The 63,301-nt window shown below is 56.0% G+C and overlaps 6 protein-coding genes across 8 annotated transcripts; 4 read left to right on the top strand and 2 right to left on the bottom strand.

Moving 5' to 3' along the window:
• Nucleotides 1-24,267: 24,267 nt before the first annotated feature.
• ADRA2B (adrenoceptor alpha 2B) lies at nt 24,268-25,708 on the top strand. Its single transcript, XM_054398585.1, has 3 exons — nt 24,268-24,885; nt 25,066-25,538; nt 25,666-25,708. Exons 1-3 carry the CDS (start codon nt 24,268-24,270, stop codon nt 25,706-25,708), a joined length of 1,134 nt encoding a protein of 377 aa, XP_054254560.1.
• A 7,016-nt stretch (nt 25,709-32,724) lies between these two features.
• GPAT2 (glycerol-3-phosphate acyltransferase 2, mitochondrial) lies at nt 32,725-46,498 on the top strand. The gene is made up of 23 exons (XM_054398584.1): nt 32,725-32,900; nt 33,339-33,396; nt 33,748-33,856; nt 35,065-35,276; nt 35,418-35,491; nt 36,829-36,939; nt 38,228-38,356; nt 39,533-39,632; nt 39,754-39,890; nt 40,902-40,986; nt 41,143-41,346; nt 41,453-41,563; nt 42,281-42,366; nt 42,455-42,573; nt 42,826-42,896; nt 42,988-43,252; nt 44,845-44,993; nt 45,096-45,173; nt 45,287-45,403; nt 45,516-45,636; nt 46,102-46,159; nt 46,261-46,306; nt 46,382-46,498. The coding sequence occupies exons 1-23, from the start codon at nt 32,725-32,727 to the stop codon at nt 46,496-46,498; spliced, it is 2,733 nt and encodes a 910-aa protein (XP_054254559.1).
• Nucleotides 46,499-46,536: 38 nt separating this feature from the next.
• Nucleotides 46,537-48,295, bottom strand: LOC128980143 (fumarylacetoacetate hydrolase domain-containing protein 2A-like). Its single transcript, XM_054398587.1, has 7 exons — nt 48,111-48,295; nt 47,774-47,990; nt 47,614-47,673; nt 47,377-47,536; nt 46,978-47,086; nt 46,800-46,887; nt 46,537-46,687 (listed from the first exon to the last, which is right to left on the bottom strand). Exons 1-7 carry the CDS (start codon nt 48,293-48,295, stop codon nt 46,625-46,627), a joined length of 882 nt encoding a protein of 293 aa, XP_054254562.1. The 3' UTR covers nt 46,537-46,624.
• A 1,945-nt stretch (nt 48,296-50,240) lies between these two features.
• Nucleotides 50,241-53,739, bottom strand: KCNIP3 (potassium voltage-gated channel interacting protein 3). The gene is made up of 8 exons (XM_054398569.1): nt 53,637-53,739; nt 52,165-52,289; nt 52,015-52,084; nt 51,843-51,913; nt 50,948-51,055; nt 50,722-50,826; nt 50,558-50,620; nt 50,241-50,288 (listed from the first exon to the last, which is right to left on the bottom strand). The coding sequence occupies exons 1-8, from the start codon at nt 53,737-53,739 to the stop codon at nt 50,241-50,243; spliced, it is 693 nt and encodes a 230-aa protein (XP_054254544.1).
• Nucleotides 53,740-54,999: 1,260 nt separating this feature from the next.
• Nucleotides 55,000-55,958, top strand: LOC128980127 (cytochrome c oxidase subunit 5B, mitochondrial). Its single transcript, XM_054398570.1, has 4 exons — nt 55,000-55,111; nt 55,222-55,295; nt 55,522-55,621; nt 55,707-55,958. The coding sequence occupies exons 1-4, from the start codon at nt 55,018-55,020 to the stop codon at nt 55,817-55,819; spliced, it is 381 nt and encodes a 126-aa protein (XP_054254545.1). The 5' UTR covers nt 55,000-55,017; the 3' UTR covers nt 55,820-55,958.
• Nucleotides 55,959-57,945: 1,987 nt separating this feature from the next.
• PURB (purine rich element binding protein B) lies at nt 57,946-58,968 on the top strand. Of its 3 annotated transcripts, none has more exons than XM_054398592.1 (2): nt 57,946-57,982; nt 58,037-58,968. In XM_054398592.1, exons 1-2 carry the CDS (start codon nt 57,946-57,948, stop codon nt 58,966-58,968), a joined length of 969 nt encoding a protein of 322 aa, XP_054254567.1. The 3 variants fall into 3 exon arrangements, with proteins under 3 accessions (XP_054254567.1, XP_054254565.1, XP_054254564.1); XM_054398590.1 differs by having other exon boundaries at nt 57,946-57,985; nt 58,019-58,968; XM_054398589.1 differs by having other exon boundaries at nt 57,946-58,968.
• The last annotated feature ends 4,333 nt before the right edge of the window (nt 58,969-63,301 follow it).

The raw sequence follows: 63,301 nt of genomic DNA, 5'->3' as shown, positions 1-63,301 counted from the left end.
TCTTTCTTTTCTTCTTTCTTTCTCTTTCTTCTTCTTTCTTCTTTTCTTCTTTCTTTTCTTCTCTTCTTCTTCTTCTCTTTCTTCTTTCTTCTTTCTTTTCTTTCTTTTCTTTTCTCTTTCTTCTTTCTTCTTTCTCTTTCTTCTTTCTTTTCTTCTTCTTTCTCTTTCTTCTTTCTTTCTTTCTTTCTTTCTCTTTCTTTCCTTTTCTTTCTCTTTTCTTTTCTTTCTTTCTTTCTTTTTCTTTCTTCTTTCTTTTCTTCTCTTCTTCTTTTCTCTTCTTCTTTCTTTCTTCTTCTTTCTTTCTTCTTCTTTTCTTTCTTTCTTCTTTCTTCTTTTCTTTCTTTTCTTCTTCTTTCTTTTCTCTTCTTCTTCTTTCTTCTTTCTTTTCTTCTTTCTTTTCTTCTTTCTCTTTCTTTTCTTTTCTTTCTTTCTTCTTTCTTTTCTTTCTTTCTTCTTTCTTTCTCTTTCTTTCTTTTCTTCTTCTTCTCTTTCTTCTTCTTTCCTTTCTTCTCTTTCTTTCTTCTTTCTCTTTCTTCTTCTTTCTTCTTTCTTTCTTCTTCTTTTCTTTCTTCTTCTTTCTTTCTTCTTTCTTTTCTTTCTTTCTTCTTTTCTCTTCTTTCTTCTTCTTCTTTCTTCTTTCTTTCTTCTTCTTTCTTTTCTTCTTCTTTCTTCTTTCTTCTTTCTTCTTCTTTCTCTTCTTTTCTTTCTTCTTCTTCTTTCTTCTTTTCTCTTCTTTTCTTCTTTCTTTCTTTCTTTCTTCTTCTTCTTCTTCTTTCTTTCTTCTTCTTCTTTCTCTTTCTTCTTTCTTCTTCTTCTTTCTTTCTTCTTTCTCTTTCTTTCTTCTTCTTTCTTCTTCTTCTTCTTTCTTCTTTCTTTCTTTCTCTTCTTCTTTCTTCTTCTCTCTTTCTTCTTTCTTTCTTCTTTCTTTTCTTCTTTCTTCTTTCTCTTTCTTTCTTTCTTCTTTCTCTTTCTTCTTCTTTCTTCTTTCTTCTTCTTCTTTTCTTTCTTCTCTTCTTTTCTTTCTTTCTTTCTTCTTTCTTTTCTTCTTTCTTCTTTCTTTTCTTTCTTCTTTCTCTTTCTTCTTCTTCTTTCTTTCTTCTTCTCTTTCTTTCTTTCTTTTTCTTCTTCTTCTTTCTTCCTTCTTCTTCTCTTCTTCTTCTTCTTTTCTTTCTTCTTTCTTTCTTTCTCTTTCTTTCTTCTTTCTCTTCTTCTTTCTCTTCTTTCTTTCTTCTTTCTTTCTTTCTTTCTCTTCTTCTTTCTTCTTTCTTCTTCTTTCTTTCTCTTTCTTTCTTCTTTCTTTCTTTCTTCTTTCTTTTCTTTCTTCTTCTTCTTCTTTTCTCTTCTTTCTTTTCTTCTCTTTCTCTTTCTTCTTTCTTCTTTCTTTTCTCTTCTTCTTTCTCTTCTTCTTTCTTCTTCTCTTCTTCTCTTTCTTTTCTTCTTCTTTCTTTCTTTCTTTCTTCTTTTCTTCTTCTTTCTTCTTTTCTTTCTTTTCTTCTTTCTTCTTTCTTTCTTCTTCTTTTCTTTTCTTCTTTCTTTCTTCTCTTTTCTTCTTTCTTCTTCTTCTTCTTCTTCTTTCTCTTTCTTTCTTTCTTTCTTCTCTTCTTCTTTCTTCTTCTTTCTTTCTTTTCTTCTTCTTTCTCTTCTTTCTTTTCTTTTCTTTCTTCTTTCTTTCTCTTCTTCTTTTCTTCTTTCTCTTCTTTTCTTCTTTCTTCTTCTTCTTTCTTTTCTTCTTTCTTCTTTCTTTCTTCTTCTTTCTTTCTTCTTCTTTTCTTCTTTTCTTTCTTCTCTTTTCTTCTTTCTTTCTTTCTTTCTTCTTTCTTTCTTCTTTCTTCTTCTCTTTTCTTTCTTCTTTCTTCTCTTTCTTCTTTCTTTCTTTTCTTTCTTCTTTCTTTCTTCTTCTTTCTTCTTTCTTCTTCTTTCTTTCTTCTTTTCTTTCTTCTTTCTTTCTTCTTTTCTTCTCTTTCTTTCTTCTTCTTTCTTCTTTCTCTTTCTTTCTTCTTCTTCTCTTTCTTCTTCTTTCTTTCTTCTTTCTTCTTCTTCTCTTTCTTTCTTCTTCTCTTTCTTCTTTCTTCTCTTTCTTCTTCTTCTTTCTTTCTTTCTTTTCTCTTCTTTCTTCTTTCTTCTCTTCTTCTTTCTTCTCTTTCTTCTTCTCTTTCTTTCTTTCTTCTTTCTTCTTTCTTTCTTCTTCTTTCTCTTCTTTCTTCTTTCTTCTTCTTCTTCTTCTTTCTTTCTCTTCTTCTTTCTCTTCTTTCTTCTTCTTTCTTTCTTCTTTCTTTCTTCTTTCTTCTCTTTCTTTCTTTCTTCTTCTTTCTTTCTTTCTCTTTCTTCTTCTTCTTTCTTCTCTTCTTCTCTTTCTTTCTTCTTTCTTCTTCTTTCTCTTCTTTCTTCTTCTTCTCTTTCTTTCTTCTTCTTCTTCTTCTTCTTTCTTCTTTCTTTCTTCTTTCTTTCTTCTTCTTTCTCTTCTTCTTTCTTTCTTTTCTTCTTCTTTCTTCTTTCTCTTTCTTCTTCTTCTTTCTTCTTCTTTCTTTCTTTCTTCTTCTTCTTCTTTCTTCTTTCTCTTTCTTTCTTTTTCTTCTTCTTTCTTCTTTCTTCTTTCTTCTTTCTTTCTTCTTCTTCTTTCTTCTTTCTTTCTTCTTCTTTCTTCTTTCTTCTTTCTCTTCTTTCTTCTTTCTTTCTTCTCTTTCTTCTTCTTCTTTCTTTCTTTCTTTCTCTTTCTTCTTCTTCTCTTTTCTTCTTTCTTTCTTTCTTCTTTCTCTTTCTCTTCTTTCTTCTTTCTTTCTCTTCTTTCTTTCTTCTTCTTTCTTCTTCTTCTCTTCTTTCTTTCTTCTTTCTTCTTCTTTCTTCTTCTCTTTCTTTTCTTCTTTCTCTTTCTTTCTTCTTCTTTCTTCTTCTTTCTTTCTTTCTTCTTCTCTTTCTTCTTTTCTTCTTCTTTCTTCTTTCTTCTTCTTTCTTTCTTCTTCTTTCTTTCTTCTTTCTTCTTTCTTCTTCTTTCTTCTTTCTTTCTCTTCTTTCTTCTTCTTTCTTTCTTTCTTCTTTTCTTTCTTTCTCTTCTCTTCTTTTCTTTCTTCTTTCTTCTTTCTTCTTCTTCTTTTCTTCTTCTTTCTTCTTTTCTTCTTTCTTCTTCTTTCTTTCTTCTTCTTTCTCTTCTTTCTCTTCTCTTCTTCTTCTTTTCTTCTTCTTCTTTCTTCTTCTTTCTTTCTTCTTTCTTTCTTTTCTCTTTCTTTCTTTCTTCTTCTCTTTCTCTTCTTCTTCTTTCTTTCTTCTTCTTCTCTTTCTTCTTTCTTCTTCTCTTTCTTCTTCTTCTTCTTCTCTTCTTTCTCTTCTTCTTCTTCTTTCTCTTTCTTCTTCTTCTTCTTCTTTCTTTCTTCTTCTTTCTTCTTTCTTCTCTTCTTTCTTTCTTTCTTTCTCTTTCTTCTTCTTCTTCTTTCTTCTTTCTTTCTTCTTCTTCTTTCTTCTTCTTTCTTTCTCTTCTTTCTTTCTTCTTCTTTCTCTTCTTTCTTTCTTCTTCTTTCTCTTTCTTCTTCTTTCTTTTTCTTTCTTCTTCTTCTTTCTTCTTCTTTCTTTCTTCTTCTTTCTTCTTCTTTCTTTCTTTGTCTTTCTTCTTCTTTCTTTCTTTGTCTTTCTTCTTCTTTCTTTCTTTGTCTTTCTTCTTCTTTCTTTCTTTGTCTTTCTTCTTCTTTCTTCTCTTCTTCTTTCTTCTTTCTTTCTTTCTTCTCTTTCTTTCTTCTTCTTCTCTTCTTCTCTTTCTTTCTTTCTTCTTTCTTTCTTCTTTCTTCTCTTTCTTCTTCTTTTCTTCTCTTTCTTCTTCTTCTTTCTTTCTTCTTCTCTTTCTTCTTCTTCTTTCTTCTTCTTTCTTCTTCTTCTCTTCTTCTTCTTCTTCTTTTCTTTCTTTCTTCTTCTTTCTTTCTTTCTTCTTTCTTCTCTTCTTCTTCTTTCTTTTCTTCTTCTTTCTTTCTTTCTTCTTCTTTCTTCTTTCTTTTCTTTCTTCTTCTTCTTTCTTCTTCTTTCTTCTTCTCTTTCTTTCTTTCTTCTTTCTTTCTTCTTCTTCTTCTCTTCTTCTTCTTTCTCTTCTTCTTTCTTCTTCTCTTCTTTCTTTCTTCTTCTTTCTTTCTTCTTCTTTCTTCTCTTCTTCTTTCTTCTTTCTTCTCTTTCTTCTTCTTCTCTTTCTTTTCTTCTTTCTTTCTTTCTTCTTTCTCTTCTTTCTTCTTTCTTCTTTCTTTCTTTCTCTTTCTTTCTTCTTCTTTCTTTCTTCTTTCTTTCTTCTTTCTTCTTTCTCTTTCTTCTTCTTTCTTTCTTTTCTTCTTTCTTCTTTCTTTCTTCTTCTTTCTTTCTTCTCTTTCTTCTTCTTTCTTCTTTCTTCTTTCTTTCTTCTTTCTTCTTCTTCTTCTTTCTTCTTCTTTCTTCTTCTTTCTTCTTTCTCTTCTTCTTTCTTTCTTCTCTTTCTTCTTCTTCTCTTCTTTCTTCTTTTCTTCTTTCTTTCTTTTTCTTCTTCTCTTCTTCTTTCTTCTTTCTTTCTTTCTCTTCTTCTTTCTTCTTTTCTTTCTTCTTCTTTCTTTCTTTCTTCTTCTTTCTTTCTTCTCTTCTTTCTTTCTTTCTTCTTTCTTTCTCTTCTTCTTTCTTTCTCTTCTTCTTCTTTTCTTTCTTCTTTCTCTTCTTCTTTCTTTCTTCTTCTCTTTCTTTCTTCTCTTCTTCTTCTTCTTTCTTCTTCTCTTCTTCTCTTTCTTTCTTTCTTCTTCTTCTTTCTCTTCTTCTTTCTCTTCTTCTTCTTCTTTCTTCTTTTCTTCTTCTTTCTCTTTCTTCTTTCTTCTTCTTTCTTTCTTTCTTCTTCTTCTCTTTCTTTCTTCTTTCTTCTTCTTTCTCTTTCTTCTTCTTCTTTCTTTCTTCTTTCTTTCTCTTCTTCTTTCTTCTTCTTCTTTCTTCTTCTTCTCTTTCTTCTTTCTTCTTCTTTCTTTCTTCTTCTTCTCTTCTTCTTTCTCTTCTTTCTTCTTCTTCTTCTTTCTTTCTTTCTTCTTCTTTCTTTCTTTCTTCTTCTTTCTTTCTTCTTTCTTTCTTTCTCTTCTTCTTCTCTTCTTTCTTTTCTTCTTCTTCTTCTTTCTTCTTTCTTTTCTTTCTTTCTTCTTCTTCTTTCTTCTTTCTTTCTTCTTCTTCTTTCTTTCTTCTTCTCTTCTTCTTTCTCTTCTTCTCTTCTTTCTTCTTCTTCTTTCTTCTCTTCTTTCTTCTCTTTCTTCTTCTTCTTTCTTTCTCTTCTTCTCTTTCTTCTTCTTCTTTCTCTTCTCTTCTTCTTTCTTCTTCTCTTCTTTCTTCTCTTTCTCTTCTTTCTTCTTCTTTCTTCTTCTTCTTTCTCTTCTTCTTTCTTCTTTCTTTCTTCTTCTTCTCTTTCTTCTTCTTTCTTCTTTCTCTTCTTCTCTTTCTTCTTTCTTCTTTCTTCTTCTTTCTTCTTTCTTCTTCTTCTTTCTTCTTTCTTCTTCTTCTTCTTCTTTCTTCTTTCTTCTTCTTCTCTTTCTTCTTCTTCTTTCTCTTCTTCTTTCTTTCTTCTTCTCTTCTTCTTTCTTCTTCTCTTCTTTCTTTCTTCTTTCTTCTTTCTTTCTTCTTCTCTTCTTTCTTTCTTCTTTCTTTCTTCTCTTCTTCTTCTTTCTTCTTCTTCTCTTTCTTCTTCTCTTCTTTCTTCTTCTTTCTTTCTTCTTCTCTTTCTCTTCTTCTTTCTTCTTTCTTTCTTCTTTCTTTCTTTCTTCTTCTTCTCTTTCTTCTTCTTTCTTCTTCTTCTTCTCTTTCTTTCTTCTTCTTTCTTTCTTCTTCTTTCTTCTTCTCTTCTTCTTTCTTTCTCTTTCTTCTTCTTCTTCTTTCTTCTTCTTTCTTCTTTCTTTCTTCTTTCTTCTTTCTTCTTCTTTCTTCTTCTTCTTTCTTTCTTCTCTTCTTCTTCTTTCTTCTTCTTCTCTTTCTTCTTCTCTTTCTTCTTTCTCTTCTTTCTTTCTCTTCTTTCTTCTTCTTTCTTTCTTCTTCTTCTTTCTTCTTCTTTCTTCTTTCTTCTTCTCTTCTTTCTTCTTCTCTTCTTTCTTCTTTCTTCTTTCTTCTTCTTCTTTTCTTCTTCTTTCTTCTTTCTCTTCTTCTTTTCTTTCTTCTTCTTTCTTTCTTCTTCTTTCTTCTTCTTTCTTCTTCTTCTTTCTTCTTTCTTCTTCTTCTTTCTTCTTCTCTTTCTTCTTTCTTCTTCTTCTCTTTCTTCTTCTTCTTTCTTCTCTTTCTTCTTCTTCTTCTTCTTCTTTCTTCTTTCTTCTCTTCTTCTTTCTTCTTCTTCTTCTTTCTTCTTTCTTCTTTCTTTCTTTCTTCTTCTTCTTCTTTCTTCTTTCTTTCTTTCTTCTTCTCTTTCTTTCTTCTTTCTTCTCTTTCTTCTTTCTTTCTTCTTTCTTCTTTCTTCTTCTTTCTTCTTCTTTCTCTTCTTTCTTCTTCTCTTTCTTCTTTTCTTCTTCTTCTCTTTCTTCTTTCTTCTTCTTTTTTCTTTTCTTCTTCTTTCTTCTTCTCTTCTTTCTTCTTCTTTCTCTTCTCTCTTTCTTTCTTTTCTCTTCTTCTTCTCTCTTTCTTCTTTCTCTTTCTTCTTCTCTTTCTTTCTCTTCTTCTTTCTTTCTTCTTTCTTTCTTCTTTTCTTCTCTTCTTTCTCTTCTTCTTCTTTCTTCTCTTTCTTCTCTTCTCTTCTTCTTTTCTTTCTTCTTCTCTTCTTTCTTCTTCTTCTTTCTTTCTTCTTCTTCTTCTTTCTTTCTTCTTCTTTCTTTCTTCTTCTTCTTTCTTCTTTCTTCTTCTTTCTTCTTCTTCCTTCTTTCTCTTCTTTTCTTCTTTCTTCTTTCTTTCTTCTTCTTTCTTATCTTCGCTTTTCTCTTCTCTTCTCCTTCTTCTTCTTCTCTTCTCTCTCTTCTTTCTCCTTTCTTCTCTCTTCTTCTCTGCTTCTTCTCTTCTTTCTTCCTGTCTCTACTTTCCTCTTTTCTTCCTTTCTTCTTCTTCTTCCTCTTCCTTCTATTCTCTTTCTCTTCTTCTTTTCTTTTTCTCTCTCTTCCTTCTCTCTTCTTTCCTCTCTTTCTTCTTTTCTCCTCTCTTTTCTTCTTCCTTTCTTTTTTCTTTCTTTTCTTTTCCTTTTCGCTCTTACCCTCCTCTCTTTCTTCTTCCCCCTCTTTTCCTTCCTCCCCCCCCCCCCCCCCCCCCCCCCCCCCCCCCCCCCCCCCCCCCCCCCCCCCTCCCCCACCGCCCCCTCTTTCTCATTCCCTCTCTTCAATTATGCCCCCCCCCTCCCTCCCGATCCTTTCCCCTTCTTCCCCCCCTCTTCTCTTCTATCCTTTCTTCTGTTCTTTCGTTTCTTCCTGTTCCCATCTTCTTCCTTTCCTTATCCTCTCCTCTTTTTCCTTCTTTCCTTCCTTTCATTCTCTCCCACTCCTCTTTCCCTTTCTCATCTTCTCTCCCCCTATCCTTTCCCCTTCCTCTCTTTCTTCCCCTCTACTTCTTCGTCTCTTTTCTCAGTCTTTCAAACTCATACCAACTTCCTTTTCTTTCCATTCCTCCTTCTTTCGCTTCTCTCTCCACCCCCTGTTCTTTCTTTCCTTTTTCTTCAAGTTCCGCCCTCCATGCCCCCCTTCTTTTCCTACTCCACTTCATTCCTCCCCGCTTCGTTCCTTCCTCCACTTTCCCACTTCCCCCCCCCCCTCTCGAACCGCTACCCCCCCTTTCTTTTTTCACTGTCTTCTCTATCCTTTCTCTTTCTTTCTTTCTATCAACCATTCTTCTTCCAACTCGATTCCCTCTTCCTTCAGTATCGTTTCCTCAATTTTCGATCTTCCTTCTCCATACCTCCTTCTTCTCCCCCTCACCCTGGCCGAGTGTATTTTCTTTTCTTCTACCCATACTACTTTCCTTTTTCCATCTTCTCTTCTTTCAATTTTCCCTATTCTTTTCCGCTTCCCTTCTCTTTCCCCCTCCTTCTGTTCTTCCTTCATTTCTCTTTCTGTCATCCTCTACCCGTATTTCGTTCCCTGCAAAATCACCTTTTTTTCCCCTCTTTCGCCGTCTCGCCTTTCCCTTTCCTTCTACTTCTTTCTCCCCCTCTTACTCTTCTTCTCTATTTTTTTTTCATCCCCCTTCTCCTTTCGCTCAACCTAACCATCCCTTCTCCCCAATTCTTTCTTCACTCCCCTTCGTTACTCCCACTCTTTCCTCTCCTTTCACCTACTTCTCATTCTTCGTTTTCATTTCTCTCGTCCTTTTCCACTTCCCTCTCCTTCGCGTCACCTCCACTCCCTCTCTCTCCCCTATCACTCCACGTCCCCTCCTTCCATCTCTCTCCCTCCATCCGGAATCGTCCCACCTTCCCCCCCCGATCCCTCCCCCTCCTTCCCTCCCTGGATATTCCTTCCCCTCCCTCCATCCCTCCCTCCTTCTCCTCCCATCCGTCCCCGTCCCTCGTCCCTCCCTCCTTCCCTCCCTTCTTCCCTCCCCTCCTTCCTCCCTCTTCCTTCCCCCTTCCTCTCCCTCCTTCTCCCTCTCTTCTCCTCCTCCCCTTCTTCTCCTTCTCCTTCCCCTTCCTTCCCCCTTCCCTCCTCCCTCTCTCTTCATCTTTTCCTCCCCTCTCCCCTCCTTCCTCTTCCCCCTTTTCCCTTCCTCCTCTCTTCCTCTCCTCTTCCCTCCTCTCCTCCCTCTTCCCTCTCCCTCCCTCTTCCCTCTCCTTCTCCCCTTCCTCTCCCCCTCCTCTTCCCCCTCTTCATTCATCTCTCTTCTCCTCCTTCTCCCCCCTCCTTCTCCCTCCCTCCCCCCTTCCCTCCCCCCGCCCCTCCCTTCCTTCCCCCTCCTTTCTTCCCCTTCCCCTCTCCCTTCCTCCCTTCTCTCTCCTCTTCTCCCCCTCCCTCCTCCTCTCCCTTCTCCTCTTCCCTCTCCTCCCTCCCCCCCCCTCCTCTCCCCTCTTCCTCTCCCCTCTTATTCTCTTTCCCTTTCCTCTCTTCTTTTTCTTCCATTCCTCCTTCCTCCCTCTCCCCCCCCCCCCTTCTCCCTTTCCCCCTCCCCTCCTCCCCTCCCTTCCTCATCCCACCTTTCCCCCTTCCCTTTCTCCTCTCCTCCCCTCCTCCCCTCTCCCCTCTCCTTCCTCCTCTCCCCCCCCCTCTTCCTCCTTCCCTCTCCTTCCCCCTTCCCTCATCCCCCTCTCTCCTCCCCTTCCTCTTCCCCTCCCCTCATCCTTCTCCCTTCCCTCCCCCCCTCCTCCTTCCTCCCCCCCTCCCCCCCTTCCCCCCTCTCTTCCCTTCCCTCCCCCCCTTCCCCCTCCCTCCCCTTCCTTCTCCCCTCTTCCTTCCCCCTTCCCTCCCCCTTCCCCCCCCCTTCCCTTCCCCCTCTCTCCCTCCTTCCCCCCCCCCTTCTCCCTCCCTCTCCCCCCCCTCCCCCTCTCCCTTCCCCCCCTCCCCCTTCCTCCTCCTTCCCCCCCCTCTCCCTTCCCCCCCTCTCCTTCCCCCCTCTCCTCCCCCTCCCCTTTCCCCCCTCCTTCCTCCCCCCCCCCTCCTCCCCCCCCTCCCCCCCCCCTCCCTCCTCTTCCCCCCTCCCCCCCCCCCTTCCCTCTCCCCCCCCTCTCCCTCCTCCCCTCCCCTCTCCCCCCTCTCTCTTCCCTCCCCCTCCCCCTCCCTCCCCCCCCCCTCCTCTTCCCCTTCCCCCCCCCCCTCTCCCCCCTCCCCTCCTCCCCTCCCCCCTTCCCTTCCCCTCCCCTCCCCCTTCCCCCCCTCCTCCTCTCCCCCCCCCTCCCCCCCCTCCCCCCCTCCCCCCCCTCCTCCCCTCCCCCTCCTTCCTCTCCCCCCCCCCCCCTTCCCCCCTCCCTCCCTCCCCCCTCTCCCCTCCCTCCCCTCCCCTCTCCCCTCCTCTCCCCTCCTCCCTCCCCTCCCCCCTCCCCCCCCCCTCCTCCCCCCCCCCCCCCCCCCCCCCCCCCCCCCCCTCCCCCCCCCCCCTCCCCCCCCCCCTCCCCCTCCCCCCCCCTCCCCCCCCCTCCCCCCCCCCCCCCCCCCCCCCCCTCCCCCTCCCCCCCCCCCCTCCCCCCCCCCCCCCCCTCCCCCCCCCCCTCCCCTCCCCCCCCCTCTCCCCCCCCCCCCCTCCCCCCCCCTCCCCCCCTCCCCCCCCTCCCTCCCCCCCCCTCCCCCCCCCCCCCCCCCCCCTCCCCCCCCCCCTCCCCCCCCCCCCTCCCCCCCCTCCCCCCCCCCCCCCCCCTCCCCCCCCCCCCCCCCTCCCCCCCCTCCCCCCCCCCCCCCCCCTCCCCCCCCCCCTCCCCCCCCCCCCCTCCCCCCTCCCCCCCCCCTCCCCCCCCCCCCCCCCCCCTCCCCCCCCCCCCCCCCCCCCCCCCCCCTCCCCTCCCCCCCCCCCCCCCCCCCCCCCCCCCCCCCCCCCCTCCCCCCTCCTCCCCCCTCTCCCCCTCCCCTCTCCCCCCCTTCTCCCTCCTCCTTCCCCCCCCCTTCCCCCCTCTTCTCCTCCTCCCTCTCTCCCCTCCTCTCCCCTCCCTTCCTCCCCTCCTCTTCCTCTCTTCTCCCTCTCCCTCCTCCCCTCCACTCTCCCCCTCCTCTCTTCTTCCTCCCCTCCTCCCCTTCTTCCTCCCTCCCCCCCTCCCCCTTCCTCCTTTCTCCCCCTCCTCCCCTCCCCCTCCCCCTCTCTCCCCCCTCCTCCCCTTCCCCCCCCTCTCTCCCTTCTCCCCCCCCCCCCTCCCCCTCTTCCTTCTTCTCCCCCCCCCTTCCCCCTCCCTCCTCTTCCCCCTCCCCCCCCCCTCCCCTCTCCTCTCCTCCCCCCTCCTTCCTCTCCTCTTCTTCCCTCTCTCTCCCCCCCCTCTCTCCTCCCTTCCTCCTCCCTCTCTCCCATCTCTTCCTCCCTCTCTCCCCCTCCTCTCCCCCTCCCCTCTCCCCCCTCTCTCCTCCTCTCCCTCCTCCTCTCTCCTCTCCCCCCCTCTCCCTCTTCCTCCCTCCTCCTCCTCCTCCTCCTCTCTCCCCATCTCCTCCCTTCCCTCCTTCCTTCCCTCCTCCCTTCCCCCTCCCTCTCTCCCCTCCCTCTCCCCCTCCCTCCTCCCCCTCTCTCCTCTCTCCCCCCCTCTCTCCTCTCCTCTCCTTCAGCCCCTTCTTCTCCCCCCCCCCCCTCTCCTCTCCCTCCCTCTCTCTCCCTCCCCTCCCCTTCCTCCTCCCTTCCCTGTCCTTCTCCCTCCGTCTTCCTCCCCCCTCCTCTCCTCCTCCTCTTCTTCTCCTCTCCCCTCTCTCCCTCCTTCCCCTCCTCTCCTCCCCTTCCTCCCCCCTCCCCTCTCTTCCCCTCTCCTCTTCCTTCCCCCCCTCCCTCCTTCCTCCTCTCTCCCCTCCTTCCACCCCCTCTCCTCCCTCCTCCCCTTCCCCCCTCCTCCTCCCCCCTCCCTTCCCCCCCCTTCCCCTCCCCTCCTCTCCTTCCCCTCCTCCCTCCCCCTCCCTCCCTCTCCCCCCCCCCCTCTCCCTTCCCCCTCTCCCTTCCTCCCCCCCCCCCCCCCCTCTCCTCCCCTTCCCCCCTTCCCCCCCCTCTCTTCCTCCTCTCCCTCATCCCTTCCCCCTCCCCCTTCTCTTCCCCCTCCTCTCCTCCTCCCCTTCCCTCCTTCCTCTCCCCCCCCCCTTCCCCCCCCCCCCTCCCTCCTTCCTCTTCCCCCCTCTCTATCCTCCTCCCCTTCTCCCCTCCCTTCCCTCCTTCCCTTCCCTCCCCCCCCCTCTCTTCCTTCTTCCCCTCTTCTTCTCTCCCTCCATTCCCTCGCTCCCTCCTCTCTCCTTCCTCTCTTTCTCCTTCCTCCTTCGCTTCCTCTCTTCTCCCCTTCTCTCTCTCTTCCCCCCCCTCCTCCTTTCTCTCCTCATTCCCCCTTCCTCCCTTCACCTTCTTCCCCTCCTCCCTCTCCCGTCTTCTTCTCCCCTCCTCTCTCCTCTTTCTCTCCTTCCTCTTCTTCCTTCTCTTCTTCTCCTCTCCTCTTCACCCTCTTCTCTCTCTCTCTCTTCATCTCTTCACCACTCCTTCCTCACCTGGGCTGGAGTTCTCTCCTATCTCTTCTCTTCACTCTTCTTTCCCCTCTTCCATCCCTCCTTCTCCCTCCTTTCCTTCCTCCTCTTTCTTCTCTTCCCCCCTCTCCTCCCTGTCTCTTCCTCCCCTCTTCCCTCCTTCCTCCCTCCTCCTCCCCTCTCCCTCTCCTCCTTCTTCTCCCTCTCATCTCTTTCTTCTCCCTTGCCTTCTACCCCCTTCTTCCTTCTCCATCTCATTCCTCTCTCTTCTCTCCTCCTATCTCTCCTCTCTCTTCCCCTTTCTCTTCTCTTCTCTGCCTTCTTCTTCTTCTTTCTTCCTCTTCCTCTTTCCTCTCCCTTCCTTTCCCTTCTCTCTCTTCCTCCCCCTTCGTCCTTTCTCTATTCCTTCCTCTGTTCTCTTCTTCTCCTCTTCTTTCTTTCTCCTCTTCTCTTCACTCTCTCCCTTTCTCTCTCTTTCTTTCTTCTTCCTCTCTTCTCTTTCTTCTTTCTTCTTCTTCTGTTCTCTTCTTTCTCTCTTTCTCTGTCCTTCCTTCTCCTTTCTTCTTTCCCCTTCTCCTTCTTCTCCTCTTCTTTCTTCTTCCTTTCTCTCTCATCTCCTCTTCTTTCTTCCTCTTTCCTCTCTCTATCTCTCTCTTCTCTTTCTCTCTTCTCTTCTTTCTTCCTCTCCTCTTTCTATTCTTCTCTCCTCCTTCTTCTCTTCTCCTCCTTCTTTCCTCTTTCTCGCATTCTTCTCTTCCCTTCTTTCTTTCTTCTCCTTTTCTTTCCTTCTCCCTCCTCTTTCTCCTTCTCCGTTCTCCTCGTCTTCTTTCTTTCCTCCTTCCCCTTTCTCCTCCTTCTTCTCTTCTCTCCTCTCTCTCCTCCTTATCTTCTCTTCTTTCTCCCTTTCTTCTTTCTCTTACTTCTTCTCCTCCTCTTCTCTCTCTCTTCTTCTCTTCTTCTTCTCCTTCTTTCTTCTCTTCTTTCCTACTTCTCTTCTCTCCTTTTCTCTCTCTCTCTTTCTTCTTCTCCTCTCTCTCTTTTTCTTCCTCCTCTTCTTCCTTCTCCTTTCTTTCTCTTCTTCTTCTCTTTCTTCTCTCTTCTTCTCCTCCTTCTCTTCTCTTTTCTTCTCTTTCCTCTCTCTTCCTTCTTCTCTTCTTCTTCTCTTCTCTTCTCTCTCTTTCTTCTTCTTCTCTTCCTTCTTCTTCTTTCTTCTCTTCTTCCTCCTCTCCTTTCTTCTCTCTTCCTTCTTCTCTTCTTCCTTCTCTTCTCTTCTTTCTTTCCTTCTTCTTTCCTTCTTCTCTTCTTCTTTCTTCTCTCTTCTCTTCTCTTCCTCTCTCTCCTCTTCTCTTCTTCTTCTCTCTCTTCTTCTTCTTCTTCTTCTCCTCCTTCTTCTCTTCTTCCTCCTTCTCTTCTCTCTTCTTTCTTCTCTCCTTCCTCTCTTCCTCTCTCTCCTTCTTCTCTCTTTCCCTTCTCTCTCTCTTCCTCTCTCCTTCTCTCTTCTTCTTCCTCTCTTCCATCTTTCCTTCTTCTCTTTCTTCTTTCTTCTCCTCTTCTTCTCTCTTTTCTTCCATCTCTTCTCTCTCCTTCTTCTTCTTCTTTCTCTCTTCTCTTCTTCTCTTCTCTTCCTTCTCTTCTTCTTCTTCCTTTCTCTTTTCTCCGTCTCTTCCTCTCTTTCTCTTCCTCTTCTTCTTTCTTCTCTCTTCCCTTCTTCTCTTCTCCTCTTCTCCTTTCTTCTTATTCTCTTCCTCCTTTCTTCTTCCTTTCTTCTTCTCTTCTTCTTCCTTTCTTCTCTCTTCTCTTCTTCTCTCTTTCCTCTTCTTCTTCTTCATCTTCTTCTTCTCTATCCATCTTCTTCTCTTCTCTCTTCTTCTTTCTTCTTCCTCTGTCTCTTCTTCTTCCTTCTCTTCCTTCTCTTTCTCTTCTTCTCCTGCTCTCTCTCCTCTTTCCTCTCTTCCTTCTCCTTCTTCTTCTCTTCTCTGTCTCTTCCTTCCTTCTTCTCTTTCGTCTCTTCTTCTCTCTTTCCTTTCCTTCCTTCTTTCTCTTCCTTTCTCTCTTTTCTTTCTCACTTTCCTTCTTTCCTTCTTCTTTCTCCTTTCTTCTCTTTCCTTTCTTTCTTCTTCTTCTCTCTCTTCTTCTTTCTTTCTCTTTTCTCCCTTCTACTCTTCTTCTTCTTCTTTTTCTTTCCTCCTTCTCTTCTTTCCTTTTCATTCCTTTTCTTCTTCCTCTTCTCTTTTCTTCTCTTCCATCTCTCCTGTTCTTCTTCTTCTCTTTCTTCTTTCTATTCTCTTCTCTTCTTCTTTCTTCTTCCTCTTCTTCTCTTCCCTTCTCTCTTCTCTCCTTCCTCTTTTTCTCTTCTCTTTCCCTTTCTCTTCCTTCTCTATCTCTTCTTTCTTCTTCTTCCTCTTTTCTTCTCTCTCTTCTTTCTTTCTCTTTCTTCCTTCTTCTCTCTTTCTCTACTCCTTCTTCTTTCTTCTTCTTCTTTCTCTTCTTCTTCTTCTTTCTTTCTCTTTTCTTCTCTCTTCTTCTCCTCCTTTCCTCTTCTTCTCTTCTCTTTCTCTCTTTTTCTCTTCTCCTTCTTTTCTCTCTTCTTTCTTCTCTCCTCTTTCTTTCTTCTTCTCTTCTCTTCTTCCTTTCTTCCTTTCCTCCTCCTTCTTCTTCTTTTCTTCTTCTTCTCTTCTTTCTCCTCTTCTTTCCTTCTTTCTCTCCTTCTTTTCTCTTCTCTCTTCTTTTCTCTCTTCTTCTCTTCCTTCTCTTCTTCCTCTTTCTTCTTCCTCTTTCTTTCTTCTTTCTCATTCTTCTCTTTCTCTTCTTTTCTTTCTTCTCTTCTTCCTCTCCTCTTCCTCTTCTTTCTTTCTTCCTCTTTCTCCTTCTCTCTCTCCTTCTTTCTTCCTTCTCTTTCCTCTCTTCTCTTCCTTTCTTTCTCTCTTCTCTTTTCTTCTCTCCTTCTCTTTTCTCTCTCTCTTCCTTTCTCTCTTCTTCTCCTCTTCCTCTTCTTATCTCCTCTTCCCTCTTCTTTTCTTTCCTCTCTCCTTTCTTCTTCTTTCTTCTTTCTCCTTCTCTTCCTTTCCCTCTTCTTTTCTTTCTCTTCTCTCTCTCCTCTCTTTCCTTCTTCTTCTTCTCCTCTTCTTCTTTCTTCTCTCCTTCTCATTACCTCCTTCCTCTTTCTCCTTCTTCTTCTTCCTCTTCTTTCTTTCTCTCTTTCTCCTTCTCTCCGATTCTTTCTTCTTTCTTCTCTTCTCTTCTCTTTTCCTCTTCCTTTTCTTCTCTTCCTTCTTCTTCTTCTTCTTCTTCTCTCTTCTTCTCTTCTCTCTCGCTCTCTCTTCTTCTTCTCCTTTCTCTTCTCTTCTTCTTCTCTCCTTCTTTCTCTCTTTCTTCTCTCTCTTCTTTCTCCTCTCCTTCTTCCTTCTCTCTTCTCTTTCTTTCTTCCTTCTCTTCCTTCCTTCTTCTCTTCTTTCTCTTCTCTTCCTCTTTCTCTCTTTCTCTCCTCTTCTTTTCTCTTTCTTCTTTCTCTTCTTCTTCTCCTTCTTCTTCTTTCTCTTCTCTTTTCCCTTCTTCTTCCTCTTTCCTCTTTTCTCCTTCTCTCCTTCTTCTTCTTCTTCTTCTTTCCTCCTTCTTCTTCTTCTTCTCTTCTCTTCTTTCTCTCTTCTTCTCTTCTTCTTCTCTTCTTCTTCCTTCTCTTCTCTTCTTCTCTTTCTTCTTCTCTTCTTCTTCCCTTCTCCTTCTCTTCTTCTCTTTCTCTTCTTTCTCTTCTTCTCTCTTCTTCTCTCTTCTCTCTCTTCTTCTTCCTCTTCTTCTTTCTTCTCTCTCTTTCTCTTCTTCCCTTCTCTCTCTCCTTTTCTCTTCTTCTTTCTTCTTCTTCTTCTCTCTTCTTCTTCTTCTTTCTCTTCTTTTCTTCTTCTTCTCTCTTTCTCTTCTTCTTCTTCTCTCTCTTCTCTTCTTCTCTTCTTCTCTCTTCTTCTCTCTCTTCTCTTCTTCTTCTTCCTTCTTCTTCTTTCTTCTCTTCTTCTCTCTTCTTTTCTTCTTCTCTTCTTTCTCTCTTCTTCTTCTCTTCTCTTCTCTTCTCTTCTTCCTCTCTTCTCTCTTTCTCTCTTCTTCTTCTCTTCTTCTCTTCTCCTTCTTCTCTTTCTCTCTTCTCTTCTTCTCTTCTTCTTCTTCTTCTCTTCTTCTTTCTTCTTCTCTTCTTCTCTTCTTCTTTCTTCTTCTTCTCTTCTCTTCTTCTCTTCTTCTTCTCTTCTTCTTCTTCTTCTTCTTTCTTCTTCTTCTTTCTTTCTCTTCTTCTTCTCTTCTTCTTCTTTCTCTTCTTCTTCTCTTCTTTCTCTTCCTTCTTCTCTCTCTTCTTCTTCTCTTCTTCTTCTTCTTCTCTTCTTCTTCTCTTTCTTCTTCTTCTTCTTCTTCTTTCTTCTCTTCTTCTTCTCTTCTTCTCTTCTTCTTCTTTCTCTTCTTCTTCTCTTCTTCTTCTTCTTCTTTCTCTTCTTCTCTTCTTTCTTCTTCTTCTTTCTTCTTCTTCTTCTCTTCTTTCTTCTTCTTCTTCTCTTCTTCTTCTCTTCTTCTCTTTCTTCTTCTTTCTTCTTCTTTCTCTTCTCTTCTTCTTCTTCTTTCTTTCTTCTTCTTCTCTTCTTCTCTTCTTCTTCTTCTTCTTCTCTTCTTCTCTTCTTTCTTCTTCTTCTCTTCTTCTCTTCTTTCTTCTCTTCTTCTTCTTTCTTCTCTTCTTCTTCTCTTCTCTCTTCTTCTCTTCTTCTCTTCTTCTTCTTCTCTTCTTTCTTCTCTTCTTCTCTTCTTCTTCTTTCTTCTTCTTCTTCTTCTTTCTCTTCTTCTTCTTCTCTTCTTCTTCTTCTTCTCTTCTTCTTCTCTTCTTTCTTCTTCTCTTCTTTCTCTTCTTCTTCTTCTTTCTTCTCTTTCTTCTTTCTCTTCTCTTCTTCTCTTTCTTCTCTTCTTTCTTCTTCTCTTCTTCTTCTCTTCTTCTTTCTCTTCTTCTTCTTTCTTCTTTCTTCTTCTTTCTTCTCTTCTTCTCTTCTTCTTCTTCTTTCTTCTTCTTCTCTTCTCTCTCTTCTTCTTCTTTCTTCTCTTCTTCTCTTCTTTCTCTTCTCTTCTTCTCTTCTTCTTCTTCTCTTCTCTTCTTTCTTCTTCTTCTCTTCTTCTTTCTTCTCTCTTCTTCTTCTTCTTTCTTCTTCTTCTTCTTCTCTTCTTTCTTCTCTTCTTCTTCTTCTTTCTTCTTCTTCTCTTCTTCTTCTCTTCTTTCTTCTCTTCTTCTTCTTCTTCTTCTTCTCTTTCTTCTCTTCTTCTCTCTTCTTCTTCTTCTCTCTTCTTCTTCTCTTCTTCTTTCTTCTCTTCTCTTCTCTTCTCTTCTTCTTCTCTCTTCTTCTTTCTTCTTCTTCTTCTCTCTTCTTCTTTCTTCTCTTCTTCTTCTCTTCTTCTCTTCTTTCTTCTCTTCTCTTCTTCTTCTTCTCTTCTTCTTCTCTTTCTTCTCTTCTCTTCTTCTTCTTCTTCTTCTTTCTCTTCTCTTCTTCTTCTCTTCTTCTTCTTTCTTCTCTTCTCTCTTCTCTTCTTCTTCTTCTTCTTCTCTTCTCTTCTTCTCTTCTCTTCTCTTCTTCTTCTCTTCTTCTCTCTTCTTCTTCTTCTCTTCTCTCTTCTTCTCTTCTTCTTCTTCTTCTTCTTCTCTCTCTTCTTCTTCTTCTCTTTCTTCTTCTTCTCTTCTCTTCTCTTCTCTTCTTCTCTTCTTCTTTCTCTTCCTTCTCTCCTTCTCTTCTTCTCTCTTCTTCTTCTCTTCTCTTCTTCTTCTCTCTTCTTCTTCTCTTCTTCTCTTCTCTTCTTCTCTTCTCTTCTTCTCTTCTCTTCTCTCTTCTCTTCTCTTCTTCTTCTTCTTCTCTCTTCTTTCTTCTCTCTCTTCTTCTTCTTCTCTTCTTCTCTTCTTCTTCTCTCTCTTCTTCTTCTCTTCTCTTCTTCTTCTCTTCTTCTCTTCTCTTCTTCTCTTCTTCTCTCTCTCTTCTTCTTCTCTTCTTCTCTTCTTCTCTTCTCTTCTCTTCTTCTCTCTCTCTTCTTCTCTTCTCTCTTCTCTTCTTCTTCTTTCTCTTCTTCTTCTCTTCTCTTCTTCTTCTCTCTCTTCTCTTCTTCTTCTTCTCTCTTCTCTCTTCTTCTCTCTTCTTCTCTTCTTCTTCTTCTTCTCTTCTTCTCTTCTTCTTCTTCTCTCTTCTTCTCTTCTCTCTTCTTCTTCTTCTCTTCTCTTCTTCTCTCTTCTCTCTTCTTCTCTTCTCTTCTTCTTCTCTTCTTCTCTTCTCTTCTCTCTTCTTCTCTTCTTCTTCTCTCTTCTTCTCTTCTCTTCTTCTCTCTTCTCTTCTTCCTTCTCTCTTCTTCTTCTTCTCTTCTTCTTCTCTTCTTCTCTTCTCTTCTTCTTCTCTTCTCTTCTTCTCTTCTTCTTCTCTTCTCTTCTTCTTCTCTCTTCTCTTCTTCTCTTCTTCTCTTCTCTCTTCTTCTCTTCTTCTTCTTCTCTTCTTTCTCTTCTTCTCTCTTCTTCTCTTCTTCTTCTCTCTTCTTCTCTTCTCTCTCTTCTTTCTCTTCTCTTCTCTTCTCTTCCTTCTTCTCTTCTTCTTCTTCTCTCTCTTCTCTCTTCTTTCTTCTTCTCTCTTCTCTCTTCTTCTCTCTCTTCTCTTCTTCTTTCTTCTCTTCTTCTCTCTTCTTCTTCTCTCTTCTCTTCTTCTTCTCTTCTTTCTTCTCTTTCTTCTTCTCTTCTCTCTTCTCTTCTTCTTCTTCTTCTCTCTTTCTCTTCTTCTTCTCTTCTTCTCTTCTTCTCTCTTCTTTCTCTTCTTCTTCTTCTCTCTCTCTTCTTCTCTTCTCTTCTTTCTTCTTCTCTTCTCTCTTCTTCTCTTCTTCTCTCTTCTTCTTCTCTTCTTCTCTTCTCTTCTCTTCTTCTTCTCTTCTCTTCTTCTCTTCTTCTTCTCTTCTTCTCTTCTCTTCTTCTTCTTCTTCTCTTCTCTCTTCTTCTCTCTCTTTCTCTTCTCTTCTTCTTCTCTTCTTCTTCTTCTTCTTCTTTCTCTCTTCTTTCTTCTTCTCTTCTTCTCTTCTTCTCTTCTTCTTCTTCTCTTCTCTTCTCTTCTTCTCTTCTTCTCTTCTCTTCTCTCTCTTTCCTTCTTCTTCTTCTTCTTCTCTTCTTCTCTTTCTCTTCTCTCTCTTCTTCTTCTCTTCTTTCTTCTTTCTTCTTCTTCTCTTCTTCTCTTCTCTTCTCTCTCTTCTCTCTTCTTCTTCTTCTCTTCTTCTCTCTTCTCTTCTTCTTCTCTTCTTCTTCTCTCTTCTTCTTCTCTTTCTCTTCTTCTTCTTCTTCTCTCTTCTCTTCTTCTCTCTTCTTCTTCTCTTTCTTCTCTTCTTCTTCTTCTTCTCTTCTTCTTCTCTCTTCTTCTTCTTCTCTTCTTCTTCTCTTCTTCTTCTTTCTTCTCTTCTTTCTTCTCTTCTTCTTCTTCTTCTTCTCTTCTTCTCTTCTCTTCTTCTCTTCTTCTCTTCTTCTTCTCTTCTTTCTTCTCTTCTTCTCTTCTTCTCTCTTTCTTCTTCTCTTCTCTCTTCTTCTCTTCTCTTCTCTCTTCTTCTTCTTCTTTCTTCTCTCCTTCTTTCTTCCTCTTTCTCTTCTCCTTCTTTCTCTCCTTCTTCCCTTCTCGTCCTCTTCCTCTACTCTTCTTTCTTCTTCACGAACTTCTCTTCGCCTGTATGCCAATACGTTCTATCCCCCCTCGCTACTTCCTCCTCTTGTCCCCACTGAGGAAAACTCACAGCCAGAGGACCAACTCAGCAGCTTCGCAGCACCCTGCTGTCCTGCTGAGCCCAACCCTCAGGGGCTGTAGCAGCTCAGGAAGCCCCAACCTGCATCCTTCAACCTTCCCCCCCTCCCCCCAGCAGCCTGGGAGGCTCTGGCACAGGTTGCCCAGGGAGGCTGTGGCTGCCTCCTGCCTGGAGGTGTTCAGGGCCAGGCTGGATGAGGCCTTGAGCAGCCTGGGCTGGTGGGAGGTGTCCCTGCCCATGGCAGGGGCTTGGAGCTGGATGAGCTTTGAGGTCCCTTCCAACCCAACCCATTCCATGACTCTCTGAAGCCAGCTCCCTGCTGGGGGCTGCTTCTCCTCATGGAAGCTCCTGCTGTGGTCTGGGGCTGCTGTGTCACAGTGGGTCACACAGAGGGACACTCCTGCCCTCCCCCAGCTCTCTCCCATCGTGCTGGGTGGTTGCATCAAGTCCTGTGAGCAGTGAAGAGCTTAGGGGAGGTGCTGAGACTACTAATTAGTGAGGGCTAAATGAGCAGTGGGCTTGTTTGCTGTGGGGAAGGCTGCCCCCAGCTGCTGGCTCCTCACAAGCCTGGATCAAGCCAGGAGGTCTGTAGGCATGATGGTGCCCCTGGGCTGGGCACAGGGGAGGCCACAGCTGGAAGCCTGGGGTCAGGGTTGGGCTCTCAGTGCCAGAAGGACTTTGAGGGCTGGAGCAGGGCCAGAGAAGGGAACAGAGCTGGGGAAGGGTCTGGAGAAGAGGCTGGGGAGGAGCAGCTGAGGGAGCTGGGGGGGTTGAGGCTGGAGAAGAGGAGGCTGAGGGAGACCTCATTGCTCTCTACAGCTCCTGAGAGGAGGCTGGAGCCAGGGGGGGTTGGGCTCTGCTCCCAGGGAACAAGTGACAGAATGAGAGGAAATGGCCTCAGGCTGTGTCAGGGGAGGTTTGGGTTGGACATGAGGAACAATTTCTTCCTAGGAAGAGTTCTCAGGGCCTGGCCCAGGCTGCCCAGGGCAGTGGTGGAGTCTGGAGATGGGAAGGCTGAGAGGGATCTGATCAAAGAGCTGAGGGCTGGGGGGCAGGAGGCAGGGGCCAGGCTCTGCTCACTGTGCCCTGGGATAGGCCAAGGGGCAATGGATAGAAACTCAGCACAGGAGGTTCCACCTCAACATGAGGAGGAACTTCTGCACTATGAGGGTCCCAGAGCCCTGGAGCAGGCTGCCCAGAGAGGTTGTGGAGTCTCCTGCTCTGGAGCCTTTCCAGCCCTGTCTGGATGTGTTCCTGTGTGACCTGTGCTGGGTTCTCTGCTCCTGCTCTGGCAGGGGCTTGGACTCCAAGATCTCCAGAGGTCCCTTCCAACCCCTGACACCTGTGATCCATCCCCAGAGGGGTGGCAGAGACTGCTGGGGGTGAAGGCTGTGGGTTGGTGGCAGTGGCTCAGCAGCAGTGGTGGTGGTTGTGAGCTCCAGGGGAGAGGTTGGCCCTGATGAGCTCCAAGGTCTCTTCCATCCCCAACAGCTGTAGGGTTCTGTGGTTCTGAGCCACAGTTGTGCCCTTTGCTGCTGGGACACTTTGGGACAGGGGCTGCAGACCTCCCCCTGGGAGCATTCAGCCTCCCTGACAGCATCCAGACTTGGCTCTCCCTCCTCACACCTTTCCCTCTGCCCTCCCCAGAGCTGGAACTTGCCACCAAAAAGAAACCAAAGCAGCTGCTGAAGTCCCTGGAGGCCTACCTGAAGCAAAGCCCCACAGGGGAGGCACTTCTGCAGCTGTCCCCCCATGCTGGCACCAGGGAGGACATCGACTTCCTGGGCATCTGTGAGCCACAGGTGGAGCTGGAAGGAGCTGCCAGGCTGATCTGAAATGGGAGAGCCCTGCTCAGGGCTGGAACCATCACTGGCACCATCACCCCCCAGCCAGGGGGGCTCAGGGAGAGCCACAGAGCTCAGGGTGGTGACACAGAGAGAAGGGAGGTGGATGCCAGCCCAGGAAGGGGCTGGAGGGTGGCATGGGGCAGGGTTTTGCCCTAAATGCTCCCAAGAGGTGACTGAGTCCTTCCCCCTCACCCTGCAGGGCCCAGGGTTTGACCTTCCCCCACTGGAAGGCTTGGAGCAGAGGAGGAGAAGGTGGTGGAGGGGGTGGGATCCATGGGACAGCAGCCTGGGGGCTGGGGCAGTCTGTCCTTCTGTCCCCTTGTCCCCAGTCCTGCCTCTTGCCTGCAGCAGGAGGGTGCTGGGGAGGGGAGGAGGCTCCTGAGTCAAACTGGCACCAGCAGCACCCAGCAGGGTTTAACCCCCCTGGCACCTTCCTGTGGTGTTGGTCAGGGGCTGAGGGTGGCAGCAGGGCCCCAAGGCACCTTCCCAGCCCACTCCCTGCCTCAATTCCCCCCTCAGCCCCCCCAGGCACAGCCCCAGCCCTGCTGAGCTGGTGGCTGTGCAGCTGCCATGAGCCACCAGCAGGGGCTTCAAAATGCTCCCAAGGCCTCCTCAGCACTCAGGGGAGAGGGGTAGAGCCCCCCCCCAAACCCCCAGATTGGGACACAAAACGGGGGGGTGAACAGGAGGAGCTGGGGGGTGCTGGGGTTGGCACCCCACAGGGTGGGGGGCACTGGGGTCCCTCTAAAGTGGTGCTGAGGGGCTGGCAAGTGCTGCCCCTAGCCTCAATAAAACAATAAAGGAGTGAGAAAGAGCCTGGAGCTGGGGGGGGGGCTCCTGGGGTTGGGAGTGGGGAAGGGGAAACGGGGGGGGGGGGGGGGGGGGGTGCAGGGCAGCTGAGAAGTGTGAGGATGTTTGTGCTGGGGGGGCACAGGGGTAAGGGGTGCCAGGGAGAGCTGTGGATGGTGGGCAAGGGGACACAGGTGCCAGGAGGGCTGTGGGTGCTGGGTATGAGGGAGGGAAGGAGGGACATGGGATGGAGCACTGGGAGTGCCAGGGAGGGAGGTGGGTGATGGAGGGGGTGGCAGTGAGAGGAGGGGGTACCAGAGAAGTATGTGGGTGCCAGGGAGGGAAGGAGGGGTGTGGGTGCTGGGAAAGAGATGGAGGTGCCAAGGAAGGGGCACAGGTAGCAGGGGTGTGGGTATCAGAGAGGGAGTGAGGTACCAGGTGGGCTGTGGGTGCCAGGGAGGGGGATGGAGGTACCAGGGGAGGATGGGGGTGCTGTGAAGGGCCACAGGGTGCTAAGTGAGCAATGTGGGTACCAGAGGGGGATGTGGGTGCTGGGTGGGGGGTATCAGGGAGAGAGGGAGACACTGGGGAGGGTGCTGTGGGTGCCAGGCTGCTGGGGATAGCACATGGCTGCTGAGGAAGTGATGTGGGTGCCCAGGAGGGCATGAGTGCCAGGGGGGGTATGGGGATCATGTGGGTGCTGGAGAGGAGACAGAGGTGCCAGTGAGGGACGTGGGTACTGGGTAAGGGGTAGCAGGGGAGGATGTGGATGCCAGAAAAGGGAAGAAGGTCCTGAGGAGGACACAGGTGTCAGGAAAGGAGTGATGAAGGTGCTGGACAAGAGATGGAGGTGCCAGGGGAGGGTCGTGGGTTGAGGTAGAGGGATGTGGGTGCCAGAGAGGGATGTGGGAACCCAGATGGGATGCAGGCTCCAGGGAGGGATGGGGGTGTTGGGAGAGGGGCATAGGTACCAGGGAAGGGCTGTGGGCACTGGAGGGGGGATGCAGGAACCAGAGAGGGAGGGAGGAAAGGGGATACCAGAGGAGCAGATGGGTGCCAGGGGAGGGACCTGGGTACCAGGGAGGGATGCGGGTGCTGGGGAAGGCCATGGGTACTAAGGGAGCGATGTGGGTGCCGTGACGAGGGGCAGCGGAGCCCGGAGCGGAGCTCGGCCCCGCCAGCAGCCGGTGGTGTCCCCGGTTCCGCCCCAGGGGCGGTGGCTCCGGCACCCCCACCCCCGAGCCCCCACGTCCGCTTAAAACCCCGCGGAGGCGGCGCCCGGCAGCGCAGAGCCCGGCGGCACCGGCGGCGGCACCGGGAGGTAGGGTGAGGGCAGGGCAGGGCAAGGGGGCACGGGAACGGGCAGGGGGCGGGCAGCACGCGGAGCTGCCGGCAGGGTAGGGGGGTGCAGGCAGGGCAGGGGTGCAGGCAGAGGTCAGGCAGCAGGAGGGATTGCAGGCAGGGCAAAGGTGCGGGAAGCAGTAGGGACCCAAGCAGGGCAGGGGTGCAGACATCGGTAGGAACCTGCAGGAAGGGCAGGGGTGCGGGCAGAGGTCCGGGCAGGGGGGCAGGGGGCAGGAGGGATTGCAGGCAGAGGTCCGAGCAGGCAGCGCAGGGGTGCAGGCAGCAGGAGGGACCAAGGCAGAGTAGGCAGCGCAGGGGTGCAGGCAGCAGGAGGGACCAAGGCAGAGCAGGCAGCGCAGGGGTGCAGGCAGCAGGAGGGACCAAGGCAGAGCAGGGGAGCAGCAGGCAGGACAAGGGTGCGGGCAGGGCAGACAGCCCTGCAGGCAGCGCAGGCAGCATGGCCCCCGGTGTCCGCCGGCAGCCCTCGGGCCGCTCCCTCCGCTCTCCGGGGCGGCGCTGAGCCCTCGCCTGCAGCCATGGAGGGGCCCCGGGGCGGCTACTCCGTGCAAGCCGCGGCCACCATCGCCGCCATCATCACCTTCTTGGTGCTCTTCACCGTGGCGGGCAACGGCCTGGTGATCCTGGCCGTGCTCAGCAGCCGCTCGCTGCGGGCGCCCCAGAACCTCTTCCTGGTGTCCTTGGCGGCCGCCGACATCCTGGTGGCCACCCTCATCATCCCCTTCTCCCTGGCCAACGAGCTGCTGGGCTATTGGTACTTCCAGCAGGCCTGGTGCCAGCTCTACCTGGCGCTGGACGTCCTCTTCTGCACCTCCTCCATCGTGCACCTCTGCGCCATCAGCCTGGACCGGTACTGGGCGGTCAGCAGGGCCGTGCCGTGCCGCACCCCGCGCCGCGTCAAGCTCAGCATCCTGCTGGTCTGGACCATCGCTGCCATCATCTCCCTCCCGCCCCTGCTCTACCAGGGCGAGCGGAAGGCAGCGGCCGGCGAGGAGAGGCCTCAGTGCCGGCTGAACGAGGAGGCCTGGTACGTCCTCTCTTCCAGCGTGGGCTCCTTCTTCGCCCCCTGCCTCATCATGGTCCTGGTCTACCTCCGCATCTACCTGATCGCCAGGCGCCGCCACCGCGCCCGCACTGCTGCCACAGCCACTGCTGCCACCGCTGCCACCGCTGCCACTGCTGCCACTGCCGCCACTGCCACCACTGCCACTGCCACTGCCACCACTGCCAGTGCCACCACTGCCACCGTACCAACACCACCACTGCCCAGCAGCGCCCAGCCCGCGGGCACCTGCCCACTGCCCAACCCGGATGAGCTGTTGAGCCCTGGGGAGCCCCCAGTGTCCCCCAGCACTGGGACTGGGCCAGCCCCACAGCCCAGGGGACAGCCCAGGGCACAGCCCAAGGACACTCTGAACGCTGGGACAGAGCCCTCCCCACAGCCCAGGGCACAGCCCAGGGACACCCTGGCCACCAGGTCGGGGCAGGTGGTGCTGGCGCGGGGGCTGCCGGCGCTGAGCGCCTGGCGGAGGAAGGCTCAGCTGAACAGGGAGCAGCGCTTCACCTTCGTGCTGGCCGTGGTCATCGGCGCCTTCGTGCTCTGCTGGTTCCCCTTCTTCTTCCTCTACAGCCTGGGTGCCCTCTGTCCCCACCGCTGCAAGGTCCCCGACGGTGTCTTCCAGTTCTTCTTCTGGGTTGGGTACCTGAACAGCTCTCTCAACCCTCTCATCTACACCATCTTCAACCAGGACTTCCGTGCAGCCTTCCGACGCCTCCTCTGCCGCCGCCGCCCAGCCCCCACGCCCTGCTGAGCGCCTCTGGGGAGGGACTCTGGCCGCCCCCTGCCTTCTTCCTCCTCCTGCCTCTGCTCAACCCTTGGGTCTGCAGATGACTTTGATGTGTCCCCCCAACGTGACACGGAGGGGCTTCCGGTCATCACTGCCTTCTTTCTCTGCCTGACTTCCATGAAGGCTTGGTGTGGGGAGCAAAGGGATGTGGCACCGTGAAAGGGATGTGCCACCATGGAAGGGATAGGGATGTGCCACCATGGAAGGGATGTGCCACCAACAAATGGACGTGCTACCATGGAAGGGATGTGCCACCAGCAAAGGGCTGTGCCACCATGGAAGGGAAGCATCACCATGGAAGGGATGTGCCACCCTCCCATCCCCCTGTCCCCAAGCCCAGTGGCATCCCAGCCAATGCCCACCCCGAGGTGGTGCCACCTCAGCCCTTTCCCAATAAAAGCTATTTTGTAATAAGAACAAAAATGTCACTTTTTGTGCAGGGAGGGGACACAAGAGGGGTCGTGGTAATGCTGTGTGTGTGTGTCCAGCTCTGTCCCCAAGGACAGCTGGGGACAAGCAGTGTGGCCTCTGGTGGCAGTGGAGCAGGAACACAATGTCTCAGGGAGGACATTGCTGGCAGCGAAGGAATAAATAACAGGAACCAAAAAAAAAACCCCAAATGGCCCCAAAAGTGACCCTCTGCAGCTGCTGGCCCTAAGGACACTGAACCCAGCAGCGACAGGGACAGAACCCAGGGCCTGGGGATCCTGGCAGGGCACAGGGACAGAGCCTGGTGTCAGGGTATGGGGATAGAGTCTGGCATTGGTGACCTGGTAGGGGACAGGGACGGAGTCCAGGGTTGGTTACCCAGTGGAGGATGGGGCCAGAGCCTGGCACCAGGGACACTGATAAAGGATGGGGACAGAGCCTGGCATCAAGGGCCCTGACAGGGAACAAGGACAGAGCCTGGCACTGGGGCACCCTGAGGAGGACAGAGCCTGCTGTTGGGAGACACCAACAGGGGATGGGCACAGAGGCTGGCACCGGGGACCCTGAGCAGGGGCCCCGAAGGAGGCAGGGGGGAAAGATTCACAGGCACAGGGTTGTGCTGCCCACCCAGGGTGAGGGTGACGTGCCAGGGACCATGAGGGGGTTGTGACCCACCCTAGCATGTTGTGATCTACACCACCATGCCCTCCATGGTGTGGCCATGGTCACAGTGGAGCATTGTGCCCCAGGCAGGGTGTCCTGACTCCTTGTGACCACCCTGTGACCCTTGGTGCTGTCGTGGCACGCAGTGGCCTGCAGTGGCATGCAGTGCCCCTCACTGGGGCATCATGACCCCAACAATGGGAGCAAGGCGGTGGCATCAAGACCCATGCTAGGGTATCATGGCTCTAACAGTAGCATTGTGACCCTCACCAGGGCATCATGCCCCTCACTGGTGCTTCATAACTCAATGGTCTACACCAGTACACAGGGTGCCACACCAGTATGGAATCACAGAATGCATCAGGTTGGAAGGGACCTTTGAAGGTCATCTTGACCATGAGGACTATGGAGTGACCCACACCAGTACCCACACCACTGCCCCACACTGAGGTTCGAGTGCCCCCATCAGCAGGGGACAGGGCTGGGGACAGGGCCGGGGACAGGGCTGGGACAGGCTGGGGACAGGCTGGGGACAGGCAGGGACAGGCAGGGACAGGCTGGGGACAGGCTGGGGACAGGCAGGGACAGGCTGGGGACAGGCTGGGGACAGGCAGGGACAGGCTGGGGACAGGCTGGGGACAGGTGGGGGACAGGCAGGGGACAGGCAGGGACAGGCTGGGGACAGGCTGGGGACAGGCAGGGGACAGGCTGGGGACAGGCTGGGGACAGGCAGGGGACAGGCAGGGGACAGGCTGGGGACAGGCAGGGGACAGGCTGGGGACAGGCTGGGGACAGGCTGGGGACAGGCAGGGGACAGGCTGGGGACAGGCTGGGGACAGGCTGGGGACAGGCAGGGGACAGCTGGGGACAGGCTGGGGACAGGCTGGGGACAGGCTGGGGACAGGCTGGGGACAGGCAGGGGACAGGCAGGGGACAGGCAGGGGACAGGCTGGGGACAGGCAGGGGACAGGCTGGGGACAGGCTGGGGACAGGCAGGGACAGGCTGGGGACAGGCTGGGGACAGGCTGGGGACAGGCGGGGACAGGCGGGGACAGGCTGGGGACAGGGCTGGGGACAGGGCCGGGGACAGGGCTGGGGACAGGGCTGGGGACAGGGCTGGGACAGGGCTGGGGACAGGGCTGGGGACAGGGCCGGGGGCGGGGCTGGGGACAGGGCTGGGACAGGGCTGGGGACAGGCTGGGGACAGGGCTGGGGGCGGGGCTGGGGACAGGGCCGGGGACAGGGCTGGGGACGGGGCCGGGGTCGGGGCTGGGGACAGGGCCGGGGGCGGGGCTGGGACAGGGCCGGGGGCGGGGGCAGGGCTGGGGACGGGGTCGGGGACAGGGTCGGGGCCGCCCCGCAGCGCTGGCTCCAGCCCCATCCCTGCGCCACCGTCCCCATCCCATCGCCGGCACTTCGGGAAGCCTTTTCCCAGCCCTTCCCTTCCCTTCTCCCTGTCCGGTGGCCGCGGGCCCGTCCCGGCGCGCTGGGAGGGTGCCGGGGGTGGGACGAGGTCGTGTGAACGAAGCCGGGACCGGAGCCGCGGGGCCGCGCTCGCCGAGCCGCTGGCTCCCCGCCGGCCCCGGCCGGCCCCGCTCCCGGCCCCTGGCAGCGTGTCCCGCTGCGGCTCCCCTGCCCCTGGCTCCACACGGGGAGGGGAGCAGAGGTGGGGCCAGAGGTGGTCCTGTTGGGGTATGGGGATCTGTGGGGCTGGGCATGGGGTTATGGGGCTGGGCACGGTGGTGTGGGGCTGGGCACGGGATCCTAGCATGGTCCTCTGGGTCTGGGTGTGGGGCTGAGGGTCTCAGCATGGTCCTGTGGGTCTTGTAGGGCTGGGCATGGTCCCATGAGGATCTGCTCATGGTCTTGTATGGTCCTATGGGGCTGGGGGTCTGAGCATGGTCCTGTGGTGCTGGATGTGGCCCCAAGGAGGTTTTCATGATGCCATAGGAAATCAGAATGTCCCCCTGGGACCTCCCCCAGCCCCTTCCCCCATGCTGCTGCCAGCCCTATTCCCCCCTGCCCCCCACTAACCCCCCCCCACCCGGCCCTCCCACACGTTGCTATGGAGATTCCTTCCCCTCCCCCCTGCACTTGGAGCAGAATCTGGGCTGCTGAAAAAAAAAAAAAGCACTGAAATTCTGCTGGGGGGCAGCTGTGTTTCTGAAAAATGAGTTAAAATGGGGTAAAATGGGTTAAAAGTGGGATAAAATGGTGTAAAACTGGTTAGAATGGGGTAAAATGGGGTAGAATGGGGTAAAAATAGGGTAAATTGGGTTAGAATGGTCTAAATTGGGTTAAACTGGGGTGCAGGGGGGTTTACTTCCCCTGCCAGGCTGCTGGGGGCAAGTGACTCACCCCCCAGTGAAGCTGTGGTGCTGCTGTCCCCTTGTTAGCAGGGGCCAAGAGGTCAATCAAGCAGAAAGGTTAATTGCTGGCATCCTTGTCTGGGTGGTGAGCTGGTTTCAAGCCTGAGAGGAGAAGCTCAGGACCCAAACTGGGGTGGGGAGGTGCAATGAGTTCTGGCCAGGTCTCAGCCTGCTCTTGCCACAGCTGCTCCAGGGCTTTTAATTAACACCAATTAATTACCTGCTGAAATGTCCTGTGATGGATGTGTCCAAAGCCAGGGCTGCTGCCTCCAGTGATGTTTTCTTCTATTTTTAGAGTTTTGGCCTCAAATTTGGCCACTTTGGCCAAGGAAGGGCAGGCTGAGGGGAATGGGAGGGGGATAGTTTTGAGTATTTCAAAGGGAGGCACTGGGAGCAGCTGTGGAAGCTGCTGGTTTGTGCTGGGGAGGAAAGCTCTGGTAACCATAGCCACAGCTGCTGGGCTGGAGATGCCTACAAATTCCAGCTAAAAAGGAGGGGGGTGTGAGGAAATCTTCTCGTTTTGGAGCCATTTGAAGAGGTTTTGGGGTGATGCAGCATTATGTGATTGTTGGGGTCCCATAGAGAGTGAGAGAAAGAGAGGGGAAAGGGAAAAACAAGGAGAAAAGGCAAGAGAAAGGCAGAAAAAAAGAGGGGGAACCCAAAAGAAAACAAAAAAAAACAAGAGGAGAAACAAAAAGGAAAAAGAAAATGGAAAGAGGCAGAAAAAAGGGGGAGGGGGAAATGGAAAAAAGGGAGGAAAAGGGACAAGGAAATGCAGAAAAATAGCAAAAGGCAAGAAAAGGGTAGAAAGGAAGGAGGAAAAAAACCCCAGAAGAGTTAAGAAGATAGCAGGGAACAAACGAAGCAATCAGAAAAGGGAAGGGAAAAAAAAGAGAAAACAGCAGAAAAGGCAAGAAAAAAAAGTGGGAGAACTCAGGAAAATGAAAGAAAAAATAAAGGAAAATAGCAGAAAAAGCAAGAAAAAAGTGGGAAAACTCGGGAAAAGGAAGGGAAAATGGAAAAATCAAGGAAAGGGTAGAAAATAAAGGGGAAACATCAAAATAATAGAAGCATTCATAAAATAGCAAGGGAGGGAAGGAAGAAACAAACAGGAAAAGCAAGAGGGGAAAAAAAGCAGGGAAAAGAGGCAAAATAAAATTGAAAAATAAAAAAAAAATCTGGGGGGAAAAAAACAAAACACACATTAAAAAAAAAAAAAAAAAAAAAAAAAAAAAAACCAGAAAAGGCAAGGGAAAAAAGCAGAGGAAAAGTAGAAAAGGCAAGAAAAAAGCAGAAAAAATGAGAAGGCAAGTAAAAGGCAGGAAAAAGAGAAAAAGGCAGGGGGAAAAAAAGGGCAAGAAAAGAAAGGGGAAAAGTGAAAATGAAAGAAAATAAAGAGGGGAAGCAGAAAAGCAGGGGAAAGAAAAACAACAGGGAAGGAAAAGGCAGAAAAAAGGAAAAGGCAGAAAAGGACAAGAAAAAAAAACCAAGAAAACAGAAGAAAAAGGCAGGAAAAGGGGAGGAAAAAGGGAAGAAAAATGGGTGGAAATAGAAGCAGCAAGAAAAGTGGTTAAAAAGAGAGGAAGCAGAAAAAGAAGAAGACGACAATAAAAGCAGGAAAAAGCAGAAAAGAAAACCAGAAAAGGCAAGAAAAGAGCAGAGAGGGGAGAAGGAGAGCAAAGGCAGAGAGGAAGGGGAAGAAGGAAAACAGGAAAGGCAAGAAAAAGGCAGGGAAAAAAGGGCAGAAAAAAAAGGAGAGGAAAAAAAGACAAATGGGAGAAAAATAGAAAAAGCAACAAAAAATGGGGAAAAGGAGCGGAAAAGGCAAGAAAAAAGTGAACAGAAGAACAGAAAAAGCAAAAAAAATGCACAAAAAAGGGGAAAGGGTGGGGGGGAAGGAGAAAGGCAGAGAAAAGGGGGGGAAAGAAAAGGCAAGGAAAAAAGGGAGGGGAGATGGGGGGAGTAAAAAAAGCAAGAAAAAAAAGCAGGGAAAGGGGAAAAGGCAGAGAAAAAGAAAAAGGCAGATAATGGGGGAAAAGGGCAAAAAAAGGCAGGAAAAATGGATACAAAATAGAAAAGGCAAGAAAAAGCAGGGGAAATAGAAGAAAAAGATGGAAAAATACAAAACAGCTGGGGGAAATTTTTTTTTCTCATGTTTTTCCTAGTTTGTTGACTTTTCTTCTTTTTTTTTCTTCCCTTTCCTCCCCCACCCCAGGCCCAAGGAGGGCTCAGAGCTCCCAGCTGCAGCTCCAGGTGGGTTTGCTGCTGGAGCCTCCACCCACAGACAGGTGAAAGATGTTCACTTTTTTGGGGGGTTTCAGGCAGATTCAGCCTTTTTGGGCACTCCCTGTTCCTTGCTGCTTCCTGGAGGTTTCTGAGGTCTGGGGTGGTGGCCCTGGGAAGGACAGAGACAGGTAAAGGGACAGGGGAAGGGTGATAGGCACCTGGGATGGGGCTGATGGCCCTGGGGGTGGTGGGGACCTGGGCTAGGGCTGATGTCCCCAAGGGTGATGGGGACTTGGGATGGAGCAGAGTCCCTGTGCTGGGGTTGAGGCTGGGGTGATGAGGACCTGGGATGGGGCTGAGACTCCAAGGTGGTTGATGTGCTAGGGCATGAGGGAGCTGGGATGGGGCTGATGTCCCCAAGAATGAGGAGGAGCTGGGATGGGGCTGATGTCCCTAAGGGTGATGAGGAGCTGGGATGGGGCTGATGTCCCCAAGGGTGATGAGGAGCTGGGATGGGGCTGATGTCCCCAAGGGTGATGAGGAGCTGGGATGGGGCTGATGTCCCCAAGGGTGAGGAGGAGCTGGGATGGGGCTGATGTCCCTAAGGGTGAGGAGGAGCTGGGATGGGGCTGATGTCCCCAAGGGTGAGGAGGAGCTGGGATGGGGCTGATGTCCCCAAGGGTGAGGAGGAGCTGGGATGGGGCTGATGTCCCCAAGGGTGAGGAGGAGCTGGGATGGGGCTGATGTCCCCAAGGGTGAGGAGGAGCTGGGATGGGGCTGATGTCCCCAAGGGTGAGGAGGAGCTGGGATGGGGCTGATGTCCCCAAGGGTGAGGAGGAGCTGGGATGGGGCTGATGTCCCCAAGGGTGAGGAGGAGCTGGGATGGGGCTGATGTCCCCAAGGGTGAGGAGGAGCTGGGATGGGGCTGATGTCCCCAAGGGTGAGGAGGAGCTGGGATGGGGCTGATGTCCCCAAGGGTGAGGAGGAGCTGGGATGGGGCTGATGTCCCCAAGGGTGAGGAGGAGCTGGGATGGGGCTGAGGTTCCATGGTGGTTATGTCCTTGGTGGGGAGGGGGCTTGGGATGGGGACCTGGGGGGATGCTGATGTTCCTGAGGGTGACAGAAGCTGGGGTGGGGCTGAAGAAGACGTTCCTGGGGCTGATGGAGATGAGGAGCACAGGCTGGAGGCGGATGGAGCCACGGGCTGGGGCTGATGTCCTTGGGGGCATCAGGACCTGGCACAGGGATGAGAGCCCATGGTGGGGCTGGGGCTGATGTCCTTGGGAGCATCATGACCTGGCACAGGGCTGAGAGCCCATGGTGGGGCTGGGGCTGATGTCCCTACTGCTGCCAGGGCCCTGGGCTGGTGCCCATGGAGCTGATGGGCACCTTCAGATGGGGCTGATATTCCCAAGGATGCCAGGGAAGGGGCCGGGACCCCATGACGGGGCTGGGGCAGTGCCCCGGGGGCGATGAGGACTCAGACGGGCTCTGGCGGTGCCAGGCGCTGTGGCCGTGCCCAGGCGGCTCCCAGCCCCGCGGGGTCCGGGCCGGGCCCTGCCGCCCCTCAGGGCTCCGCTGCCGGCGCGGGGCGGGGCCGGCGGCCAGGCTGCGGCGGTGAGAGCGGCGCCGGCGCTGCCCCGGGGGTCTTGACCCCCTCCCCAGGGCCCTCTGGGGCGTCTTGGGGGTGCTGCCCCCCCGTGGGGGTCCCACGGGGAGTGTGGGGTGCGGGGAGGCTGTGATAAGCGGGGGGGGAGGGGCGGCCCCTACCCAAGGCCCTGTGGGGCCCGCGGGGTCTGGGGGGGGGGGGGGACTGTGTGGGGGCCGGGGTCTGTGTGTGGGATGTGGGATGGGTCTGTGTGGGGGCCGGGGTTTGTGGGGGGGTCGGGGGTCTGTGTGTGGGAGGGGTCTGTGTGGGGGCCGGGGTCTGTGTGGGGTCTTTGGGGGCGCTGTGGGGGTGCGACCCCCTCCCATGACCCCATAGTGTGTTAGGGATGAGGGCTGCTGCCACCCCCATGTCCCCCACGGGGTCTGTGGGGTTTGCCCCCCACCCAGGACTCTACGGGGGGATGGGGATGGTGTTGGGGGGATGGGGGTGTGGGGAGGGATGAGGGTATGGCTATATGGGGGGGATGGGGGTGTGGGGAGTGATGGGGGTATGGCTATATGTGGGGGATGGGGACGGTGTGGGGGGGATGGGGGTGTGGCTGTATGTGGGGGATGGGGACGTGTGTGTGGGATCCCCCCCAAAGTCCCTTTAGGGGCTGTGGGACACGTGGGGTGTGCTGTGTCACCCCCCACAATGACCCCCTAGGGCCCCCAAGGCTCTGTGGGGTGTGGGATGAGTTTCCCCTGCCCAGGCTTATAGGCCCTGTGGGGCCCATGGGAGGGTCCTGTGCCAGCAGCCCCCTCTGAGCAACCTGAACTGTCCAAATTCGGACTTTTCACCTATTTCTCTTTCCAGGACCCTCTGGTGCCTTTACACCCCCAGTCTGGGGCCATCATCCCCACCCTGACCCCACAGTGGGGGCTGCCAGTGCTGTGTGTCCCCTCCTACCACAGCCTGCCTGAAGGTAAATGGCTCCCTGGGGACAAGGATGGGCTCTGAGGGGACACTCCAGGCCCTAAGCAAGGGGGGTGACCCCATTCCCACCATACCACCAGCACCCCCCAGGAAATCCCACTGCAGTGTCTTGCTGGGGGGTGGGGGGGTCTCAAACCTCTCTGTGGAGGGGGTCTCAAGCCTCACTGGAGTTTCTTTCCCTCCAACCTTGCTTTTCTTCACCCCTGCAGCAACATTTGAAACCCAAAATTGTTTAATTGTTTCATATTCTTCCTCCTTCTCTTCTTCTTTTTTTGTTTTTTTTTTTTTTTTTTTGGTCAGGGTGGGGAATAAAATTCCTCAAAGCCCCCACCTAAGGGAGGGGGCAACTGGGATTTCAAAGCCCTCAGTTCCTGGGGGACTGCTTCTCATAGCAGCAGCTCCTCTCCAGGCACCCAGTGGGTAATGCCAAGTACCCTCCAGCCCACTTTAGGCAGGGCTGAGGCTGGCTGGGGGTTGGGATCTCATTGTTTTGAGGTAGGCTGCAGGGTTTTTGGGTGCAGGTTGACATCTCTGTGCTGAGGGAGAGGAGGATGTGGGAGGGAAGAGTCAATTACAGTGGCACTGGAGCTCCATTACCAGGAAGAAAATTCTGTTCCCAAGGGTTTTTGGCACGTTGCTCACTGGGTTGGGTTTTCTTTCCCCTCTCTTTTTGTGCTCTCAACCATCTATTTCCCTGTCAGGAGCATGTCCCTCCCCTGTGCAAGGCCTGATGTGGGGGAGAAGACCCAACAGCCCCCTAGTCCCCTGGGCACCCACCATGCATCACTGCATTGGCACACAGCTCTGGTGGTGGTGCTGGAAAGGGCCTCAGCTTGCTGCAGGTGGGAGGCTGGGGGGGCCTCCCTCAGCACTTACTGACCACATCTCCCCAGCTCATCTCTGCCCCCCCAGTTCTCACTGATCACACCTTGCCCATGCCCCACCCCTAGTTTGTCCCTGTGCCCCCCAGTTCTTACTGACCACGTCTTCCCCGTGTCTCCCCAGCTCCTCCAAAGGCTCCTCCCTGTGCAGCCCCCCCCCCACCTCGAGGTGCTGACCCCACCATGGCCTCCAGTGATGGTGACAGAGGACCAAAGGTGACTCTTTGGCTGGGGAGGGGGGAACCACCTCGAATCCCCACTCTGGGGGGGCCTCTGCCCCTTGGACCCCAGCTGAATTTGCTGGCTTGCTCCCCAGTGTGTTTTGGGGAGAACTCCTCCACACTGGGTGTTTGCCAGTGCCAGCAGCTCTGTGCCATCCCTCCCTGCCTGCTGTTGTGTCCTTGCTGTGCCCAGATGAGGACCTGGCTCTGTGACTCAGGGCAGACCCTGGAGCTCTTCCTTCCTTTCCTGGGCATGGCACGGCCCCTGTCCCACCGCTGCTGCCAGACCTGCACCCCAAAGAGCTGGGTAAGAGCTGCGTGGCAAGACAGTTTGGGATTTCTGGATGCTGGTGTACCCAGGGGGTGGGCTGGGGGTGCAGCAGAACCCACCCCACCCTCCAGGCTGTCCTGGATCAAGGGCAGAGCTGACCTCACTGTCTCCTTCCAGGATAGTTTCTACCAGCAGAGGTTCTCCTCCCTCAGCTTCCGTGATGCCATCTGGGTGACAGAAGAGGACACACGGTGAGGAGGGGACTGGGCAAACCCCTTTCCCCTCCCCTGCCAAATCCCCATGGAAATTCCTTTTTTCCTGCTGTGCAGGAGTGTGAGGGTCCCTCCCCATCACCCCAGCTCCTTAATTAGCTATGTTAATTAGGCTTGGAGAGGCTGGAAGCTGCAGAGGGGGACACTTGGAAGGGAGAAGGGACACAGAAGCTTGGGACTGTTCCTCTGCTTAGTGTCCCACTGGGGCTGGGAGGAGGCTGGGCCAAAGACCTGAGGATTTTGGGGTCATTTCTGTTTTTAAGCAACAGTTGGGATCTGGGAGCCGTTGGGAAGAGCTGGGGGGGGGGGGGCAGGGAGGTGTTTTCCTTCTCCTTGGCTTCAGCACAAGAACAAGCTCAGGCACACAGCATTCAGAGCAGGCCTGGCCCCAGGGGAGCAGCCAGATGGCCTCTTCCCCAAGCCCTCTGCCCTTCCTCCTCCCCATAGGCCCCAATCCTGCAGCTCCAGCTGGTGTCCACCAGCCTCTTCCTCCATCCCAGGAGCTGAGATGGAGCCCAGAAGCTGTGTCCCTGCCAAATTCCTGCTATAGTTTTGTCCCAGAGGTGCTGGGCCCCGTTGGTTCCTGTCCCCTTCCCAAGCAGTCCCTGATGCCTGTGCTGTGTTGGTCCAAATTGGGTCATTATCCCATTTGGCTCCAACTGTCAGCCTCCTCAGAAAAAATCATCCCCAGAGCCTGGGGATGGGGTGGCTGAGATCAGGAGCAGAGGGCCTTGAAGTTGTCCTGTCCTTCCCCAGCCACCTCCAGCCCTTTCACTGTGCTCTGCCCTACCCAAAGCTTCTCTCAGCTCCATTTCTGCTGCTGCCCAGCTTGGATTTGGGGATGGATTTGGGAAAAGGCCCCAATTTGGGACCTCAGCAGCATCCTCTGCACTTCCTAGCAGTTGCAGGTTTCCTTTCTGTGGTTGCCTGGAGTCACAATGCCCAGGGGGGGTTGGAAGCTCTCCACACAAGGACACTCCACAACCTCTCTGGGCAGCCTGCTCCAGCCCTCCAGCACCCTCACACCAAACAACTTTCTCCTTCTGTTCTGGTGGTACCTCCTGGGTGCCAGTCTGTGCCCCTTGCCCCTTGTGCTGTCCCTGAGGACCACTGAGCAGAGTCTGGCCCCAGCCTCTTGCCCCCGCAGCCTTTAGCTCTTGCTGAAGTGAGTGACACTGAGTGATGCTGTGAGGCCAGAGGCACCTCTCCAGATGTAAAATGGGGATAACCCCTCCAATTCCTGCAAGCAGGCATTGTGGGGGGTGGGCTGGAGGAGCCTGGCAGCAGCAGGACCTCCCTGCCCGCCCCCTGCCCAGGTACCGCGGCTGGCTGGTGCGCAGGGTCTGTGCCCTCCTCGCTGTCTGGGGCTGGAAGGTTCCTGCAGACACCCCTAGAGATCTCCCAGCAAGGATCTGCAGCAGCAAGAGGTAGGGGGGGAGCAGCTGAAGGGTCCCTGACAGGACCTGGGTCCTGCAGCATGATGCCCCAATCCTGTGGGATCCCAGGGATGCGTCCTTCTGTTCCCAGTGGGCAGGAAGCAGGCAGCTCCTCCTGGTTGCTGTGCCCACCCCACAAACTGCTCCCTGAGGAAGGGGCTCAGCACCCCCAAAAGGAGCCTGGACCTTGGATCAGTGGGAGGCAACTCCTCTGGCTCAGGATGGCATCGAGGGTCTCTCCTGGTTCTGAGCACAGAGCCCCAGCATAGAGTGCTGGGAAGGGACCTCTGGAGCTCCCCCAGCCCAAGCCCCTGCTCCAGCAGGGCACCCACAGCAGCTTGCCCAGGGGGGGTTGGAAGCTCTCCACACAAGGACACTCCTCAACCTCTCTGGGCAGCCTGCTCCAGCCCTCCAGCACCCTCACACCAAACAACTTTCTCCTCCTCTCCAGGTGGCACCTCCTGGGTGCCAGTGTGCCCCTTGTGCTGTCCCTGGGCACCACTGAGCAGAGCCTGGCCCCAGCCTCTTGCCCCCCACAGCTCCTTTAGCTCTTGCTGAGCATTGCTCAGCTCCCCTCTGGGGCTGCTCTTCTGCAGGCTCTCAGCCCCAGGGCTCTCAGCCTTTGCTCCTCCCAGAGCTGCTCCAGGCCCCTCAGCAGCTTCCCAGCCTGCCCTGGACTCTCTCCAGCACTTCCCAGGCTCTGCAACTGGGGAGCCCAGACCTGGAGGCAGGACTGCAGCTGTGGCCTGCCCAGGGCAGAGCAGAGCAGAGGGGCAGCAGAACCTCCCTTGCCCTGCTGCCCACACTCTTCCCCATGCCCCCCAGGACACCACTGAGGCCTTCTTGCCCCCCAGGGCACATTGCTGGCTCCTGGGCACCTTCTTGGCCCCCAGCACTCCCAGCTCCTTCTCCTGCAGCTGCTTCCCAGCAGCTCCCCCCTCAGCTGTGCTGCTGCAGGAGGTTGTTGCTGCCCAGGGGCAGGTCCCTGCCCTTGCCCTGCTTGAACCTCCTGAGCTTCCTCTCTCCCTGCCCAGGGCTGCCTGGATGCCAGCACAGCCTGGGGGGTGTCACCACTGCTCCCAGTTTGGTGCCAGCAGCACACTGGCTGAGGGCCTGCTCTGTGATTTCAAGCAGGTCACTGAGGAAGATGCAGAATGTGGCATCCTGGGTGATGCGACCTTGCCAGCAATGTCACCCAGCTGGCTGTCCCCCCTGGTCACAGCAGCACCCCCAGGAGTGTCAGGAGCAGGATTTTTAACTCTCTCCATCCCCTTCCCAGGCTCCAGGATGTCACCAGCAGCTGCTCCCCCAGCTCCAGAGGGGACAGCAAATCCTCCCAGCGCTGGAAGGAGAAAGTCCTGCAGATCCTGGCTGAGATCCAGGCCCCGCTTTCCCTGCTCCTGCTGAGGTCTCTGCTCCCACCCTGGGGATCCCCCTTCCTGGGCAGCTCCCTCCTGGAGGGATCCCAGATCCTCTCCCAGCTCCAGGACTCTTGGATGGGCTCAGAGCTGTGGCTGGAAGCATCCTGCCTGTGAGCCATCCCTGGGGATGTGCCTGGGATCCTTTCAGGGATGTGCTGGGATCCTTTGGGGGATATTCTGGGATCCTTCAGAGGATGTAGGTGGATTTTTTGGTGGTACACTGGGATCCTTTGGAGGCTGTGCTGGGATCCTTTGGTGGATTTAAGTGAATCAATTGCAGTATATAAGTGAATCCCTTAAGGAATGTACATGGATCCTTTTTTTGGGATGTGCTGGGATCATTTAGGGATGCAGGTGGATCCTTTGGGGGATATGTGGGGATGTAGGTGGATCCTTTTGGGGATACCCCAGGATCCTTTGGGGGATGGACATGGATCTTTTGGGAAGCACACTGGAATCTTTGGGAGGATGTAGGTGAATCTTTTGTGGGATATAGGTGGATCCTTTGGGACACTTAGGTGGATCCTCAGGGGGATCCACTGGGATTTTCAGGGGGATGCAGATGAATCCTTTGGGGTTCAGGCAGCCCTTGGGGTGGTCCCACAGCTCCCTAGGGATGTGCCCTCCCAGTTCCTTCTAAGGAGCTGGAATCTGAATCTCCTGGAGTGGGGAAGGCAGGGAGGGAAAAAGCCTCCAGGGAGACTGGAAAGCAAAGCAGGGAGGAACTTTTCCTCCCTCTCTCTTCTGGCTGTCGCTGAGCAATTGGCAATTAGCTGCTGCAGCCTAATTGTCTGATTGAGCTGTAATCAAAGAAGCTCTGAGCAGTCTGAGGTGTTTGAAGGGAAGAAATGATCCCAGGGGATAAAAGCCTGCAGAGCCTTCCCGTAAGCAGCGTGTGGGAGGATGGGAGATGAGGGCTCATTGCCTGCAGCTTTTGTGGCTGGGGGGGAGGACAAGGGGGTGGTGGTCTTGTCACATCCCAGCCTTCAAGGGTTTCACTTTGGGGAGCTGAAAAGTGAGGTTTGGGGTTGAGCTGTCTCCTCATGCTGCTTGGCTGCCTGTGTTGGGGAAACTGAGGCAGGGACAACTCTTGGAAGGGAGGGGGGGGAGGGGCAGCCCTGTCCCCCAGCGTGGGGGTTGCTCAGTGGCTTTTTTGCCTGCAGGTTGTGCCACTGGGCTCTGCTCAAGCTCCTGAAGCGCCTCTTCCTCAACGTGCAGCTCCACCGAGGGCAGCTGGAGATGGTGCTGAAGGCCTCCAGCACGGTAGGGAGCCCGGCAGGGGCCGCGGTGCCGCCTGGCTGAGCCCCGCCTGGCTGAGCCCCGCCTGGCTGAGCCCCGCCTGGCTGAGCCCCGCCTGGCTGAGCCCCGCCTGCTTCCCTCGCAGCCTGGCCTGCCGCTGGTTTTCCTCTCGACGCACAAATCCCAGCTGGATGGACTCCTCCTCTCCTTCATCTTCTTCTCCCAGGGGCTGGGGGTGCCCAGGGTGGCAGTAGGTGGCCAGCCCTGCAGCCCTTCCCTGCGGTAAGGCTTGGCAAGTGGCTGTGCCAGCGTGGCACAGGGCTAGGGAGGAGGGAACTGGGCTTGTAAAGCTGAGGTGGGGAGTGGGGGGATGTAAGTTTGTAGATGGCACCGAGTTGGGTTGGAGTGGTGATCTGCTGGAGGGTTAGAAGGACCTACATAGGATTGGGCAGGCTGGATCCATGGCTGAGGCCAATGGGATGAGGCTCCCCAAGGCCAAGGGCTGGGTCCTGATTTGGGGCACAGCAACCCCAGGAAGGCTCCAGGCTGGGGGCAGAGTGGCTGCAAAGTGCCCAGCAGGAAAGGCCCTGGGGGTGCTGGGGGAGAGCAGCTGGAGATGAGCCAGGGAGTGCCCAGGTGGGCAAGAAGGGCAGCAGCAGCCTGGCCTGGAGCAGCAGTGGGGTGGGCAGCAGGAGCAGGGCAGGGATTGTGCCCCTGGGCTGGGCACTGGGGAGGCCACAGCTGGAAGCCTGGGGTCAGGGTTGGGCTCTCAGTGCCAGAAGGACTTTGAGGGCTGGAGCAGGGCCAGAGAAGGGAACAGAGCTGGGGAAGGGTCTGGAGAAGAGGCTGGAGAGGAGCAGCTGAGGGAGCTGGGGGGGTTGAGGCTGGAGAAGAGGAGGCTGAGGGAGACCTCATTGCTCTCTACAGCTCCTGAGAGGAGGCTGGAGCCAGGGGGGGGTTGGGCTCTGCTCCCTAGGAACAAGGACAGGACAAGAGGAAATGGCCTCAAGATCCCCAGGGGAGGTTCAGGTTGGCCATGAGGAACAATTTCCTCCTGGAAAGGGTTGTCCAGGCCTGGCCCAGGCTGCCCAGGGCAGTGGTGCAGGTGGCTGGAGGGGTTCCAGAGCCCTGGAGCTGTGGTGCTGAGGCCATGGGGTGGTGGTGCCCTGGCAGTGCTGGGCTCAGGGCTGCACTGGATGATCTGAAAGGTCTCCTTCACCCAAACCCATTCTGTGATTTCATGCCATGGCCTCATGCAAGGCTGGTGCCAGTGGTGCCCCTTTTCCCCCACAGAGCTCTGCTCAGACACCTGGGAGGGATCTTCCTGCCTGCAAGGATGGAGCAGGACAAAGAGCTGCTTGGGGCTGTCCTGACCACGGTAGGTCCAGCTTAGGGGTTCAAAAAGTGCTTGGTGAAGGTGTCTGGGCATGTCTCAGCAGTGGGCCAAGCTTCTTGGCTGCTGGCATCTCCAGGGTGCTGCTGGCATCTCCAGGGTGCTGCTGGCATCTCCAAGCTTCCCCTGGTCTCTCCCCAGTATGTCGAGGAGGTGCTGAGGAGCTGCCAGCCTCTGCTCATCTTCCTGGAGGAGCCACCCATGTCCCTGCACCTCTCAGCTGTTGCCCAGCAGTGGCTGGCCCTGGTGTACAGAGCTGTGCGTGCTGGTGCCATCCCAGATGCCCTCCTGGTCCCTGTGGGCATTGCCTACGACGTGGTGCCCGGCGGTGTGCTGGAAGGAGCGGTGAGGCTCTGCTGGGGTGGGTGCAGCACCCACAGGGCTGGGTGCACCCTGGGGAGGGCTGCCTGCCTCTGTCACCTACTGACAATGTGGTGTCCTCTCCTCCCAGAATGACCAGCAGCCCCTGGGCCTTGGTGCCTGCTTGTGGGCAGCGTGCCAGGCACTGTGCCAGAGCCAGGGCTGTGTGCGTGTGGACTTTGCCCAACCCTTCTCCTTGCAGGTACAGCCAGGGAGGAGCTCTGCAGATCGGATGGGGCAGTCTGGGGGGGTGCTGTCTGGGAGGGGTTGGAGGCATCCTGTGTTCTCCATGGGGAAGCTGCAGGCCTGCTGGGGCCTTCAGGCCACAAAGGAGCTGCTTGGTGTAGAGCTGGAATGGGTTTGGGTGGAAGAGACCTTTCAGATCACCCGGTCCAGCCCTGAGCCCAGCACTGCCCCAGGGCACCACCACCCCATGGCCCTCAGCTCCAGGGCTCTGGAACCCCTCCAGGGATGGGGACTGCACCACTGCCCTGGGCAGCCTGGGCCAGGCCTGGACAACCCTTTCCAGGAGGAAATTGTTCCTCAAGGCCAACCTGAACCTCCCCTGGGGAACTTGAGGCTATTTCCTCTTGTCCTGTCACTTGTTCCTAGGGAGCAGAACCCAACCCCCCCTGGCCCCAGCCTCCTCTCAGGAGCTGCAGAGAGCAATGAGGTCTCCCTCAGCCTCCTCTTCTCCAGCCTCAACCCCCCCAGCTCCCTCAGCTGCTCCTCCCCAGCCTCTTCTCCAGACCCTTCCCCAGCTCTGTTCCCTTCTCTGGCCCTGCTCCAGCCCTCAAAGTCCTTCTGGCACTGAGAGCCCAACCCTGACCCCAGGCTTCCAGCTGTGGCCTCCCCAGTGCCATGCACATCCCAGTGCTGAGGGCTGGCAGTGCTGCCACAGTCACTCTCTTGTTCCCAGGAGTTTGCAGCCAAGTCCCTGATCAGAGGCAGTGCTGCAGGAAGGCCACCAGCAAAGCTACTGCTCCCCAGCATCTTTGGCATGTGGTAAGCAGGATCTGAGCCTGGGGCAGTCTCAGCCCTGATGCTTGCTCCTGGCCCTACTTCCTCACCCCTCTCACCCCATTTTCCCCAGCCCCAGCCAGCTGGAGGCCAAGAGGGCAGAGATTTGGGGTCCTGGCTTCTCAACAGCCACTGGTTTGGAGGCAGAAGAGGAGCTGCTGGTGACAGAGCTGGGCCTGCACTCGCTGAGTGGTGAGGGGTCTGCCCCTGCCCCCGTCCTCTGCCCCTCTCTCTCTGCCCCCATCCTGCTCACCCCCACTCTGTCCCTGCCAGGCTACAGCTCAGCTGTGTTGTTCCCTGCCTGTGGCTCTAACCAACCAGAGAGCTGCTGGGGCTGGGGGGACAGAGCACCCCTGCACCTGCTGGGTGCCCTGCCTGGTGTCCCCCTCTGCTGTGCCTTCTCCCTGGGCGGGGCTCACCCCAGCACCTTTCCCTGCCCTGCAGATGGCATTGCCTGCTCGGCCATCATGGCTGTGGAGATCACCTCTGCCCTTCTGCTGCACAAGCACCAGGAGGTGAGTCCAGGAGGTTTCCAGGCTTCTTTTCCTTCTGGAGCAAGATTTCCAGAGCCCCTACAAGCAGCCAGCTCCTCTCCTCTTCCTCCAGGGAGTCTTCCTCTCACGACTGATGCTGGACTTCGCCTGGCTGCTGGAAGAGGTGCTGCTACACCAGCAGGATGTGGGCTTCTCGGGGCAGCTGCGTGCCCTGGTGCAGCACAGCCTGGGCTTGCTCAGTGCCCACCTCACCTTCTACCACATGGCCTCCCTTGGTGACATCCTGGTGGTCCCCAAGGCCTCAGCAGAGGCCCGGAGGGAGCTGAGTCACCACAGTGCTGCCATCCTGCCTGTCTTTGCCAGCGAGGCGCTGGGGGGTGAGGAGAAAGGCTGGGGGGGGATTGGTGACACTGGGGGATCGGTGACACCAGGGCTGGGTGACAGTGGGGGATCGGTGACACCAGGGCTGGGTGACAGTGGGGGATCGGTGATACCAGGGCTGGGTGACACTGGGGGATCGGTGACACCAGGGCTGGGTGACAGTGGGGGATCGGTGACACCAGGGCTGGGTGACACTGGGGGATCGGTGATACCAGGGCTGGGTGACACTAGGGGATCGGTGACACCAGGGCTGGGTGACAGTGGGGGATCGGTGACACCAGGGCTGGGTGACACTAGGGGATCGGTGATACCAGGGCTGGGTGACACTAGGGGATCGGTGACACCAGGGCTGGGTGACAGTGGGGGATCGGTGATACCAGGGCTGGGTGACAGTGGGGGATCGGTGATACCAGGACTGGGTGACACTAGGGGATCGGTGACACCAGGACTGGGTGACACTAGGGGATCGGTGACACCAGGACTGGGTGACAGTGGGGGATCGGTGACACCAGGACTGGGTGACAGTGGGGGATCGGTGACGCCAGGGCTGGGTGTCACTAGGGGATCGGTGACACCAGGGCTGGGTGACACTGGGGGATCGGTGATACCAGGGATGGGTGACACTGGGGGATCGGTGACACCAGGGCTGGGTGACAGTGGGGGATCGGTGACGCCAGGGCTGGGTGACACTGGGGGATCGGTGATACCAGGGCTGGGTGACAGTGGGGGATCGGTGACACCAGGGCTGGGTGACACTGGGGGATCGGTGACACCAGGGCTGGGTGACAGTGGGGGATCGGTGATACCAGGGCTGGGTGACAGTGGGGGATCGGTGATACCAGGACTGGGTGACAGTGGGGGATCGGTGACACCAGGACTGGGTGACACTAGGGGATCGGTGACACCAGGGCTGGGTGACAGTGGGGGATCGGTGACACCAGGACTGGGTGACAGTGGGGGATCGGTGACACCAGGACTGGGTGACAGTGGGGGATCGGTGATACCAGGGCTGGGTGTCACTAGGGGATCGGTGACACCAGGGCTGGGTGACACTGGGGGATCGGTGATACCAGGGATGGGTGACACTGGGGGATCGGTGACACCAGGACTGGGTGACAGTGGGGGATCGGTGACGCCAGGGCTGGGTGACACTAGGGGATCGGTGACACTGGGGGATCGGTGACACCAGGGCTGGGTGACAGTGGGGGATCGGTGACACCAGGGCTGGGTGACCGTGGGGGATCGGTGACACCAGGGCTGGGTGACAGTGGGGGATCGGTGACACCAGGGCTGGGTGACAGTGGGGGATCGGTGACACCAGGGATGGGTGACAGTGGGGGATCGGTGACACCAGAGCTGGGTGACAGTGGGGGATCAGTGATGCCAGGGCTGGGTGATGCCAGAGGAATTGGTGACAGTTGGAACTGGTGACACTGGGGGGATCAATAGCACTGGGAATCAGTGACGCTGGAGACTGGGGGCACTGCTGGCACTGGCAGTCAGTGACCCCAGGAATGGGTGGCACTGGGGAACTGGTCACACAGGGAATGGGTGATGCCAGGGATCAGTGACACCACTCTGCCAGCAGCCTGTGCCATCCGTGCCCTGCTGCTGGAGATGTTGCCCTTCCTGGGAGGCTCTGCTGGCCCCTCCAGTGTGGTGCTCAGCGAGGAGGAGCTGTGCCACAAGATCCTGCAGCTGCTCCAGCTGCTGCCCCCAAACCTGCTGGGCCTCCAGGTAGGAGCTGGTGACACTGCCAGCACATGCAGGTGGCCTGGCCCTGCTGCCAGCCTGGCTGTGGGGCATCCACAGCCCCACCAGCTTCTTCTCCTGTCCCAGCCCTGCCAGCCCCTCGACTGCCGGAGCCAGGACATTGTGGACAAGCTGTTGCTCTGTGGGCTGCTGGAGGTTCAGGAGGTTGGTGCCTACCTCGTGCCCACCTGGTGCCCCCTCACCTGCGCTGGGAGGAGCAGGGTCCCCGTGGAGAGTATGGGATGCCCTGGAGGTGACAGCAAAGGTGTCCCCCACAGGTGGAGAGCGAGCACTGGGTCTGTGACTTGGCCCCGCAGCCCTCGCACAGGGCCCGGCCCTGGGCTGGGCTGGGCGACAGCGACAGCGAGGAGGAGGTCCCCAAGCGCTGCTACAAGGTGCTCGGAGGGAAGGGTCCCCTCGGGGGGGGTTCGACCCCTCGCGGGGGTGTGCCCTGCCTGCCTGGCAGGGTGAGGGTGACCTCACTGAGCTCCGCTTTCCCCCCTCAAGCTCCAGGAGCCCCGGGGCTCCCCTGGCTTCCTCCTCTTCCTCTGCCGCCTGCTGAGCCCTGTGCTGAGGACCTGCAGTAGAGCCGCAGCTTTCCTGGAGCAGCCCTGCTGGCCCCAGCCCGGTACGGCCCCCTGGGGGCGGGCAACGGTCCCCTGGGGCGGGCAGCTGCTTCTCCAGCCACACCAGCCCTCCTCAGCTTGGCTTTGGGCGAAACTGAGGCACAGCTCAAACTCCCCCTGCAGCCCAACCCCCTGGAGCTGGCCGTGGTGGGCACTACACCCCCGCCTCCAATCTCTCTCCTCCAAACCACCTTGGCTTGGCTTTTGGGGAAACTGAGGCACAGCCCAAGCTCCCTCCTAGTCTGAGACTGGAGAGACCCCTCCCAGGTGCTGGGTGGGGGTGGTGGGGCTTGAGCCCTCCCTACCTCCCATCTCTCTCTCTCCCTCCCCTTTTGCCTTGGCACTTGGGGAAACTGAGGCACAGCCCAAGCCCCCTTTGTGGCCGTGGCTCAGCATGGAGGAGCTGTGCCCCTCCAGGAGCTGGGTTAGGGGCTGGCTTTGACTCCCTCTCTCCCTCCCAATCCCAGAGGAATCCTGTGTGGAAGCACTGCTGCAGTTCCTGGCCCAGGAGGACAGTGTTGGTGAGCTGGGGTGGGGGGCAGAGCGGGTGTCCCTCCTGCTCCCCCAAAGTGGGGGTGTCCCCCAGCTGCTCTCCTGGGGCTTTCTCTCCCTGTAGGGGACCTGAGCAGGAGCCTGGCCCTCAGCTCCCTGCAGACCTTCAAGGCCCTGGGGGTAAGCATGGTCAGGCCCCACCTCCCCTCCAGCCCCCCCGCCCACCCCCCCTGTGACACTGCTGTCCCTCCCCAGGTGCTGGAGGAGATGCAGACCCCCACAGGAGCCCTGCTCCAGCCCTCCCAGCTGCTCCAGTCAGGCACCAACCAGGGCAAGCTGCAGGCCTTCATCCAGCAGTTCCACCAGCCCTGAGCTGTGCCCATAAAGCAGGAGCAGGCCCAGAGCTGCCTTCTGCCTTTATTGAACCCCCTGGGGGGCGTGGAAGGCTTTTGGGTGGGGAGGGGGCTGTGCTTGAGGTGACTTTCGGCCTCTCCCTCCTCATGCCACCCTGTTGCAGATGGCACCCAGCTCCTCGATCTCACACTGCACCTCATCTCCTCTCTGCAAGGCACAGGGACGTGCTGGCAGCCCCTACCTGCCTTGTCTCCAGTGTCCCCACAGCCCTCCAGCCCCACCTTGCCCCCCAGCCCCATTCCCCTTCCCTGCCCCTCACCTGCAGGAACACGGGTGGCTTCCGGAAGAACCCTACCCCTGCAGGGGTTCCTGTCAGCAGGATGTCACCAGGGAGCAGTGTGGTGAACCTGTGGGGGGACAGGGAAGGTGGCAGCAGTGACCCCCCCCTTTCCCCTTACCCCTTCCCCAGTCTCAGCAGCCCCCAGCCCAGTGCTCACCTGGAGACCCAGGCGATGAGGTGGGGGAGGGAGAAGATGAGCTGCTGAGTGCTGCTGTCCTGCATCAGCTGCCCATTGACCCTGCAGCGGATGGCCAGGCTGTGGACATCTGTGGTGACACATGGGGACACATCACTGTGGGGCAGGGGCACATGGGGATGGGGCTGAGGGACCCCCACTGTGGTCACCAACCCCCTTGGGGGGACACCTCCTGCACCACTCCAGGCCCCATCCCCTCATGGCCTTGTCCCTGTCCCGTCCCCCCCTACTATCCTGTCCCCGTCCTGTCCCATCCGTGCTCTGTTGCTATCCCTGCCATGTCCCAGTCCGGTCCTGCCTTTGCCCTCTCCGTTTCCCCTGTCATGTCCTCTCCCCATCCTCTTCCAGTCGTGTCCTCACCTCTCACCGCCTCCTTGGTGACCAGGGCAGGCCCCAGGGGGCAGAAGGTGTCGAAGGTTTTCCCCAGCAGCCACTGCCTCCCGTTCCGCAGCTGCCAGTCCCGGGCGCTGACATCGTTGGCCACCGTGAAGCCCACGACGTGGTCCAGCGCTGCCGCCTCCTGGAGGCAGGGTGGGGGTGACAGGGGCGGGGCCACAGCCCCCGCACTCCACCGAGCCGGGGAGGGGAGGGTATTACCTCGATGTGCCGCCCTGGCTTCCCGATGACAGCGGCCAGCTCTGCCTCCCAGTCTACCTCCTGGGGGTGAGTGACACAAAACGGGGGGAGGAGGCATGGAGGGGCTGTACCCCACGGTGGGGACACGGTGGCAGGGAGCGTGGGGTGGCAGGGGACTCACGTTGCTGTCTGGGGGCAACACGATGTCATCGAAGGGGCCGGTGATGGCACTGGGGAACTTGTTGAAGATGATTGGGTACTTGGGCACCTTGGCGCCCTGCTCCTGGCAGTGGTCGCGGTAGTTGAGCCCCACGCAGATCACCTTCTGCGGGTCCCCGATGGGTGCCAGCAGCTGCACCGAGCCCCGTGCCACCCGGTGCTGACCAGAGTCCAGCGCCCTGCGGTGCCGCCGCAGCTCAACACTGGGAGCGGATCCAGGGGCAGGCGTGGGGGACAACCCCCGGTGGGGCACCACCCCCTGCCGTGGGGACACCACCCCCCGTGGGGACACCACCCACCTCTGTGCGCTGGCCAGGCCCCGCGGGCCGCTCTCCAGGAAGGAGCGCATGGAGCTGGGCAGTGCCGGGTCGGCCGCGCTCAGATCCACCAGGGGGCCCCCGGGAGCCTCCTCCAGCCCCAGCCGGGGCTCGTTGCCCCCGGCCCGCAGGAACCGCACCAGCCGCATGGCCCCGGGCCGGCGCATCTGCCACCTGCGGGCACCAGAGCCTCGGGATTCCGGCCGGGGTGGATCCCACCTCCAGCACAGCCGTACTGGGACCCCCTCGATGGGATCCCTGCGGACGTGAGCCCCTCTGGTGGGGCGAGGAAGGGCCGCGTTCTGCACAGGGCCTTGGTGAAAGGGGGAAGGGGCACGGGAGGTACCCCGGAGGATGGGGGGATCCCATCACTGGGGGCCCTGATGGAGGCACAGTAGATCCCAGCATGGCAGTGGGCAGGCTGAGAGGGAAGGGGGATCGGGCCCAAATAAGGAAAGGCTTGGGACAGTGGCCAGATCCCAGCACAGAGCAGATCCCCAGTGTGGCTACAAAACCTTCTCACAGCAAGGACCCCAGCATGGGACTGATCTGGGGACGGATAGGATGTCCTGGTACGCTGGAAGGGGAGCAGTTCACCTGATCCCCCGCAGCCTAGATGCAGGAGGATCCCCACAATCCTGCACAGTGGATATCGCTGGAGGATTCCCTCCCATGGTCCTGGACAGCCCCAATCCTGGGGAATCCTCCCCTCCCTGATCCCACCTAGCCCTGATCCTGTACCTGCACAGCCCTGAACGCAAGGCATCCCCTGCACCAGTTCTGCACATCCCCGATCCCTGGGAAACCCTCAGATCCTGCTCAGCCCGATCCCAGGGGATCACCTGCTGATCCTGCACTGCTCTGATCCCAGAGGATCTTTCCCCATCCCAACCCTGCTCAACCTTATGCCCGAGATCTCCCTGACCCCAGCAGATCCGCCCTGCCCGATTCCCGCTCAGCCCGATCCCAGGACTCTCCGCGATCCGAGGATCCCCCTCACCTCTTGCCCGCTCCGCCCGATCCCCGGGGAATGTCTCAGGAGACCCCCGGGGCTACCTACGTCACGCGCCACCGGGTCCCTCCCCCGCCGGCACGCACTGACCCCGCGCCCCTCGCGCGAAGGTCCCTGCTGCGAGGCCCCGCCCCCGCTCCCGCACTGACCAATGAGAGCTCCGGGGAGGGGGGGGGGGCCGCGCCGACAGCACCGCCAATGAGAGCCGGCGGCGCTCGGCCCGGCCTCCTGGCCGCTAGGGGGCGCACCAGCGGCGTTGGCAGGAGACGGGCAGCGGCCGCCATGACACCGCCGCCATGACACCGCCAGGGCCGGGCTTGGCGGAGCCGCCGGCCGGGAGCGAGCCGGGCCCAGGCGAGCAGCTCTCGCCTTTGCTGCATGGAAACATGCCGTGAGTGAGCAACAGGCGGCTGCGGGGGAGGGGGCCCTGCCGAGGCTGGGGGCCGGGCTGAGGCGCGGCCTGGCCTCATCGGCCCAGCTGTGAGGGGAAAGAGGCCTGAGGTGCCCTGCGCGAAGCCGCCTTTGGCACCGCCACCCCGGGGCTCAGGGGCACCCCCGGCGGGCTGTGCGTGGCCGCTGCACCCCCTCAGCTCCCCGGACGGCACCTTTGGTCCCTAAATCGTCGTTGTTTGCTTTATTTAGAAAATAAACGCTCTGTCCTGGTAGCGCTGCGGGGGGGGAGCAGCTCGTCCCTCGCTGTGGGTCCCCTCAGGCGCTGCGTGGGGCAGGAGGCGGGGGTCGTGTGCTTTGGGAGCCACCGTGTCAGGGCTGTGGTATAGAAACACCCTCCACGGAGAGCTGCGTCCTGGGGGGCCTTGTGCTGTGTGAGGGCTCCTTCACCACCCGCGGCCGGGGGACCCTCGCGGACCGTGGGCTCTGCCCCCCCAGAATAGTTCCAGCCGATGGGGTGGGCATTGCCAGGTGCCGTACTGGGCAGGGCTCAGCTGGCAAAGTCATCCGAAGCTGCTCTGGTCTGGTGGCACTGGAGTGCTGTCAGCCCCCAGGTTGTCTTCTTGCTTTTAACCTCTTTGCTTCATCTGAAACAGTAGAGAAAAGGCTGTCCTGGGGTGCTGGCAGGGCCGAGTGGCTGCTCCTGGGTCCTAGATGGCATTCTCGAAGATCTTCATGGACCTCATGATGTCCTGGTCCTGGAATGGGGTGGGAGGGAGAGGTCAGAGCTCCAGGTTCCTCTCCTCCCATCCCAGCTGTCCACCCCGAGCTGTCATCCCCCATCTCCCTGACCCCCCCCCAGGTTGTCACTTTATGATGGGAAGTGGAACATGTGGGGTGATGTCTGGGACTGGGAGGCCTGGCAGTGAAGAGGAGGTGGGGTGATGTCTGGGACTGGGAGGCCTGGCAGTGAAGAGGAGGAGGAGGAAGATAGTGGTGATTCCAAAGCCCATCCAGAGCTCTTCACCTTCTGGCACGTCTCCAGGAACTCCTCGAAGGTCACCACACCATCACCATTCCTGTCCATTTTCTGTGAGGGCACAGCAGGGGCTCAGAAGGGATGTCCCAAGTGATGGTGACAGCCCAGCTGGGGGTAGGGAGGGGTTGGTGGCTGAGGCAGGATGGTCTCACCTGGAAGAAGAGGTCCACGTGCTCAGCAGGGGCAGTGTCTCTCAGCGGGGGGTGGGTGCAGCGTCCCATCATGTTGTAGATGGACTTCATCATCTCCAGCATCTCCTGGGAGGGAGCAGAGGGGGGACAGTGTGACAAGAAACAATCCAAACGAGGGCGCTTGGGTCCTCCAGCGCCCGCTCCTGCCACCCTCAGCAGGTGCTCCCTGCTCCTGGCCCCGTGTCACCTCCTTGGTGATGCAGCCGTCCTTGTTGATGTCGTAGAGGTCAAAAGTCCACCTCAGCTTCTGCTGCACCGTCCCCCGCAGCAGGACAGAGAGGCCCATGGCAAAATCCTGCCAGAGGAATCCTGCCCGTCAGCAGGGGCACCCCCTTGCCACCCCCAGACCCCACAGAGTGCCCCCTGAGCCCCCCCCGTGCCGGGCTCTTCACCCCCTCCGACGGCACCGTGGCGCTGCCATCGATCCCAGGATGCCCGGGGGGGGCATTTGTCTCCCTATTGATCCTGGTCCTATTCCGGCTTGTGGCTATTTTTAATCCCCGCAGCTGCTCGGTGCCAGCCCACCCCTGCCAGTCCCCTCCCTGTGCCGCAGTGCCCAGAGCTCTCCTGGCACCGGCTTGGCCAGTGAGGGCACCAGGGGATGCGGGGCCCTGGCTGCTGTGCTGAGTTTTGGTTCCTGGGCACCCGTGGGCAGGGAGGGAGAGCTGATGAATCACGGCTCTGGGCACCAGCCCCAGCGGCTTCAGCAGCTTGGTGCTGGCAAAGCTCTTCCTGGCATCAGTGTGATGCCAGGATGGCTCCTCCTGGCATGGACACAGTGCCAGGATGGCTCCTCCTGGTGTGAATGTGGTGCTGGGATGGCTCCTCCTGGTATGGACAAGGTGCTGGGATGGCTCTCTGCAGTGTGGACAAGGTGCTGGGATGGTTTCTCCTGGCATGGAAATGATGCCAGGATGGCTCTTCCCAGTGTGAATGTGGTGCAGGAATGGCTCCCTCTGGCATGGACACAGTGCCAGGATGGTTCCTCCTGGCATGGCCATGGTGCTGGGATGGCTCTTCCCAGTGTGGACACAGTACCAGGCTGGCTTCTCCTGGTACAGCTGTGGCACCAGGAAGCTCACCTGGAAGCAGAGGGCACCATTGCCATCGGCGTCAAAGGCATCAAACACGAAGCTTGCGTAGGTGCTGGCATCTGTGGGGGCAGCAGCTGGTGAAGCTCTGGCCCTGGCATGCACCAGGAGGAGGATTTGGGGCTCTTGGTGGTTGCAGCCCTCGGGGGTCCCCCCAGCTCACCTCCCTGGGGGAAGAACTGTGAGTAGATGAGCTTGAAGGTCTCCTCATCCACCAGCCCGCTGGGACACTCCTGGGGAGGAGATGGGCACCGGTGAACCCCAACCGCCAGCCCTCTGGTGGGGGCCGGGCTGAGGGCGCCCCCAGACTCACGTTCTTGAAGCCGCGGTAGAGAGCCTGCAGCTCCTGCTTGCTGAACTTGGTCCGCGCCAGCAGCTGCTCCAGCGCCTCGGGTTGGTGCCGCACGGTGCACAGCTCCAGCTCCGCCTCGCCGCCGTCTGCCGGGACGGGCGGCCGAGGGTCCGCCGGCAGCCTCGCCCCGAGAGCCTTCCCGCTCTGGATCCCCACCCTGCTACAGACCGACCTCCCCCGCAAGCCAGTGGCAGCCCCCAAATCCTCCTGGTGCCGGGGGCGGGGGGGACTGCAGGGGATCCACAGCCCAAGGTTTGCAGGCGCCGACCCGGAGGGGTTCCCCGAGAGCCGCCGGAGCCGCCAGCGCATCCCCGGGGCGTGGAGCATCCCGGAGACGCTTCTCACCCCGGCCCCGCTCCCGCTGCCTCCGCCCGCGCCCGGCCCGGCGGAAGGTGATTAATAAATGATGCCTCATTAATAATTGCAGCTCGGGGAGCCCCCGGGGGCCCGCGCAGCGCCAGGCCGGGGGTAGCGGAACCGCGGGAGGGGAAAACTGGAGCTGGGGAGAGGCTGCGCCGTGCCGCAGGGGTAGGGACACCCTGGAAAATTCCGAGGTGCCGTGGGCAGGGGGGACCCCCCGGGTCCCTGCTGAGCTGGGCTTGAGGTGGGGGGTGAAGGGGCAGTGCTGAGCTCCTGCCCACCGAGCTGGGGTTGGGCTGGGGGGTCCCAGTGTCCCATCCCGGGAGGTTTTGGGGAGTAGGAGGGGGCTGGGGGTTCCTGATGTCACATCTCAGGGGGTTTGAGGGGTCGGAGGACTGGGGGTCCCCAGCGTGTGTGGTTTGGGGGTCTATGGGGGGTCCCTGGTGTTGCGCTATGGCGTTGGTGGGGGATTGGGGGTCCCCAGTGACCCATCTCGGAGGGGTTTTGGAGGTCAGTGTGGGCTCGGAGGCGCCCAGCCTTACCCCCCAGGAGGGTTTTGGGGGTTACCCCAGGCTCAGCAGTCCCCAGTGTCCCTCCTTGGGGAGGTTTGGGGGGGGGTCACTGTGGGCTGGAGGGGTCCCTGATGTCCTGTCTGGGGGGGATCTCTGGGGTTAAGAGGGACAGGAGGGGCCCAGCCTCACCCCTCAGGGACGTTTTGTGGGTCGGTGTGGACTGGGGGGGTCCTAGCACGCCCTCCATGGGAGGCTTGGGGGAGGCTAGAGCTGGAGCAGCCCCTTGGGGAAGGTCACAGCAAGGCTGGGCCATGATGCGGCAAGGGCCAGAGGTGTGGGGGGGGCTGCCCACTCCCCCTGCACCCCCAAACCCTCCTCAGCGGGGCTACGCCCCAATACCAGTGGGTTTCACCCCATGGGGATCACTGACAGGCCCAAGAGGTCCTTTAACTTGGGTTGGAGAGGGGAAAGGATGGGGAGACCCCAAGATGCGATGGGGGGAAGGGGGAAATAAATAAATTGATGAACAATTAGTGCAGGGGAGGGGGGGCAGGGAGATACCTTCAGCAGAGATGGGCTCCAGGATGCCAAACTGCTTGAGGACGGTGATGAACAGCAGGATGACCACGGCCACGGCGCACAGCTCCATGCCCTGCATGCCCATGGCTGGGGGAGGGACAGGCTCGGGGTGTTCCCCCCAGCCCCCCCCAGAGCCGGAGCAGGGCAGCCCGGGTGAGGGCGAGGTTCTGACTGGGGCTGTGTGGCAGGGCCAGGCTGCGCCGTCCGTCCGTCCGTCTGTCCTGCCCTCCTCCCTTGGCACGCACCCACGCCCCCCCCCACTGCCGGGAGTGGGGGTGGGGGGGGGTCCATCTTGGCTCCTTTCTTTTCCTCCTTACGTCCCCTTCCCCCCAAGACAAAGCAGGTTGGAGGTGCCAGGGGTGGGCTGCCAGCCACCTTCTCTGCAACACCCACGGGTGCCCACCTGGCACCATGCCAGCACCACGGGGGGCCCCAAATCGGTGCCGGCTTTCAAATTGGGTTAAAAAAGGTTGGTTGTGGTGTCTGCCCCCAGCCTCAGGAGCACCTGGGGGTGATGGTCTCCCCCCACCCCGCTGCCCCTTGAGCGGTTAGAAGCAGCAATTAGCGGGAAGCAATTAGCGCTGGAGGAGGTAATGAGCAGCGAGATCAATGGGGTGAGGGGAGGGCTCCGGGGGGATGGGGACTGAGGGGCGGGGGACATGAAGCTGTCGCTGTCCCTGTCCTCCTGGCCCCGCAGACATCCTTCCTGTCACCTCCGGTGATGTCCTCGTCCCCCGGGGGTTGTCCCCATCCCCATCCTCTATCCCCACCTGTCTCCAGTGCCCTGTCGTGGCCTTGTCCCCAAGCCCCAGGGACATCTGTCCCTGTCCTTCTGTTGCTGTCCTGCCCTCATGACTCCAGGGATGTCCCTGTGCCCCTGGCAAGGTCCCCATCCCCTCAGCGGTGTCCCTGTCCCCCCTAGGGTGTCCTGTCCCACCCTCGGGGCTGTCCCTGTCCCCACTGCCCCGGGGGACACCTTGTGCCCTCGGGGGTGTCCCATCCCCGTGACCTCAGGGGCACTGGGCCCCGAGGAGGTGTCCCTGCGTCCCCTGGGCAGTGTCCGCATCACCCCGGGACTGTCTCTTGTGCCCATAGCCGCGGGGACACCGTCAGGATCCCCCCGGGGGCTATCCCCACAGCCACCCCCGGACCCCTCCCAGCTCCGAGCGAGCCGCGGAGCCCCGCGCGGGCGGGGCCATAGCCCAAGGGGCGTGGTCTGGTGCTAGGGGCGGGGCTTCGGTTTTCGCGCGCCCCATGGACCAATGGGCGTGTCTCCACCTCGGGGCCTCCCTCTTGTGGCCGCACCCCTTCCGCCTCCGGACCGGAAGTTCTGCTGTCTGTGGCCTTCGCTGCCGCCGCCGTCATGGCCTCAAGGTTACTGCGGATGAGTGCAGCCTTGCGCCTGCTGCCTGCCGCCTGCTCCCGCAGCGTGCCCGCCCGGCACCTCGCCATGCCCGGTGAGCTGGGGCGGAAGCGGGGGGGATGATCGGGAGGGGGTGGCACAGCGGGGAACGGAGCTTGGGTAGAGCAGGCCGCGGCCTTCCGGTCTGACGGCGGTGTCCCGCAGGCGGTCTGGCCACCGATGAGGAGCAGGCGACGGGGTTGGAGCGGAAGGTGATGGAGGCCATGAACAAGGGCCTGGTGAGTGCTGGGGGGGGGGTAGGGGGGGGCGCGGCCTGGGGGCGTCATCTCGTGGGGTGGGGGGCAGGGAATGGTGGGGGTGGGCTGTTATGGGGAGCTGGGCTCTAGGGTGGACCCTAGGCTGCGACGGGAGATGGTTTCAGGGACAAGGCGCCCTTGGTGAGGTAGAGTCAGGGTCTGGAGGTGCCCCTTCCACCCACACCTCCTCTTCTGCCCCCTACCCCAGGACCCCTACAGCATGTTCCGGCCCAAGCGCTACGCAGGGACCAAGGAGGACCCCAACCTCGTCCCCTCCATCACCAACAAGCGCATCGTGGGCTGCGTCTGTGAGTGACCCCCCCCGAAACAGAACCCTCCGCTCCCCTCCCTCTGTCCGTCCCTCTGTCCCACCCTCCTCTTCCTCCCCTGCAGGTGAAGAGGACAACAGCTACGTCGTCTGGTTCTGGCTGCACAAGGGCGAGGCCCAGCGCTGCCCATCCTGCGGTGCCCACTACAAGCTCATCCCCCACGAGCTGCCCCACTGAGGCCCCCCCAGCACTCACTTTTGGGGGGGAGGTCTCCTGGGCCACACCAAACCACCCCCCCAGCATCAACTGGGCACCTCCTGGGCTGGGCTGAGCCACCCTCACCCCAGTCATTTGTGCCCCCATAAAGAGTTTGTGTGTGGAGCCCCCGACTCTGTCTGCAGTGGGGGGACAGCACCCATGGGTGCAGCAGGGGCTGGGGGGGCACCCATGGGGGTGCACTTAAAGCTTTTGGTGTCACTGTGAGTAGGGAGGGGGATATGGGAGGTAGGAGGGGGACATGGGGGCTGGAGGTGCTCATGACCTTGAGCAGTATTTGGGGTGGGGGGACTCCACCTTCACTGACCTCCCATTATTGGGGGGGGTTGCTGGGAATGGTGTGGGGGTGCTGAGGGTCTCCCTAGCTGGGGAATTCCAGAAGTCGAGTCCCCTTGGGAACTCCCTCCTCAAAGTAAGCCCCCACACACCAAGGGGGGCTGGGTTCACTCTGAAGAACTCAAGGAGGACACTCCACAGGAGAGGTCCCCACAAATGGAGGTCTGGGCTGTGCCTCATCCCCATCTCCACACCCAGTGGAGGTCACAAGGGGACAGAGTTCTCCAAGGTAGCCTCAGCACATGGCCAAGGTGCTGCCCACCCCTGTATCCAGGCAGCCTCAGGCCTTTTGTCCCTTCTTTGTCTTCCACCTCTGTGTCACCATTGCAGGGAACAGCACTGCTCAGATATGACCTCCCATGGCCACCCTCCACCCCATCCAGCGCCTCCTAGGGGTCGCGGTGGGGCCGAGCAGCTGCTGGTCCCATGGGGTTCTCTCCATCAGGTGGCTCCTGTCACTCCTAAGCAGATGTCAGAAAAAGGTTATAGAAACCACCAGCTCTGCCCCTAGTCCCTCCTTGGCCTCACTGACAGGGACAGCTGCCTGGGCACAGCACCCCCACAGATCTGGACTGGCTCTTGGCACTCTGCAGGTGGCCCCAGCAGCACCATTGGTGCCCACAGCCATTCCTTGTGCTAAGTCCTCTTGAGAACCAGGTTGGAAGGGATCTCAAGGATCTTCTGGTCCAAGCTTCTGACTGGGGGTGATTCCTCTGCTTGGTTTGGGGGCTTCCAGGTGAAGCCATCCCATGAGTGCCACCCCTCTGTGGGGCAGGAGTTGTCCAGCAATGTGCCTCAGGTGGGTTCCCTGTGGGGCTGAGGTGGTCCAAGGTTCTGCATCTCAGAGAAGATGAAAGCTGCTGGAGCTTCCCCAGCCACGGGATGCCCCTGCCTGCGGATGTGGCTCAGAGGAGACCATGCTCCATGGAGGGCTCAGGAGGCTCTAGGTTGTCCACTGAAGACCCTTGAAAGTCCCCAGAAGATTCCCATGGGGCCCAGAAGGTCCCTAGAGATCGTCCTGAGGCTCCAGGAGGTGCTGCATGTCCCCAGGGAGTCCCTGGAGGCTACAGGTGTTCCTAGAGGTTTCACAGAAGGTCCCCATGGAGGCCAGAAGATTCCTAGAGGTCATCCTTAGGCCACAGGAGGTGCCACGGGTCCCCTGGGAGTCCCTGAAGGCTGCAAGGGTTCCTACAGAGGTCCCAGAAGGTCCCCATGGGAGCCAAGAGGTCCCTGAAGATCCCCGTGAAGTCACAGAAGATGCTGGAGGTCCCCAGAAGGTCCCTGGATGCCTCTGGGGGCTCCCAGAAGGTGGCCACGAGGCTTAGGAGCTGTTGGAGGCTCCCAAGTAGTCCCCAAGGAGTCGCCGAAGACTTCAAGGGCCTGGAGGCTGCGGGATCCCCTGTGCCGCCTGCCCCCCCGCCGCTGCCGCTTTCCATGACGTCAACGCATGACATCATACCCTTGCCTGGCTGGAGGCGGGTGGTGCTCGGGGATTATCCCCGCCCATCCCTCCCTGCGGCCAATCGGACGCGCCGCCCGCTGTGATTGGCGGGAGCTTGGGGGGCGGGGCCCCGGCGGTAAAGGGCGCGCGGGGACGCGGCGGGCGGGGCCTGGCCGCGCGTCACGTGGCGCGCGATGGTAGTGCGGCGGTGACGTCACCCCTGTCGCAGAGGGGCGGGGCGCGGGGCCGCGCGCCGGAAGCGGGGCGGCGCGCGCGGAAGGTCCGTGGCGGCGCGGGGCGGGCGGACAAGATGGCGGACGGGGACAGCGGCAGCGAGCGCGGCGGCAGCGGCAGCGGCGGGTTCGCCACCGCCCGCGGCGGAGCGGGAAGCGGCGGCGGAGGGGCCGGGTCCGGCGCGGGGTCCGGCGGCGGGGCGGGCCCGGAGCAGGAGACGCAGGAGCTGGCCTCGAAGCGCCTGGACATCCAGAACAAGCGCTTCTACCTGGACGTGAAGCAGAACGCCAAGGGCCGCTTCCTGAAGATCGCCGAGGTGGGGGCGGGCGGCTCCAAGAGCCGCCTCACGCTCTCCATGGCGGTGGCCGCCGAGTTCCGCGACTACCTGGGCGACTTCATCGAGCACTACGCCCAGCTGGGCCCCTCCAGCCCCGAGCAGCTGGCCCAGGCCGCCGGGCCCCCCGGCGAGGACGGCGCCGGCCCGGGCCCCCGCCGCGCCCTCAAGAGCGAGTTCCTGGTGCGGGAGAACCGCAAATACTACCTGGACCTGAAAGAGAACCAGCGCGGGCGCTTCCTCCGCATCCGTCAGACCGTCAACCGCGGGCCCGGCGGGCCGGGGGGCTTCCCGGGCGGTCCCCCGGGGCTGCAGAGCGGTCAGACCATCGCCCTACCCGCCCAGGGCCTGATCGAATTCCGCGACGCCTTGGCCAAGCTCATCGACGACTACGGGGGCGAGGAGGACGAGCTAGGAGGCCCCGGCGGCGGCGGGCCGGGCGGCGGGGGGCTCTACGGGGAGCTGCCCGAGGGCACCTCCATCACCGTGGACTCCAAGCGCTTCTTCTTCGACGTGGGCTGCAACAAGTACGGCGTCTTCCTGCGGGTGAGCGAGGTGAAGCCGTCCTACCGCAACGCCATCACCGTACCCTACAAGGCCTGGGCCAAGTTCGGCGGCGCCTTCTGCCGTTACGCCGAGGAGATGCGCGACATCCAGGAGCGTCAGCGGGACAAGCTCTACGACCGGCGCGCCGGACCCCCGGGACCGGGCAGCGGCAGCGGTGCCGGCGACGACTCCGACGGCGACGACGTGGACGACGACTGAGCCTCCCTCGACCTGAATCCCGCCGCCGGCCCCCCCAAACCACCCCCCATCCCGATCCCCCCTCCCAGGGCCCCTTTCACCCCCCCCCCTACACTGCGACGGGGACAAGGGGTCCCCGGACCCCCACCCCTCCCGCGCCGCCACCGGAGAGAGAAACCGGCTCGACCGCGACGCCACCGCGTCCTTGCCTCCTCCGTGCTCACACCCGGGACGAGCCACCACCGTTCCCCCTCTGCCACCGTCCCCCCGCAGCCCCGAGGACTCCCTGTTTTTCGTGGGGTCGGGGCGGGGTAGGAAGGGAGCAGCCCGGATCCTCTCTCCGTTCCCAAAGCCCGGCCCGTGCCGCCGCGGCGCCCCCCGCCGCCACCGAGTCCGGTGGCCGTGCCGAGCCGCCAGCGCCGAAGCTGGTCACGGTGGAAAAGGAGCCGGGCGGGTGGAGAGCAGTGGAGCCGGGGCGGGGGGGGGCCGCAATGGACCAACCTCCGTTCTCGTCTGTGCCCTTCTTTTTCCTTTCTGGTTTTTGGTGGTTTTTTTTTTTTTTTTTTTCTTTTTCTCCCCTTTCCAGCTATTTTTGAGCTATTTTTTGGGATGCAGAGTGCTCAGCTCCGCACCGGAACCCGAGCCCCTGTGCGACGTCGGCAGGTTCCTGAAAAATTCAGCGAAGACTTTCTTGCTTTTCCCCATTCCTCCCGGTTTTCAGCCTCCCGCACCGTGCCCCGATGGCGAGGGGGGCTGGAGGGTGCGGAGCGCGGCCGGCACACGCAGGCACAAAGCACAAGGCAAATCTGGACGGAGCACGACACCTGCCCCACCTTGGTCCTAATGCGGCCCCGCACCGGGACGGTTGGCTCCCTGATTCCCGTTTCGCCGGCACCGAGGGCGCCCAAATCTGCCTCTTCTGCTCTTCGATCCCCCCCCGGCCCCGCCGCTTCCTCCAGCAAAACCAACTCGCCGCGGGACCCCACGGCTCCGGCGGGACCCCAGCACCCGGCGCCTTCACTGTTGAGGTTTTTTGTTTTGTTAGGTTTTGGGAAATTTTTGTGTGTGTGTTGGATTTTTTTTGTTTTCCTTTTTTTCCGTTGTTTTTTTTTTTTTTTCTTCTCCTGTTTTTGGCCTTTTTTTCCCTTTTTCTCACCTGGCTGCACCAGCAGGGCCGGGCTCAGCTGCCTCGGCAGCTCCCCTCCAGCCAACCCCTCTCATATTAAATAGATTTTTCCACTCTCAAATGTTTTTGGTTTTTTTTTTTTGGTTTTTTTTTTTTTTGGTTTTTTTTTCCGGAAGCTCCATGGGTTCAATTCTGCCCTTTCCCAAAGGTGTTTTTTTTTTTTTGTTTTGTTTTGTTTTTAGCTCTGTTCTCCCAGGAACTCTGACCGGGCTCCAGCTCTCTCCATTCCAAAGCTCTTTGATGGTTTCTCCACTTTCAGGACTGGTTGGGGTTGGACTGGTTTGGATTGGTGTTTTTTGGTTTTGTTTTTGGTTTTTTTTTTCCTTCTTTGTTGTTAAATTAATTCTTTCCGCTGTTTTTTTCGGTGTTTTTGGGGGGTAGCCTTGCCCCCTGACTCCCCACCTGCCGCCTCCTTAATTTATTGCCGCCCATCCCGGTGGTTCCCTCTCTCTCCCTATTTAACCGGGAAGCAAGGACCGGCCGGCAGCGGCGGCGCCAGGCTGAGAGAGGCCCCGGGGTGGGGAGAAAGACCGACGGCGTTCCCCCCCCCACCCCCGCTCCTCCTCGCTCCAAACCCTGTAGTCGGCGGGGCGGGGAGGGACACACACACGGCGTTGTCCATCCATCCGTCCTCCGCGCCCCTTCCCCACCTCCGTAGCTCTTTTTAAAAAGGGATTTTTAAGGCGAAATTCCTTCGGTCGATGCCGTTTTTAACTCTTTCCGTGCCGCACAGGACTCCGTTTTTCCTCACTCTAGACGGGAGCAATATTCTTTCCTCGATGTCCGTACTGTATTTTGTACCCTCAGGCAGCTCTTTCCGTGACGTCCTGCTGTGTTCACCCCCATCGGGCTGGGTTTTGAGGTTTTGGTTTGTTTTTGGTTTTTTTTTTTTTTTTTTTTTTGGTCTTCATTCCTTCGGTTCTTTGCCGCGGAGAAAAAACAAACAAACAAACAAACAAACCCACACCAAACAAACGACAAAAAAAGAAACAACAACGACAAAAAAAGAAACAACAACAACAAAAGAAACAAAACAACAACAACAAAAGAAACAAAACAACAATAACAAAAAGAAGCAAAACCAACAAAAAAAAAAAAGCAGCAAAACCAACAAAAAAAAAAAAGAAGCAAAACCAACAACAAAAAAAAAGAAGCAAAACAAGGACGAAAAAAAGAAAGCAAAACAACCACGAAAAAGAAGCAAAGCAACAAAAAGAAACAAAACAACAACAGAAACCGACGAGGAAGAGGCTGCGGGAGGAGGCTCCGGATGGTGGCAGTGGGAGGGGGGCAGCTCGGTGGCCCCCCCGCGGCCGTGGACTTGCCGGCGTCTGGCTGCAGAGACGCAGGCAGTTGACCTCTCCTTTTATTTTTGAAGAGGATGAGATATATATATATAAAAAATATATATATATATATATTCTTTATTTCCTTTTTCCCCCCCCCATCATTTTCTTTTTTTTTTTTTTTTGGTTCTTTTTTTTGGCTGAATTGTTGTAATTTGGCCAAGCCTTTTCTAGGCCAGGAGAGCTGTTTTTTTGGGGGTGGGGGGGGGTGGGGTGGGGGAGGGTGTGTGGCTGCTTGGTCCTGGCTTGGCTCTCAAGAGCCACTTAGGAAAATATGTGGAATAAGGAGGAAAAAACAAAACGAAAACAACAAAAGGCAAAGAACAGCAAAAAGAAATAAAAATCAACCTCCCCCCCACACCTCCCTCCAAAACCAAGGCCTGTGGCTGCTTGGGTGACATCAGTGATGTGTCCACATCCAGAACCTTCCCAGCTCCACTGGACCCCTGGAGGATGGAAGAGAGGAGCCAAGAGTGGCAGGGGGGAGAGGTCCCACAGCTCACAAATGCAGCAGGAAAGGAGAAAAGTGGGGGGAGAAAAGCCTCCACCTGCGGCCAGAGCGACACGGAGAGGGCAGCAGTGCCTCGGGCACAGCGAGGACTTGGGTGGCTGCTGCCAGGGGGAGAGCTGGGGGTTGGTTTTCTGGGGTGAGTTTTGGGTTTGTTGTTTTTCTCCAGTCAGTTGAAAGGGGGGGAGCCAAGGGGAGGCCCCCACCCTGCACCAGTGAGGAGCTGGTGGGACGATGCCGGCGCGGCCCCAGGGACCCCAAAACTGGGGAAGGAGGCTTGGGTCTGGTCCCTTGTGTCCATCTGAGTGCACACAGCTCAACCTGCACATGTGCTCGGGGCTGGGTTTGGGGGGAATTCTGCAGGAAACAGGCAAATGGCTTTTTTTCTTTTGCAGGGGGGGTGTGGTTGATTCGTTTTATGCAGAAGGGTGGGAGGGAAGGGGAGGGGAAAGCAAAGCCCCAGGGTCGCTGGAGCTTCCAGAGCTGTGTTGCCGCAGCAGGGTCGAGAGCAGGCCTATGGCTGTACAAAACCTGCTGTAAATCTTTGTATAGCGCCCCCAAAAATCGCTGTAAATAGCCCCAAAAACGGCTGGGCCGGGAGCCAGGAGCTGGTGGAAAGTTGAAACCGCTTCAAAAAAATTTTTCTTTTCCCCTCCCACTTAAGAGAAAAAAAAAAAAGTGGAAGAAAATGGGAATTTTCCTGCCTTGTTTCCAGGCACTGGGGTGGGCTCCTGGTTGGCCCTCGCTGCTGGTGGAGGGTGACAAGGTGGGGGGTGGCCACTGGCTGGGGGGGGGCTCAGTGGTGGTTTTCTCTTCATGGTGATAAAACACAACCCCCCCCCTCCCTCCCCCTGCCGGCTTCTCTTGTAAAAAAGAAAAAAGTTTAACAAAAAAAAAATCACAAAAACACACCAAAAAAAGGACAAAAAAAAAAAAAAGGAAAAAGAAAAAAAACCAATTGTGTAGGAAAGGAGAGCAGGAGGTGAGGGAACCTGAGCTGCTGCACCAGGAGGCTCTCAGCTGAGCTTTGGCACCACTGCACCACCAGAGGCATCTGGTGGGATGCTGGAACCTTCTCGTGGCCTGGTGTCTCCAGCAGAGGCTGGGAGGGAAGATCCTGATGGGGCGAGGCCGAGGCACCGCTGCCCTCACCCTTGTGGAGCCAGTCGGGCTGGTGGTGCTGGAGCAGAGCTGGAGTGGAGCTGCTGGTGCTGGAGTGGAGCTGCTGGTGCTGGAGTGGAGTTGCTGGTGCTGGAGTGGAGCTGCTGGCACAGAGCTGGTGCCAGGCGGAGTGGAGTTGGCGGTGCTGGAGTG

The sequence above is a fragment of the Indicator indicator genome, unplaced genomic scaffold (genome assembly GCF_027791375.1).
Source record: "Indicator indicator isolate 239-I01 unplaced genomic scaffold, UM_Iind_1.1 iindUn_scaffold_65, whole genome shotgun sequence".
NCBI lineage: Eukaryota > Metazoa > Chordata > Aves > Piciformes > Indicatoridae > Indicator > Indicator indicator.
The sequence above is the reverse complement of the archived record's forward strand: the minus strand, read 5'-3'. Positions and strand labels throughout refer to the sequence as shown.

Excerpts from the sequence above, each read along its gene's own strand:
- KCNIP3 (XM_054398569.1), bottom strand. The coding sequence starts at position 53,739 with ATGGGCATGCAGGGCATGGAGCTGTGCGCCGTGGCCGTGGTCATCCTG. Across the intron at positions 52,290-53,636 it reads GGAGCCCATCTCTGCTGAAG|ACGGCGGCGAGGCGGAGCTG; the intron begins GTATCTCCCTGC and ends CCGTCCCGGCAG. Across the intron at positions 50,621-50,721 it reads ACGTGGACCTCTTCTTCCAG|AAAATGGACAGGAATGGTGA; the intron begins GTGAGACCATCC and ends GTGCCCTCACAG.
- PURB (XM_054398589.1), top strand. The coding sequence starts at position 57,946 with ATGGCGGACGGGGACAGCGGCAGCGAGCGCGGCGGCAGCGGCAGCGGC.
- LOC128980127 (XM_054398570.1), top strand. The coding sequence starts at position 55,018 with ATGGCCTCAAGGTTACTGCGGATGAGTGCAGCCTTGCGCCTGCTGCCT. Across the intron at positions 55,112-55,221 it reads CCGGCACCTCGCCATGCCCG|GCGGTCTGGCCACCGATGAG; the intron begins GTGAGCTGGGGC and ends GGTGTCCCGCAG. Across the intron at positions 55,296-55,521 it reads AGGCCATGAACAAGGGCCTG|GACCCCTACAGCATGTTCCG; the intron begins GTGAGTGCTGGG and ends CCCCTACCCCAG.
- ADRA2B (XM_054398585.1), top strand. The coding sequence starts at position 24,268 with ATGGAGGGGCCCCGGGGCGGCTACTCCGTGCAAGCCGCGGCCACCATC. Across the intron at positions 24,886-25,065 it reads GCCGCCACCGCGCCCGCACT|CTGTTGAGCCCTGGGGAGCC; the intron begins GCTGCCACAGCC and ends AACCCGGATGAG. Across the intron at positions 25,539-25,665 it reads CGCCTCCTCTGCCGCCGCCG|ACGGAGGGGCTTCCGGTCAT; the intron begins CCCAGCCCCCAC and ends CCCCAACGTGAC.
- GPAT2 (XM_054398584.1), top strand. The coding sequence starts at position 32,725 with ATGACGGGGCTGGGGCAGTGCCCCGGGGGCGATGAGGACTCAGACGGG. Across the intron at positions 32,901-33,338 it reads CCGGCGGCCAGGCTGCGGCG|GACTCTACGGGGGGATGGGG; the intron begins GTGAGAGCGGCG and ends CCCCCCACCCAG. Across the intron at positions 45,404-45,515 it reads TCCCCAAGCGCTGCTACAAG|CTCCAGGAGCCCCGGGGCTC; the intron begins GTGCTCGGAGGG and ends TCCCCCCTCAAG.
- LOC128980143 (XM_054398587.1), bottom strand. The coding sequence starts at position 48,295 with ATGCGCCGGCCCGGGGCCATGCGGCTGGTGCGGTTCCTGCGGGCCGGG. Across the intron at positions 47,537-47,613 it reads AGCCAGGGCGGCACATCGAG|GAGGCGGCAGCGCTGGACCA; the intron begins GTAATACCCTCC and ends CCCTGCCTCCAG. Across the intron at positions 47,087-47,376 it reads CACCAAGGAGGCGGTGAGAG|ATGTCCACAGCCTGGCCATC; the intron begins GTGAGGACACGA and ends GTGTCACCACAG.